Here is a 71,826-nt window from a genome sequence, read left to right as displayed (position 1 = left end):
GTTGTGAGGGTAAGGGTTAAGGTTGTTGTGATGGTTAGGGTTAGTCCCGTGTAGCTCAGTTGGTAGAGCATGGCATTTGCAACGCCAGGGTTGTGGGTTCGTTTCCCACGGGGGGCCAGTATGAAAATGTATGCACTCACTAAAAAACTTTAAGTCGCTCTGGATAAGAGCGTCTGCTAAATGACAAAAATGTTTTTTAAAAAATGTAAATGTTAGGGTTGGTGGGGGGGCTGGTCTACCGTTGTGGTCCACATGGTCATGTGGTTACTGTCATGTGGTTACTGTCATGTGGTTACTGTCATGTGGTGGTGTGGTCAGTGGATTCTGGTTGGATAATTAGGTTTGTATCCCAAATAGCACTCTATCCCTACATAATGCCCTATGGGTCTTGGTGAAAAGTAATGCACTATATAGGAAATAGGGTTCCATTTGGAATGCACCCTAGACTTAATCATCCCTGCCTCAGCAGCATGACTGTAATGGTAGAGGTAAGATGTTGATGGTTGAGTTTGTTTGTAGAGAAACTTCAAGTCTGTTTCCCCATAGCTCTGGTCCAGGTTGTTACGTGTGGTTAAGGCTCCCTTTAGGAAGGTTCACCACAGGACTGACTGACTGCAGGAATGTCCACCAGAGCTGTTGCCAGAGAATTGAATGTTAATTTCTCTACCATAAGCAGCCTTCAATGTTGTTTTAGAGAATTTGGCAGTACGTACAACCGGCCTCACAACCGCAGACCACATGTAACCACATCAGCCTTGGACCTCCACATCCGGCTTCTTCACCTGCGGGATCGTCTGTGACCAGCCACCCAGACAGATGATGAAGCTGTGGGTTTGCACAACCGAAGAATTTCAGAAACCGTCTCAGGGAAACTCATCTGCGTGCTCGTCGTCCTCACCAGACATGTCAGCCATTGAGCATGTTTGGAATGCTCTGGATCGACGTGTACGACAGTGTGTTCCAGTTCCCGCCAATGTCCAGCTACTTTGCACAGCCATTGAAGAGGAGTGGGACAACATTCCACAGGCCACAATCAATAGCCTGATCAACTCTATGCCAAAGAGCTGTGTAGCGCTGCATGAGGAAAATTGTTTTCTGATCCACGCCCCTACTTATTTTTTTTAGGTATCTGTGACCAACAGATGCATATCTGTATTCCCAATCATGTGAAATCCATAAATTAGGGCCTAATGAATTTACACTGCTCAAAAAAATAAAGGGAACACTTAAACAACACAATGTAACTCCAAGTCAATCACACTTCTGTGAAATCAAACTGTCCACTTAGGAAGCAACACTGATTGACAATAAATTTCACATGCTGTTGTGCAAATGGGATAGACAACAGGTGGAAATTATAGGCAATTAGCAATAAAGGACTGGTTTTGCAGGTGGTGACCACAGACCACTTCTCAGTTCATATGCTTCCTGGCTGATGTTTTGGTCACTTTTGAATGCTGGCGGTGCTTTCACTCTAGTGGTAGCATGAGACGGAGTCTACAACCCACACAAGTGGCTCAGGTAGTGCAGCTCATCCAGGATGGCACATCAATGCAAGCTGTGGCAAGAAGGTTTGCTGTGTCTGTCAGCGTAGTGTCCAGAGCATGGAGGCGCTACCAGGAGACAGGCCAGTACATCAGGAGACGTGGAGGAGGCCGTAGGAGGGCAACAACCCAGCAGCAGGACTGCTACCTCCGCCTTTGTGCAAGGAGGAGCAGGAGGAGCACTGCCAGAGCCCTGCAAAATAACCTCCAGCAGGCCACAAATGTGCATGTGTCTGCTCAAACGGTCAGAAACAGACTCCATGAGGGTGGTATGAGGGCCCGACGTCCACAGGTGGGGGTTGTGCTTACAGCCCAACACCGTGCAGGACGTTTGGCATTTGCCAGAGAACACCAAGATTGGCAAATTCGCCACTGGCGCCCTGTGCTCTTCACAGATGAAATCAGGTTAACACTGAGCACGTGACAGACGTGACAGAGTCTGGAGACGCAGTGGAGAATGTTCTGCTGCCTGCAATATCCTCCAGCATGACCAGTTTGGCGGTGGGTCAGTCATGGTGTGGGGTGGCATTTCTTTGGGGGGCCGCACAGCCCTCCATGTGCTCGCCAGAGGTAGCCTGACTGCCATTAGGTACCGAGATGAGCTCCTCAGACCCCTTGTGAGACCATATGCTGGTGCGGTTGGCCCTGGGTTCCTCCTAATGCAAGACAATGCTAGACCTCATGTGGCTGGAGTGTGTCAGCAGTTCCTGCAAGAGGAAGGCATTGATGCTGGCCCGCCCGTTCCCCAGACCTGAATCCAATTGAGCACATCTGGGACATCATGTCTCGCTCCATCCACCTACGCCACGTTGCACCACAGACTGTCCAGGAGTTGGCGGATGCTTTAGTCCAGGTCTAGGAGGAGATCCCTCAGGAGACCATCCGCCACCTCATCAGGAGCATGCCCAGGCGTTGTAGGGAGGTCATACAGGCACGTGGAGGCCACACACACTACTGAGCCTCATTTTGACTTGTTTTAAGGACATTACATCAAAGTTGGATCAGCTTGTAGTGTGGTTTTCCACTTTAATTTTGAGGGTGACTCCAAATCCAGACCTCCATGGGTTGATAAATTTGATTTCCATTGATAATTTTTGTGTGATTTTGTTGTCAGCACATTCAACTATGTAAAGAAAAAAAGTTATTTCATTCATTCAGATCTAGGATGTGTTATTTTAGTGTTCCCTTTATTTTTTTGAGCAGTGTATTTCTGTTGATTGATGTCCTTATATGAACTGTCACTCAGTAAAATCTTTGAAATTGTTGCATGTTGCATTTATATTTTTGTTCAGTGTAGCATTCGTAGGAAGCAGAGGACCAACACCCCATGATCTCCAGTGTGGATGCCAAGACAGAGAGAGAAGCCATTGAAGCAGCGCCGATGACAAATGAATGGGCTGCGTATATCCCACAGCGGTGGCAGAGGAGACGGAGCCGTGATGAAAACCAGTATCTAGTCATTGGTTTGCCAGCATCAGTGATGTAAACCAGTATCTAGTCATTGGTTTGCCAGCATCAGTGATGTAAACCAGTATCTAGTCATTGGTTTGCCAGCATCAGTGATGTAAACCAGTATCTAGTCATTGGTTTGCCAGCATCAGTGATGAAAACCAGTATCTAGTCATTGGTTTGCCAGCATCAGTGATGTAAACCAGTATCTAGTCATTGGTTTGCCAGCATCAGTGATGAAAACCAGTATCTAGTCATTGGTTTGCCAGCATCAGTGATGAAAACCAGTATCTAGTCATTGGTTTGCCAGCATCAGTGATGAAAACCAGTATCTAGTCATTGGTTTGCCAGCATCAGTGATGAAAACCAGTATCTAGTCATTGGTTTGCCAGCATCAGTGATGAAAACCAGTATCTAGTCATTGGTTTGCCAGCATCAGTGATGAAAACCAGTATCTAGTCATTGGTTTGCCAGCATCAGTGATGAAAACCAGTATCTAGTCATTGGTTTGCCAGCATCAGTGATGAAAACCAGTATCTAGTCATTGGTTTGCCAGCATCAGTGATGAAAACCAGTATCTAGTCATTGGTTTGCCAGCATCAGTGATGAAAACCAGTATTTAGTCATTGGTTTACCAGCATCAGTGATAAATAATGGATCGCCCAGCGTGGCCAGTGGTCAACATTGCAGGTATCGTAACATGGAAGAGATGACAGAAAGCAGTGTTAGTTTGAGCAGTGATACCTGGCATACCTTCACCCTTCCTATTAGTTTGAGCAGTGATACCTGGAGAACCTTCACCCTTCCTATTAGTTTGAGCAGTGATACCTGGAGAACCTTCACCCTTCCTATTAGTTTGAGCAGTGATACCTGGAATACCTTCACCCTTCCTATTAGTTTGGGAATGCTTAACCAATACGGTGAACATGTGTGTCCATAATTAAATCAGAAAATCGTGAGATCATGCAATGATTAAAGAGAAATTAATACGAAGTGTATCCCCCAACCGTAAAAACCAGTAGAAAGCTATAAGATGGCTGCCGAACACCCTTTCCACCCTTTCCTTAACGTGAATCCGTGTGTGTATAGAGTGAGGGTGATAGGTAACCTTTGTCATTGCCTGAAGATTGTTATTTTGAAGCCCATGAGGCAGATGCAACATAGCTACTGAACCACTGGCTGACAGAATCATGATCATATAGCTCAGTACTGCAGAAACTCAGGTAGGCTTCACCATCTCAGAGTAAATCAATTGTAACCATGGTAGCAGCAGAGGACCAGAGTGAAGCCAGGATCGATTGAGAAGCAGTAGCAGTGCCGATAGCTCAGAGCCCTCAGCGCTGGCGAAGGAACCAGAGCCGTGTTGAGTTCCAGTATCCTGTCATTGGTTACCAGCATCAATGTTGAACAGAGGTTCTCCAGGTGCTACCCCTGCTCAGCATACAGGCAGAATAACATGAGAGGACATAGCCGTGTTAGTTCTGGTGATGACAATGTTCCACGTGAGAGTCCATGATGCAAACAGAACTTTAAGAGATCATCAAAATGAAAGGGAAGGAACAGTTAGTGTATACAGACTGAAGAACCCCTAAAGCCATGATACGGACCCCTAAAGCCATGATACGGACCCCTAAAGCCATCATACTGACCCCTAAAGCCATGATACGGACCCCTAAAGCCATGATACGGACCCCTAAAGCCATCATACGGACCCCTAAAGCCATGATACGGACCCCTAAAGCCATGATACGGACCCCTAAAGCCATCATACGGACCCCTAAAGCCATGATACTGACCCCTAAAGCCATGATACGGACCCCTAAAGCCATCATACGGACCCCTAAAGCCATGATACGGACCCCTAAAGCCATCATACGGACCCCTAAAGCCATCATACGGACCCCTAAAGCCATGATACGGACCCCTAAAGCCATCATACGGACCCCTAAAGCCATGATACGGACCCCTAAAGCCATCATACGGACCCCTAAAGCCATGATACGGACCCCTAAAGCCATCATACGGACCCCTAAAGCCATGATACGGACCCCTAAAGCCATGATACGGACCCCTAAAGCCATCATACGGACCCCTAAAGCCATCATACGGACCCCTAAAGCCATCATACGGACCCCTAAAGCCATCATACGGACCCCTAAAGCCATCATACGGACCCCTAAAGCCATCATACGGACCCCTAAAGCCATCATACGGACCCCTAAAGCCATGATACGGACCCCTAAAGCCATCATACGGACCCCTAAAGCCATGATACGGACCCCTAAAGCCATCATACGGACCCCTAAAGCCATCATACGGACCCCTAAAGCCATCATACGGACCCCTAAAGCCATCATACGGACCCCTAAAGCCATCATATGGACCCCTAAAGCCATCATATGGACCGCCTCTGGAAAAGCGTAATGTAACCCAACACTGTTGCCTAAATGTGAACACAAACTAATGTCTAACGGTATATGCTGGTAAGCCATGAGAGAAGAGCTGAAGGATAATGTCTAACGGTATATGCTGGTAAGCCATGAGAGAAGAGCTGAAGGATAATGTCTAACGGTATATGCTGATAAGCCAAGAGAGAAGAGCTGAAGGATAATGTCTAACGGTATATGCTGGTAAGCCATGAGAGAAGAGCTGAAGGATAATGCCTAACGGTATATGCTGGTAAGCCATGAGAGAAGAGCTGAAGGATAATGCCTAACGGTATATGCTGGTAAGCCATGAGAGAAGAGCTGAAGGATAATGTCTAACGGTATATGCTGGTAAGCCATGAGAGAAGAGCTGAAGGATAATGCCTAACGGTATATGCTGATAAGCCATGAGAGAAATAGACCCCATAGATTACTAGATCAAACTGATAGAGAAATAGACATTTACATTTTACATTTACATCATTTAGCAGACGCTCTTATCCAGAGCGACTTACAAATTGATGCATTCAACTTATGATAGCCAGTGGGACAACCACTTTTTTTTTTTTTATTGGGGGTGGGGGAAGAAGGATTACTTCATCCTATCCCAGGTATTCCTTAAAGAGGTGGGGTTTCAAATGTCTCCGGAAGGTGGTGAGTGACTCCGCTGTCCTGGCGTCGTGGGGGAGCTTGTTCCACCAATGGGGTGCCAGAGCAGCGAATAGCTTTGACTGGGCTGAGCGGGAACTGTGCTTCCGTATAGGTAGGGGAGCTAGCAGGCCAGAGGTGGATGAACGTAGTGCCCTCGTTTGGGTGTAGGGTCTGATCAGAGCCCATAGGTTAGTAGAATAAGCCTGCATATCAGACTTTCTGAAATAAACTCGAACAGACCTTCCAATAAGAGGCAATGAATGCTTGATCGCCAACACTGATCGCCATGTGGGTGTTTAGCAAACCCAACACATGCTAACATCAACAGCCTGTCCAACAAGCCTTGATTAGACAACAAACAGCTATACGGGTCAGCTTCCCACTAAGGTCCAGGGTGATAACTTAAAATCTGAAGAAAGATTAGGGTTAGGCAGAAGTATCAATTTAAAATGAGGCTGTTCTCCAGTGACTATATGCTAGTGATGAAAGCCCAGGTAATGTTAAGCCGACGACAGACTAATGCCATAGGAGTAGCACAAGATATCATGTTGCTCAACAGTTCATGTTTGGGCCAAGTTGGTAGATATGTTTGGGCCAAGTTGGTAGATATGAGTCAGTCAGTAGCTGCATCAGGGTATAAGATGCCTCCATGTGACTTTTGGATGGTCTACATAATTCAAAATGTCTGGACTGAATGGAACTTTACAGTGCTGTGAAAAAGGATTTGCCCCCTTTCTGATTTTTTATCTATTTTTGCATATTTTTGATACTGAATGTTATCAGATCTTCAACAAAAACGTAATATTAGATCAATGGAACCTGAGTTTACAAATAAAGACATTATTTTTTATTTATTTTTTAACAAAGTTATGCAACACCCAATTCCCCTGTGTGAAAAAGTAATTTCCCCCTTACACTCAATAACTGGTTGTGCCACCTTTAGCTGCAATGACTCCAACCACATGCTTCCTGTAGTTGTTGATCAGTCTCTCATGTCGCTGTGGAGGAATTTTGGCCCACTCTTGCATGCTGAACTGCTTTAACTCAGTGACGTGTGGGTTTTCAAGCATGAACTGCTTGTTTCAAGTCCTTGGGATTAGGTCTGGACTTTGACTAGGCCATTCCAAAACGTCAAATGTGTTGCTTTTTAACCATTTTCATGTAGATTTGATTGTGTGTTTTTGATCATTGTCTTGCTTCGGCTTCAGCTCACAGATGGATGGCCTGACATTCTCCTGTAGAATTATCTGATACAGAGCAGAATTCATGGTTCCTTCTATTAAGGCAAGTCATCCAGGTCCTGAGGCAGCAAAGCATCCCCAAACCATCACACTACCACCACCATGCTTGACCGTTGGTATGAGGTTCTGAGGTATGCAGTGTTTGGTTTTCGCCGGACATAATGGGATGCATCTCATCCAAAAAGTTGACTCAAATTTGCCAAAAAGCGACTGGAAAAACCTGGACGATCATCAAGACTTTTGGAAGAACGTTCTATGGACAGATCAGTCAAAAGTATAACTTTTTTAATCCCCAGGCTTAGACTGTTAAGGATTGACGTCCATTACAAATGTATCATAGTGTACTTCTTCGCTTTGGTGTACGACAATATGATAAGCTGTTTTCTTACTTTATATGTTTGTACTTCTGTGAAATCAATATTTTATCACATGCTTGTGCTAAATTTATTTACTTTTTGATAGATTGCTACTAGTATAGGTGCACAATTCTGGCAACATTCCTAAAATTCACAGGTTTTTCAGAAATCCTGGTTGAAGGAGTCCTGGATTTCCTGCTTATCCCTCCATTACCACAGATATCACATCAATTAAGGGCTCTATTCAATCTGGATCACTGAAGCGTTACAGATTGTGCGATAGAAATGTAAAGGTCATTTCCGATTGAGCCGGGTTTACTGTGAATGCAGTCTCTGCTAACACGTCAACATTGCCTTTAAAACATTTAAATCACTCTAATGCTGATATTCTGTGATACGGATTGAATAGTATATACATATATATATATATATATATATATATATATATATATATATATATATATATACACAGTGGTGTGAAAAAGTGTTTGCCCCGTTCCTGATTTGTTTGTATGTTTGTCACACTTAAATGTTTCAGATCATCAAACAAATTTAAATATTAGTCAAAGATAACACAAGTAAACACAAAATACAGTTTTGAAATGAAGGTTGTTATTATTAAGGGAAAACAAAATCCAAACCCACATGGCCCTGTGTGAAAAAGTGATTGCCCCCTACAACCTAATAACTGGTTGGGCCACCCTTAGCAGCAACAACTGCAATCAAGCGTTTGCGATAATTTGCAATGAGTCTTTTACAGCACTCATCTTTGCAGAATTGTTGTAATTCAGCCACATTGGAGGGTTTGAGCATGAACTGCCTTTTTAAGGTCATGCCACAGCATCTCAATATGACATGCTTTTGGATCATTGTCCTGCTGCAGAACCCAAGTTCGCTTCAGCTTGAGGTCACGAACAGATGGCCGGACATTCTCCTTCAGGATGTTTTGGTAGACAGCAGAATTCATGGTTCCATTTATCACAGCAAGTCTTCCAGGTCCTGAAGCAGCAAAACAGTTCCAGACCATCACACTACCACCACCATATTTTACTGTTGGTATGATGTTCTTTTTCTGAAATGCGGTGTTACTTTTACGCCAGATGTAATGGGACACACACTTTCCAAAAAGTTCAACTTTTGTCTCATCAGTCTACAGAGTATATTCCCAATGGTCTTGGGGATCATCAAGATGTTTTCTGGCAAAAATGAGACAAGCCTTAATGTACTTTTTGCTCAGCAGTGGTTTTCGTCTTGGAACTCTGCCATGCAGACCATTTTTGCCCAGTCACTTTCTTGTGGTGGAGTCATGAACACTGACCTTAACTGAGGCAAGTGAGGCCTGCAGCTCTTTGGATGTTGTTTTTTGGGGTATTTTGTGACCTCTTGGATGAGTCGTCCATTTGTGGATAATGGCTCTCACTGCGGTTCGCTGGAGTCCCAAAGCTTTAGAAATGGCTTTATAACCTTTTCCAGACTGATGGATCTCAATTACTTTCTTTCTCAATTGTTCCTGAATTTCTTTGGATCTCGGCATGATGTTTAGCTTTTGAGGATATTTTGGTCTACTTCACTTTGTCAGGCAGGTCCTAGTTAAGTGATTCCTTGATTGAGAACAGGTGTGGCAGTAACCAGGCCTGGGTGTGGCTAGAGGAATTGAACTCAGGTGTGATAAACCACAGTTGAGTTGTGTTATAACTGGTGGGGGGGGGGGGCAAACACTTTTTCACACAGGGCCATGTAGGTTTGGAAATAGTTTTCCCTTAATAATAACAACCTTCATTTCAAAACTGCATTTTGTGTTTACTTGTGTTATCTTTGACTAATATTTAAATTTGTTTGATGATCTGAAACATTTAAGTGTGACAAACATGCAAACAAATAACAAATCAGGAAGGGGCAAACACTTTTTCACACCACCATACACACATACATACATACATAGTGCCTTCGGAAAGTATTCAGACCCATTGACTTTTTCCACATTTTGTTACATTACAGCCTTATTCTAAAATTGATTAAATTGTTTTTCCCCCCTCAATCTACACACAATACCCCATAAAGACAAAGCAAAAACAGGTTTTTAGAAATGTTTGCTAATTTATTAAAAATGATAAACAGAAATATCATATTTACATAAGTATTCAGACCCTTTACTCAGTACTTTGTTGAAGCACCTTTGGCAGCGATTACAGCCTCAAGTCTTCTTTGGTATGACGCTTGGCACACCTGTATTTTGGGAGTTTCTCCCATTCTTCTCTGTAGATCCTTTCAAGCTCTTTCAGGTTGGATGGGGAGCGTTGCTGTACAGCTATTTCCAGGTCTCTCCAGAGATGTTCGATCGGGTTCAAGTCCGGGCTCTGGCTGGGCCACTCAAGGACATTCAGAGACTTGTCCCGAAGCCACTCCTGTGTTGTCTTGGCTGTGTGCTTAGGGTCATTGTCCTGTTGGAAGGTGAACCTTCGGTTTTAATCAAGGATCTAGCTTTGCTCCGTTCATCTTTGCCCCGATCCTGATTAGTTTCCCTGCCACTGAAAAACACCCCCACAGCATGATGCTGCCACCACCATGCTTCACCGTAGGGATGGTGCCAGGTTTCCTTCAGATATGACACTTGGCATTCAGGCCAAAGAGTTCAATCTTGGTTTCATCAGACCAGAGAATCTTGTTTCTCATGGTCTGAGAGTCTTTAGGTGCCTTTTGGCATACTCCAAGCAGGCTGTCATGTGCCTTTTACTGAGGAGTGGCTTCTGTCTGGCCACTCTACCATAAAGGCCTGATTGGTGGAGTGCTGCAGAGATGGTTGTCCTTCTGGAAGTTACTCCCATCTCCACAGAGGAACTCTTAAGCTCTGTCAGAGTGACCATCGGGTTCTTGGTCACCTCCCTGACCAAGGCCCTTCTCCCCGATTGCTCAGTTTGGCCGGGCGGCCTGCTCTAGGAAGAGTCTTGGTAGTTCCAAACTTCTTCCATTTAAGAATGATGGAGGCCACTGTGATCTTGGGGACCTTCAATGATGCAGACATTTTTGGTACCCTTCCCCAGATCTGTGCCTCAACATAATCCTGTCTCGGAGCTCTATGGACAATTCCTTCGACCTCATGCTTGGTTTTTGCTCTGACATGCACTCTCAAATGTGGGACCTTATATAGACAGGTGTGTGTCTTTCCAAATAATGTCCAATCAATTGAAATTACCACAGGTGGACTCCAATCAAGTTGTAGAAACATCAAGGATGATCAATGGAAACAGGATGCACCTGAGCTCAATTTCGAGTCTCATAGCAAAGGGTCTGAATACTTATGTAAATAACGTATTTCAGTTTTTCTAAAAACCTGTTTTCGCTTTGTCATTATGAGGTATTGTGTGTAGATTGCTGAGGATTTTTTATTTATTTTGTCCATTTTAGAACAAGGCTGTAACGTAACAAAATGTGGGGAAAGGGTCTGAATACTTTCATGAAGGCAAAGGGTGGCTACTTCTATATTTTGATTTTTTAAAAATTGGTTAGTACATGATTCCATATGTGTTTTTCATAGTTTTGATGTCTTCACTATTATTCTACAATGTAGAAAATAGTAAAAATAAAGAAAAACCCTGGAATTAGTATGTGTGTCCAAACTTTTGACTGGTACTGTATATTTGGTATGGGTGTAGATCTAAACAGTTTATGGTGAAGAGTTTTTAGTAAACTATTGAATAACCAAAGTTAAATCACAGACGTGACAAATATATAGTCAGGATTCTCTGTTGCTAGGCAAGAACTTGAATGGTTCCTTTCACTGGGCTTGTGTATGTGTGAAATGGGGATCTGACCTAGGGTCGAATTGCTCGCTCTTACCTAATGACAAATGTGAGCATGTTTTTATGAACATTCTGTCACTGGTAGGCAGAATTCCTGATATTAACATGAAAATGTAACAGAGTTCAACAGTAAGAGTCATAATACCCATAAAACCTAGCAGTAAAGTCGTTTTTTCACCATTTACGTTTTGCGTCAGGGATTTTAGAACTACTTCATATAAGGTCTGTGTTTCGTGTAGGCTTCCCCTGGCGTGACGTTTTGATTACCGCGCAAATCTCTCTCGGACTTTGTAATTTTGATCAATATATTTGCCTGTAATTACCCCCCCCCCCCCCCCCCCCCCACCCCCCCACACAAACAAAATGTGAATTAGCTGCTAATGTGGCTATCAGACAGAACTACACATCTTGCCGCAAGCTTTGACGTCATCCCTCAAGGCAAACTCATCGACAAGTAGCTAGTAGATATTATAGCCTTTTTAGTTTATCGTGTAAATAATTGGTATTGTGTATTTCTCGTGTGTATTCTTGTTTAGCATTTTTCAAATGACCGAGCTAGCTATGCTACCTTAGCTAACCTGAGGTCTCTCTGTCGATCAGAAGCAAGTACTATGGTTCTGTGCTATGTACCGGATTGTAACCACTACTCCGATAAGCACACGTGCATTTGATCGTTTTCCGACCTCTGTAACCGAGAGGCATCGCTGGAGTCGTGTGATAAGGTAAGTCCTGTTTGCTAGCTGCTAACAAGCAATTTTGGATAGGTCAAAGATCTGTGGTTAGCTAGGTGCTTATGAAAATTAGCTAGATACCAACCGACTGTGTACAACGCACGTTACCTTCCTTACAAGTAAAAAGAAAACTAGCATAGGCTAGCATAATGACTGTTGTGACCTTTTTATTGACAAGTCTTTAGTGAGCTAGCCAGCTACTTTTTCACATGGTGACATATTAGCTAGCGTTACCCCACCAGGAAAGGGAAATTTAGCTAGTTAACGTTAACTCACCGTTCGTGTAGTCAGGCTTGTTAGCTAGCGTTACCCCACCAAGGAAGGTATATTTAGTTAGTTAACGTTAACTCACCGTTCGCGTAGTCCGACTTGTTAGTTAGCGTTACCCCACCAGGGAAGGGATATTTAGTTAGTTAATGTTAACTTACTGTTCGTGTAGTCAGACTTGTTAGCTACCGTTAGGCTGGTATCATGGCAAGGATAACGTTAGTTGGTTAGTTAGCATGTCACCACTTAGAAAAGTCTGACTACACAAACGGTGAACTAATGTTAACTAGCTATTGCCTGGTGGGCTAGCTAGTTGGGCACCTTGGTTGGCTAGTTTGCTACATTAGCTAAAGTTGGCTAGCTCACAAACAACCTGTGGGCTCAATGTTTTCCCCTGTACAAAACACAGAAACGGTTTTGGTCCACCTGTTGTACATGACTAATCAAAGGACCTGTGAAGTCAGTTAGAAATGTCAGCAAGTATGGAAATTAAGCTAGCCTGAGGCTAATACTTTTCAGACTGGGCTAGTAGACAAGCCAAACTAGCCTGACATTTTACCTTTACAAACATTGCATGCCAAAGATTTAGGACCTGAATTTAGAAATTGTGGTCTGCTGGCCAGTTCCATCCCTGCATGTCAGTCCCTTTCAGACGATCCCTCTATCCCTGTTGGTCCTCATGTCAGTCCCTTTCAGACGATCCCCCTATCCCTGTTGGTCCTCATGTCAGTCCCTTTCAGACGATCCCTCTATCACTGTTGGTCCTCATGTCAGTCCCTTTCAGACGATCCCCCTATCCCTGTTGGTCCTCATGTCAGTCCCTTTCAGACGATCCCCCTATCCCTGTTGGTCCTCATGTCAGTCCCTTTCAGACGATCCCCCTATCCCTGTTGGTCCTCATGGCAGTCCCTTTCAGACGATCCCTCTATCCCTGTTGGTCCTCATGTCAGTCCCTTTCAGACGATCCCTCTATCCCTGTTGGTCCTCATGGCAGTCCCTTTCAGACGATCCCCCTATCCCTGTTGGTCCTCATGTCAGTCCCTTTCAGACGATCCCCCTATCCCTGTTGGTCCTCATGTCAGTCCCTTTCAGACGATCCCCCTATCCCTGTTGGTCCTCATGTCAGTCCCTTTCAGACGATCCCTCTATCCCTGTTGGTCCTCATGTCAGTCCCTTTCAGACGATCCCCCTATCCCTGTTGGTCCTCATGGCAGTCCCTTTCAGACGATCCCCCTATCCCTGTTGGTCCTCATGTCAGTCCCTTTCAGACGATCCCCCTATCCCTGTTGGTCCTCATGTCAGTCCCTTTCAGACGATCCCCCTATCCCTGTTGGTCCTCATGTCAGTCCCTTTCAGACGATCCCTCTATCCCTGTTGGTCCTCATGTCAGTCCCTTTCAGACGATCCCTCTATCCCTGTTGGTCCTCATGGCAGTCCCTTTCAGACGATCCCCCTATCCCTGTTGGTCCTCATGTCAGTCCCTTTCAGACGATCCCCCTATCCCTGTTGGTCCTCATGTCAGTCCCTTTCAGACGATCCCCCTATCCCTGTTGGTCCTCATGGCAGTCCCTTTCAGACGATCCCTCTATCCCTGTTGGTCCTCATGTCAGTCCCTTTCAGACGATCCCCCTATCCCTGTTGGTCCTCATGGCAGTCCCTTTCAGACGATCCCCCTATCCCTGTTGGTCCTCATGTCAGTCCCTTTCAGACGATCCCTCTATCCCTGTTGGTCCTCATGGCAGTCCCTTTCAGACGATCCCCCTATCCCTGTTGGTCCTCATGTCAGTCCCTTTCAGACGATCCCCCTATCCCTGTTGGTCCTCATGTCAGTCCCTTTCAGACGATCCCCCTATCCCTGTTGGTCCTCATGTCAGTCCCTTTCAGACGATCCCCCTATCCCTGTTGGTCCTCATGTCAGTCCCTTTCAGACGATCCCTCTATCCCTGTTGGTCCTCATGGCAGTCCCTTTCAGACGATCCCCCTATCCCTGTTGGTCCTCATGTCAGTCCCTTTCAGACGATCCCCCTATCCCTGTTGGTCCTCATGTCAGTCCCTTTCAGACGATCCCCCTATCCCTGTTGGTCCTCATGTCAGTCCCTTTCAGACGATCCCTCTATCCCTGTTGGTCCTCATGTCAGTCCCTTTCAGACGATCCCCCTATCCCTGTTGGTCCTCATGGCAGTCCCTTTCAGACGATCCCCCTATCCCTGTTGGTCCTCATGTCAGTCCCTTTCAGACGATCCCCCTATCCCTGTTGGTCCTCATGTCAGTCCCTTTCAGACGATCCCTCTATCCCTGTTGGTCCTCATGTCAGTCCCTTTCAGACGATCCCTCTATCCCTGTTGGTCCTCATGGCAGTCCCTTTCAGACGATCCCCCTATCCCTGTTGGTCCTCATGTCAGTCCCTTTCAGACGATCCCCCTATCCCTGTTGGTCCTCATGTCAGTCCCTTTCAGACGATCCCCCTATCCCTGTTGGTCCTCATGGCAGTCCCTTTCAGACGATCCCTCTATCCCTGTTGGTCCTCATGTCAGTCCCTTTCAGACGATCCCCCTATCCCTGTTGGTCCTCATGGCAGTCCCTTTCAGACGATCCCCCTATCCCTGTTGGTCCTCATGTCAGTCCCTTTCAGACGATCCCTCTATCCCTGTTGGTCCTCATGGCAGTCCCTTTCAGACGATCCCCCTATCCCTGTTGGTCCTCATGTCAGTCCCTTTCAGACGATCCCCCTATCCCTGTTGGTCCTCATGTCAGTCCCTTTCAGACGATCCCCCTATCCCTGTTGGTCCTCATGGCAGTCCCTTTCAGACGATCCCCCTATCCCTGTTGGTCCTCATGGCAGTCCCTTTCAGACGATCCCCCTATCCCTGTTGGTCCTCATGTCAGTCCCTTTCAGACGATCCCCCTATCCCTGTTGGTCCTCATGGCAGTCCCTTTCAGACGATCCCCCTATCCCTGTTGGTCCTCATGGCAGTCCCTTTCAGACGATCCCCCTATCCCTGTTGGTCCTCATGTCAGTCCCTTTCAGACGATCCCCCTATCCCTGTTGGTCCTCATGTCAGTCCCTTTCAGACGATCCCCCTATCCCTGTTGGTCCTCATGGCAGTCCCTTTCAGACGATCCCCCTATCCCTGTTGGTCCTCATGTCAGTCCCTTTCAGACGATCCCCCTATCCCTGTTGGTCCTCATGGCAGTCCCTTTAAGACGATCCCCCTATCCCTGTTGGTCCTCATGTCAGTCCCTTTCAGACGATCCCCCTATCCCTGTTGGTCCTCATGTCAGTCCCTTTCAGACGATCCCCCTATCCCTGTTGGTCCTCATGTCAGTCCCTTTCAGACGATCCCCCTATCCCTGTTGGTCCTCATGTCAGTCCCTTTCAGACGATCCCCCTATCCCTGTTGGTCCTCATGGCAGTCCCTTTCAGACGATCCCCCTATCCCTGTTGGTCCTCATGTCAGTCCCTTTCAGACGATCCCCCTATCCCTGTTGGTCCTCATGTCAGTCCCTTTCAGACGATCCCCCTATCCCTGTTGGTCCTCATGGCAGTCCCTTTCAGACGATCCCTCTATCCCTGTTGGTCCTCATGGCAGTCCCTTTCAGACGATCCCTCTATCCCTGTTGGTCCTCATGGCAGTCCCTTTCAGACGATCCCTCTATCCCTGTTGGTCCTCATGGCAGTCCCTTTCAGACGATCCCTCTATCCCTGTTGGTCCTCATGTCAGTCCCTTTCAGACGATCCCCCTATCCCTGTTGGTCCTCATGGCAGTCCCTTTAAGACGATCCCCCTATCCCTGTTGGTCCTCATGTCAGTCCCTTTCAGACGATCCCCCTATCCCTGTTGGTCCTCATGTCAGTCCCTTTCAGACGATCCCCCTATCCCTGTTGGTCCTCATGTCAGTCCCTTTCAGACGATCCCCCTATCCCTGTTGGTCCTCATGTCAGTCCCTTTCAGACGATCCCCCTATCCCTGTTGGTCCTCATGGCAGTCCCTTTCAGACGATCCCCCTATCCCTGTTGGTCCTCATGTCAGTCCCTTTCAGACGATCCCCCTATCCCTGTTGGTCCTCATGTCAGTCCCTTTCAGACGATCCCCCTATCCCTGTTGGTCCTCATGGCAGTCCCTTTCAGACGATCCCCCTATCCCTGTTGGTCCTCATGGCAGTCCCTTTCAGACGATCCCTCTATCCCTGTTGGTCCTCATGGCAGTCCCTTTCAGACGATCCCTCTATCCCTGTTGGTCCTCATGGCAGTCCCTTTCAGACGATCCCTCTATCCCTGTTGGTCCTCATGGCAGTCCCTTTCAGACGATCCCTCTATCCCTGTTGGTCCTCATGGAAGTCCCTTTCAGACGATCCCCCTATCCCTGTTGGTCCTCATGTCAGTCCCTTTCAGACGATCCCTCTATCCCTGTTGGTCCTCATGGCAGTCCCTTTCAGACGATCCCCCTATCCCTGTTGTTCCTCATGTCAGTCCCTTTCAGACGATCCCTCTATCCCTGTTGGTCCTCATGTCAGTCCCTTTCAGACGATCCCTCTATCCCTGTTGGTCCTCATGTCAGTCCCTTTCAGACGATCCCCCTATCACTGTTGGTCCTCATGTCAGTCCCTTTCAGACGATCCCCCTATCCCTGTTGGTCCTCATGTCAGTCCCTTTCAGACGATCCCTCTATCCCTGTTGGTCCTCATGTCAGTCCCTTTCAGACGGTCCCTCTATCCCTGTTGGTCCTCATGTCAGTCCCTTTCAGACGATCCCTCTATCCCTGTTGGTCCTCATGTCAGTCCCTTTCAGACGATCCCTCTATCCCTGTTGGTCCTCATGGCAGTCCCTTTCAGACGATCCCCCTATCCCTGTTGGTCCTCATGTCAGTCCCTTTCAGACGATCCCCCTATCCCTGTTGGTCCTCATGTCAGTCCCTTTCAGACGATCCCTCTATCACGGTTGGTCCTCATGTCAGTCCCTTTCAGACGATCCCTCTATCCCTGTTGGTCCTCATGTCAGTCCCTTTCAGACGATCCCTCTATCCCTGTTGGTCCTCATGTCAGTCCCTTTCAGACGATCCCCCTATCCCTGTTGGTCCTCATGTCAGTCCCTTTCAGACGATCCCTCTATCCCTGTTGGTCCTCATGTCAGTCCCTTTCAGACGATCCCTCTATCCCTGTTGGTCCTCATGTCAGTCCCTTTCAGACGATCCCTCTATCCCTGTTGGTCCTCATGTCAGTCCCTTTCAGACGATCCCCCTATCCCTGTTGGTCCTCACGTCAGTCCCTTTCAGACGATCCCTCTATCCCTGTTGGTCCTCACGTCAGTCCCTTTCAGACGATCCCCCTATCCCTGTTGGTCCTCATGTCAGTCCCTTTCAGACGATCCCTCTATCCCTGTTGGTCCTCATGTCAGTCCCTTTCAGACGATCCCCCTATCACTGTTGGTCCTCATGTCAGTCCCTTTCAGACGATCCCCCTATCACTGTTGGTCCTCATGTCAGTCCCTTTCAGACGATCCCTCTATCCCTGTTGGTCCTCATGTCAGTCCCTTTCAGACGATCCCCCTATCCCTGTTGGTCCTCCTCAGTGACCTCACGGCTGAGGGTTTTAACTTTCCTCTTGAGAATTAGAATCAGAAGTACAGTTGTATAGATCATCGCAATACATTTACATTTTAGTCATTTATCAGACGCTCTTATCCAGAGCGACTTACAGGAGCAATTAGGGTTAAGTGCCTTGCTTAAGGGCACATCGACAGATTGTTCACCTAGTCGGCTCGGGGATTAGAACCAGCGACCTTTCGGTTATTGGCACAACGCTCTTACCCACTAAGCTACCTGCCTGTTCAGGCAAATAGTACCCTAGACTGTCCTGATCATCTAGTTGAGCATTCCAGATAATTCCTCCATCCCAGCAGAAATTTCCCATCCACATAGTAGTCTGTGGCTTATGGTATATTAATATAGATATTATAATTTTAGTAATCAACTTAGCTAGTAAAAGTACTGTATATATTTTATTGTGTCTTTTCAGATGGGGCAAAACGGAAACCCAGTGACAACACTCGGGTCTGTAGCTGCCATTTTCCGATGGGAAAGAGAAATGTCTCTGTATTTACCAGGAAAGGTAGCTCATCCACCGTGGCAGGAAGATCCATCCACCATGGCAGGAAGATCCATCCACCATGGCAGGAAGATCCATCCACCATGGCAGGAAGATCCATCCACCATGGCAGGAAGATCCATCCACCATGGCAGGAAGATCCATCCACCGTGGCAGGAAGATCCATCCACCGTGGCAGGAAGATCCATCCACCGTGGCAGGAAGATCCATCCACCGTGGCAGGAAGATCCATCCACCGTGGCAGGAAGATCCATCCACCGTGGCAGGAAGATCCATCCACCGTGGCAGGAAGATCCATCCACCGTGGCAGGAAGATCCATCCACCGTGGCAGGAAGATCCATCCACCATGGCAGGAAGATCCATCCACCATGGCAGGAAGATCCATCCACCATGGCAGGAAGATCCATCCACCATGGCAGGAAGATCCATCCACCATGGCAGGAAGATCCATCCACCATGGCAGGAAGATCCATCCACCATGGCAGGAAGATCCATCCACCATGGCAGGAAGATCCATCCACCATGGCAGGAAGATCCATCCACCATGGCAGGAAGATCCATCCACCATGGCAGGGAGATCCATCCACCATGGCAGGGAGATCCATCCACCATGGCAGGAAGATCCATCCACCATGGCAGGAAGATCCATCCACCATGGCAGGAAGATCCATCCACCATGGCAGGGAGATCCATCCACCATGGCAGGAAGATCCATCCACCATGGCAGGAAGATCCATCCACCATGGCAGGAAGATCCATCCACCATGGCAGGGAGATCCATCCACCATGGCAGGAAGATCCATCCACCATGGCAGGAAGATCCATCCACCATGGCAGGGAGATCCATCCACCATGGCAGTAAGATCCATCCACCATGGCAGGAAGATCCATCCACCATGGCAGGAAGATCCATCCACCATGGCAGGAAGATCCATCCACCATGGCAGGAAGATCCATCCACCATGGCAGGAAGATCCATCCACCATGGCAGGAAGATACATCCACCATGGCAGGAAGATCCATCCACCATGGCAGGAAGATCCATCCACCATGACAGGAGAGGAAGATCCAGACTGTTGATTGGGAAACCAGAACAAACAGTGAGGCTTGAGGATTGGGTGCTGAGGGACCACTTGTCACATTGTCCAAGGTGGGTTTGTGTTATTACATTGACGTCATTTAGCAGACGCTCTTATCCAGAGCGACTTACAGGTGCAATTAGGGTTAAGTGCCTTGCTCAAGGGCACATCGACAGATTTTTTCACCTAGTCGGCTCGGGGATTAGAACCATTGTTATGATAAACAATGCATTTTCTGTCCCGATAAAGACGTTGATACGGCATTGAAAAAGACCCATCACTGTCTCTCTGTTTTCCAGTCCAACAGCAGATCGAGCCTATGGACGGACAGGTCAGTAACTCATCAAATATGGTACAATATTGTGTAAAACATTGAATTTGTAGATGCATCAACATTTTGACTTCATGTCCCCTTTTCCCAGTGCTTTAGACATGAGGCGTGACATGCGGAACATCAGGCTCACCCCACGAGAAGCAGTGCAAGATCAACGTCACCCTCAGCAAGGAGATCTGCTGGAAGTGAGGTACTCTCACTCTGGGGTTAAGACCTAATTTAAACATCACAGATATACATTCCCACTGTGCCCATGATAAAATGCAATGTGAATTGTGTTGTACTACTAAATGAAACTGAGGAGATGCACTCAGACCAGCCTTTGTGATTGAACTTGCGTTAACTACATTACTTTAGTTTGCTGCTTTGAGTGAAACTTGAATGTAATATAACCTATTCTGGGAGCCTAGTGTGTGTGTGTGTGTGTTATATTTGGACCATTGGCTTCCCTGAAAACAGGTACTGACAGGAGGAGCAATATGAGTCGGTCAGAGGTCGTCACGCTGATGGGGATTGTGTTGGAGGCTTTGGTGGTCCACACAACGAAGAAGCAGGTGTCCCTTCCTGTGATGTGTAGCTGACCCTGGACATGGTACCAGTAAGGATGGTCTTCACGGAGGCTGTTAGACCATCCCTCCTTGATATAGAAATCCTTTGACTTCACTGCCTCTTCAATGGTAAGGTCCCTTGCACCATAGGGACACTTGACCTCCACCACTGCTGTGATGCCACCAGACCATCCAGTGAGGCACCCAGGATCCCAGACCCTGTGACCCAAAGCCCTGACTCCTGCACCCAGGATCCCAGACCCTGTGACCCAAAGCCCTGACTCCTGCACCCAGGATCCCAGACCCCGTGACCCAAAGCCCTGACTCCTGCACCCAGGATCCCAGACCCAGTGACCCAAAGCCCTGACTCCTGCACCCAGGATCCCAGACCCTGTGACCCAAAGCCCTGACTCCTGCACCCAGGATCCCAGACCCAGTGACCCAAAGCCCTGACTCCTGCACCCAGGATCCCAGAGCAGCGACGGAGTAACGCGCTGGGCCCTAACCACTGCAGCGACGGAGTAACGCGCTTGGCCCTGACCACTGCTCCATAATTGCAGCGACGGAGTAACGCGCTTGGCCCTGACCACTGCTCCATAATTGCAGCGACGGAGTAACCCACTTGGCCCTGACCACTGCTCCATAATTGCAGCGACGGAGTAACACGCTTGGCCCTGACCACTGCTCCATAATTGCTGTCCGTCAACCTCCCTCTCCTCATGGTGTGCCAGTTGGGGTTGGTGCGCTGTCCAACTGTTGCCTGCTGCTGCTCCACCGACAGCGCCACGCCAGCCAGGATATCTGCCTGCCCCAGGTGCCCTTGCTTTTTAACAAAGTCCGATACTGACAGGGATGACAGGGAGGGTAGTGGTTGTTATGGCTCAGGTTCAAGGAGCCATGCCATTCCACTGAACATGAAGATCCTCCTCTGTGGACTCTCTGGGCAGAGGGTTGTAGTCTTCGGCCGGGTACAGGTCCTCCTCTGTGGGCTCTCGGGACAGAGGGTTGTAGTCTTCGGCCGGGTACAGGTCCTCCACTGTGGACTCTCTGGGCAGAGGGTTGTAGTCTTCGGCCGGGTACAGGTCCTCCTCTGTGGACTCTCTGGGCAGAGGGTTGTAGTTTTCGGCCGGGTACAGGTCCTCCTCTGTGGGCTCTCTGGGCAGAGGGTTGTAGTCTTCGGCCGGGTACAGGTCCACTGACTGCACCTGGTTGGGCCATGGCTGGCTTCCCTCCACTCTCATTCCACATCCGTACGGCCGATATTGTGAACCGCCAAAATAGGCTGCATGGCTACACTGATGAGCTCCATGGAGGCATTCACATGTGGTAGAGAGAATCCCCTGGACACCTATAGAGACCTGCCGAGAGAAAGCATGTTAAGTGCCACATGCCTTTCAATGCATTTGTTGTAAGAAATGTGCTATGTAAATAAAGTTTGATTTGATTGATGACATTACAGCTGTAGAATGTTTAATAAACTGTAATTTTCACATGAGGACAAGTGCAGTTTTTCCATAAATTGATAATTTGGGATTTTATCACTTGACATATCAATCATATAGTGGGAAGAATCCTATGAATCGAGACTGTGTGAATGCATGTACCACTCCGAATAAATAAATACTGTGCCTTTGAAGATTTGTCTCTGGTCATAAAACTACAATACAGGCTGGATGTCTAAATGAAGTCAATTCTGAACGTCAATAGATTTTTAGATTCATTCTCATCAATGACCACATTCTAGAACTGAGTTATCACTCATAGATAGATGTCTGGTATCCGGGGTAATCTGGTTAATGATTTATATAATTGATTAAGTGGCTATTTCCTTGTAGAATGTTGACAGCTACAGAACACATTGAATTGCTAAGATGCTCAAACTTAACTTAATACTCACCGACATACGGATAAACTGTATCCCTCACGCTGGTCCTGACCAAACCGGTAAGTTGTCCCTCACTACAGCGGCACGTCTCCACATGGTCAGACTTAACATTGGGCTTCTCCCCTTTAAATGCTCTGATGTTCATTCTTGAAAAATGCCATAATGTCTGAACTAGACACCAAAGTCAACATACGGTACAAACAATTATCTAGGCTAAGTAAAACTAAATGTTTTTTGATCTACTGCTCTGCTAACTAGCTAGCTAAAGTGTAGTCAATGGCTAGCTAAAACAGAGAAACGGGACATACATTCATGGACTGGGCACAAAAGTGTGATCTCACTGGTGAATGGTAGCTGAATGTTGCTAGAGATGACGAGCAAGAGCTTCCTGCAGGAATCTGTAGTCTTACTGAGGTCTTCTTTATTGCTAATTAGCATTTTTTAAGTAAATTGAGGCGAATATATTGATAAAACTAACCTTGTCCGAGAGAGAATTATATAGCTATCAAAACGTCACGTCAGGATACCTACATGAAACACAGACCTTATATGAAGTAGTTCTAAATTCTCAGATACAAAAACGATTGGATCCATTACCGGGTTTTCCAGCTAGGGTTTCTGGGTAATATGACGCGTCCACTGTGCCGGACTATACGGACTGTTCTGTTGTAATGAGAACTGTCCTGGACTGTAACTGTTGTATCCTCAGAGCCCCCCAAAACCTTGCTATGCAGTAGACTCATTAATAACGTGCATTTGCCTGTGTATCCAGAGCAACAACACCCACATGGTCCTCCAGCTCCAAGGTCCACAGAGACACATTATCTAACACCCCCAGTGGTCCACAGAGACACATTACCTAACACCCCCAGTGGTCCACAGAGACACATTACCTAACACCCCCAGTGGTTCACAGAGACACATTACCTAACACCCCCAGTGGTTCACAGAGACACATTACCTAACACCCCCAGTGGTCCACAGAGACACATTACCTAACACCCCCAGTGGTTCACAGAGACACATTACCTAACACCCCCAGTGGTCCACAGAGACACATTACCTAACACCCCCAGTGGTTCACAGAGACACATTACCTAACACCCCCAGTGGTCCACAGAGACACATTACCTAACACCCCCAGTGGTTCACAGAGACACATTACCTAACACCCCCAGTGGTCCACAGAGACACATTACCTAACACCCCCAGTGGTCCACAGAGACACATTACCTAACACCCCCAGTGGTTCACAGAGACACATTACTTAACACCCCCAGGGGTTCACAGAGACACATTACCTAACACCCCCAGTGGTCCACAGAGACACATTACCTAACACCCCCAGTGGTCCACAGAGACACATTACCTAACACCCCCAGTGGTCCACAGAGACACATTACCTAACACCCCCAGTGGTCCACAGAGACACATTACCTAACACCCCCAGTGGTCCACAGAGACACATTACCTAACACCCCCAGTGGTTCACAGAGACACATTACCTAACACCCCCAGTGGTCCACAGAGACACATTACCTAACACCCCCAGTGGTCCACAGAGACACATTACCTAACACCCCCAGTGGTTCACAGAGACACATTACCTAACACCCCCAGTGGTCCACAGAGACACATTACCTAACACCCCCAGTGGTCCACAGAGACACATTACCTAACACCCCCAGTGGTCCACAGAGACACATTACCTAACACCCCCAGTGGTCCACAGAGACACATTACCTAACACCCCCAGTGGTCCACAGAGACACATTACTTAACACCCCCAGTGGTCCAGGGCATTTTTAATCCAGTCTCTTTACAACAAGATAGCAATATGAAAATAAATGATTTAAAACACAACAGTTACAAATTCAAAAAATAATATTTTAACAAATCTAATGCTAAAATAAATATTGCATTACTACACTTTGTAAATAATTTCAGTTGATGCAGAATGACAATGGACATCGTAAATGTTTTACCACTGAGCTCTCCTCCAAGACAAATTCCAATGTACAGTGTGTGTAGGCCTGCTTGTCCTTACAAATGGAAAATACATTCAACCTGCTTGTCCTTACAAATGGCAAATACATTCAACCTGCTTGTCCTTACAAATGGCAAATATATTCAACCTGCTTGTACTTACAAATGGAAAATAAATTCAACTTGACTCATTGATGCCCCCTGCAGGTCAGTGCTGCATCACTTCTCTCGCTCATCAACACCAGATTATGTGAAAGACAGAAACTACAGAATTTAAATATCATGATCACAAACTATGAACCTATTAAAGGAATGTTTAAAAAATGTTGCTCTAAATGTAATCTTCCCTGGACTATATGGATAAAAAAAGATCTTAACACAACAATAGCCTAACAGGCCCCTTCGTACACCTGGGCTTCCCCACACCTCAGCCTGGCCCCCTCGTACACCTGGGCTTCCCCACACCTCAGCCTGGCCCCCTCGTACACCTGGGCTTCCCCACACCTCAGCCTGGCCCCCTCGTACACCTGGGCTTCCCCACACCTCAGCCTGGCCCCCTCGTACACCTGGGCTTCCCCACACCTCAGCCTGGCCCCCTCGTACACCTGGGCTTCCCCACACCTCAGCCTGGCCCCCTCGTACACCTGGGCTTCCCCACACCTCAGCCTGGCCCCCTCGTACACCTGGGCTTCCCCACACCTCAGCCTGGCCCCCTCGTACACCTGGGCTTCCCCACACCTCAGCCTGGCCCCCTCGTACACCTGGGCTTCCCCACACCTCAGCCTGGCCCCCTCGTACACCTGGGCTTCCCCACACCTCAGCCTGGCCCCCTCGTACACCTGGGCTTCCCCACACCTCAGCCTGGCCCCCTCGTACACCTGGGCTTCCCCACACCTCAGCCTGGCCCCCTCGTACACCTGGGCTTCCCCACACCTCAGCCTGGCCCCCTCGTACACCTGGGCTTCCCCACACCTCAGCCTGGCCCCCTCGTACACCTGGGCTTCCCCACACCTCAGCCTGGCCCCCTCGTACACCTGGGCTTCCCCACACCTCAGCCTGGCCCCCTCGTACACCTGGGCTTCCCCACACCTCAGCCTGGCCCCCTCGTACACCTGGGCTTCCCCACACCTCAGCCTGGCCCCCTCGTACACCTGGGCTTCCCCACACCTCAGCCTGGCCCCCTCGTACACCTGGGCTTCCCCACACCTCAGCCTGGCCCCCTCGTACACCTGGGCTTCCCCACACCTCAGCCTTTCAGAAAAACATATCGTGTTAATACATCATGGCCTAACGTGCACTGCATCATCACATAATATCAGACAGCAACAGGAGAATCCACCAATAAGAAACACATCGAAGAATGTACTGCTCTGTTCCCTAAGACCTTCAGTTACATACAGAATGTACTGCTCTGTTCCCTAAGACCTTCAGCTACATACAGAATGTACTGCTCTGTTCCCTAATACTTTCAGCTACATACAGAATGTACTGCTCTGTTCCCTAATACTTTCAGCTACATACAGAATGTACTGCTCTGTTCCCTAATACTTTCAGCTACATACAGAATGTACTGCTCTGTTCCCTAATACTTTCAGCTACATACAGAATGTACTGCTCTGTTCCCTAAGACCTTCAGCTTCATTCAGAATGTACTGCTCTGTTCCCTAAGACCTTCAGCTACATACAGAATGTACTGCTCTGTTCCCTAAGACCTTCAGCTTCATACAGAATGTACTGCTCTGTTCCCTAAGACCTTCAGCTACATACAGAATGTACTGCTCTGTTCCCTAAGACCTTCAGCTTCATTCAGAATGTACTGCTCTGTTCCCTAAGACCTTCAGCTTCATACATAATGTACTGTACTGCAGGTTGAATGTATTTGCCATTTGTAAGTACAAGCAGGTTGAATGTATTTGCCATTTGTAAGTACAAGCAGGTTGAATGTATTTGCCATTTGTAAGTACAAGCAGGTTGAATGTATTTGCCATTTGTAAGTACAAGCAGGTTGAATGTATTTGCCATTTGTAAGTACAAGCAGGTTGAAAGCACACATTATTTTATGTGTGGTTTTTAAAAGCATTGGATTGGTGCAAGCATTGCTGGATGGATTTTCCACCATATCATCACACCAATCCCTTCCTTTTAAATCCATGTCAGCCTTCAGGAGAAGGGGTAGGCAATCAGAACGTAGCCGTTTCCTTTCAGTTGATCTGTCAGCAAGGTCCCATCCATATACAGAAACATTACAGCTCACCCTGATCATCATCCAGCAAACACTTCAACACACACTACAGTACTGTACTGACAGTCACACAGGACACAGACTGACACACGACAGTACTGTACTGACAGTCACACAGGACACAGACTGACACACTACAGGACTGTACTGACAGTCACACAGGACACAGACTGACACACTACAGGACTGTACTGACAGTCACACAGGACACAGACTGACACACTACAGGACTGTACTGACAGTCACACAGGACACAGACTGACACACTACAGGACTGTACTGACAGTCACACAGGACACAGACTGACACACTACAGGACTGTACTGACAGTGATCACTCCCATGGTGTGAAGGAGATGAGTGAGGCTGAGGCATTGTGGGATGGAAAAGTCTAAAGGGATCCTTGGGAAGTCCAGACTCTGACGTCACCCCATTGAAGTTGAAATGTAAAACAGGTTAGGTTATGGTTATGGTTAGGGTAAGGGGTTATGGTTAGGGTTAGGAGTTATGGTTAGGTTAAGGTTAGGTTATGGTTAGGGTAAGGAGTTATGGTTAGGGTTAGGAGTTATGGTTAGGTTAGGTTAGGTTATGGTTATGGTTAGGGTAAGGAGTTATGGTTAGGTTAAGGTTAGGTTATGGTTAGGGTAAGGAGTTATGGTTAGGGTTACGAGTTATGGTTAGGGTTAGGAGTTATGGTTAGGGTTAGGAGTTATGGTTATGGTTAGGTTATGGTTAGGGTAAGGAGTTATGGTTAGGTTAAGGTTAGGTTATGGTTAGGTTAAGGTTAGGTTATGGTTAGGGTAAGGAGTTATGGTTAGGTTAAGGTTAGGTTATGGTTAGGGTAAGGAGTTATGGTTAGGGTTACGAGTTATGGTTAGGGTTACGAGTTATGGTTAGGGTTAGGAGTTATGGTTATGGTTAGGTTATGGTTAGGGTAAGGAGTTATGGTTAGGTTAAGGTTAGGTTATGGTTAGGGTAAGGAGTTATGGTTAGGGTAAGGGGTTATGGTTAGGGTTAGGAGTTATGGTTAGGGTTAGGAGTTATGGTTATGGTTAGGTTATGGTTAGGGTAAGGAGTTATGGTTAGGTTAAGGTTAGGTTATGGTTAGGGTAAGGGGTTATGGTTAAGGTTTAGTGTAGGGACGTCCCAAGGATTCTGGATAGCACTAAGCGTTGTGGGATTGTCAACGTCCCAAATGACACCCTATTCCTTACATAGTGAAGTCTATGGGTCCCAAATGACACCCTATTCCCTACATAGTGAAGTCTATGGGTCCCAAATGACACCCTATTCCCTACATAGTGAAGTCTATGGGTCCCAAATGACACCCTATTCCCTACATAGTGAAGTCTATGGGTCCCAAATGACACCCTATTCCCTACATAGTGAAGTCTATGGGTCCCAAATGACACCCTATTCCCTACATAGTGAAGTCTATGGGTCCTTAATGACAACCAGAACCAGCTCTAATTACCAAGTACATTTACACACACCAGGAACCTGATCTGGTGACGTGGCGCTGATGTTGTCTCACAAACAGAATATCCTGGTCTAAAGTAGTGCACTACAAAGGGAATAGGGTACTATTAAGGACTCATCAATAGCACAGGAGGTAGGTGGCACCTTCATTCGGGAGGATGGGCTCGTGGTAATGGCTGGAGCGTTATCAGTGGAATGGTATCATTCGGGAGGATGGGCTCGTGGTAATGGCTGGAGCGTTATCAGTGGAATGGTATCATTCGGGAGGATGGGCTCGTGATAATGGCTGGAGCGTTATCAGTGGAATGGTATCATTCGGGAGGATGGGCTCGTGGTAATGGCTGGAGCGTTATCAGTGGAATGGTATCATTCGGGAGGATGGGCTCGTGATAATGGCTGGAGCGTTTTCAGTGGAATGGTATCAAACACATCCAACATGGTTTCCATGTGTTTGATACCATTCCATTCACTCCGTTCCAGCCATTATTACGAGCCGTCCTCCTCTCAGCAGCCTGCACTGCTCAACAGTGTTGGCACTTCCTGTCCCTCAGACGTCGATGGCGATGCCGTGCTTGGTGGACATCATGTCTTCTAGTTCCTGTCAGGTACATGAGCACAGAGCACAGGTGTGGCAGGGTGGCTGTGATGATCACATACAGCCAATAGGAGATGGGGGCCGTGTTGCCGAACGGACACACCCACAGGCCACGGCGGACCCCGTCTCTGATGTGGTGTGAGGCCAGGGAGATAAAGAGCAGCCAGGGTAGAGAGCACCATGAGTCCTTTAGCCTGCCCAGCCACAGCACCCGCCTCAGAGAGAGGCAGAGGACAGGGACTAGAGAGGAGCAGTGGAGGGGAGGGGGGGGGCAGGCTGGAGGCTGCCTGGAGGAGGAGGAGGAGGAGGAGATGGAGGAGCAGGAGGAGATGGAGGAGGAGGAGGAGCGGGAGGAGGAGGAGGAGGAGATGGAGGAGGAGCAGGAGGAAGAGGAGGGGCAGGAGGAGATGGAGGAGGAGGAGATGGAGGAGGAGGAGATGGAGGAGGAGGAGGAGATGGAGGAGGAGATGGAGGAGGAGGAGGGGCAGGAGGAGAAGGAGGATGAGGAGGAGGAGGAGGGGGAGGGGGAGGAGGAGAGGAAACAGATTAGACAATAGACGTGCCAATAGCAGAAAATATAAAAGGTTGTTGATTGAAGATCTCAGATATGAAACTTGTCTGTCTGTCTATGATAAAAGGCTATTGATGGAAGATATCAGAGACATTACACTTGTTTGTCTGTGATGAAAGGTTCTTGATTGCAGATATCAGAGACATGAAACTTGTCTGTCTATAATAAAAGGCTATTGATGGAAGCTCTGTAGCTCAGCTGGTAGAGCACGGCGCTTGTAACGCCAGGGTAGTGGGTTCAATCCCCGGGACCACCCATACACAAAAATGTATGCACGCATGACTGTAAGTCGCTTTGGATAAAAGCGTCTGCTAAATGGCTTATTATTATTATTTATTATTATCTATGCTTCATTAACACTTCCTTACTTTGAGAGACAGAAAGCCAGCCATATAGAAGTGGTCCAGCTCCAGAAGAGAGGCCAGTATCCCTGCTAATATTATTTAATAGAAGTCACTCTTCTTCCTGAGGCCTGTAACTATAGTCCAGGACCAGAGGCCTATCAGACCATGGACGGTGTTGTCGAGCGCTGCTGTTGGAGCAGGGTCAGCTGCATGACGTGGTCAGCCAGCACACAGAAGGCCCCCAGGGAGGCAGAGGAGAAGGTCTGGAGCAGGGCCCGGGCTCTCTCTGTCTCCACAGCCAGGCTCAGGAGCATGGAGCCGCCCGTACCCCCAGCACCCCCTGCAGAGGAGGACAAGTCCAGCTTGGAGTGAAACCCACGCATGGCACTGCTGCTGCTGGGTCCTCTTCCATAGGAGGTCAGCAACACCCACAGAATGATAATGTAAACATCATACAGAAGACTGATGGAAGAAGGACCCGAGCTAGACTGGAAAGTACATCGATGAGGACTTCGGCATGAAGTCACTTAGTCTTTTCCCTTTGCTTCCTTTTGATTACCAAGACAACTGCTCCTTTAAGAAGTCACTGTGGATCATGGACCTGCCAACTGGAGCTGTAGAGATCTGATCATAATCATAATCATAATAACCAGGGTTCTGTTCATTAGTGTACACCATGGGAAAACGTTTAGAAACAGAGTTCAGTCCCTCCCTTTCAGTCCGTTTTCTTTCGTTTGGAGCCTAGTGAATACAACCCAAGCAGACAGACAGGGCTGTCGACAGAGAAGCAGACAGACTGGGCTGTCGACAGAGAAGCAGACAGACAGGGCTGTCGACAGAGAAGCAGACAGACAGGGCTGTTCACAGAGAAGCAGACAGACAGGGCTGTCGACAGAGAAGCAGACAGACTGGGCTGTCGACAGAGAAGCAGACAGACAGGGCTGTTCACAGAGAAGCAGACAGACAGGGCTGTTCACAGAGAAGCAGACAGACTGGGCTGTTCACAGAGAAGCAGACAGACTGGGCTGTTCACAGAGAAGCAGACAGACAGGGCTGTTCACAGAGAAGCAGACAGACAGGGCTGTTCACAGAGAAGCAGACAGACAGGGCTGTTCACAGAGAAGCAGACAGACAGGGCTGTTCACAGAGAAGCAGACAGACAGGGCTGTTCACAGAGAAGCAGACAGACAGGGCTGTTCACAGAGTGGTAAATTCAATCACTTTTGGACGTCATCCCTTTTGATTAAAACAAAACTTTCCACACGTTTGCCCATAAAATAAATGGTCAGCAAGTGAGGTACTCAAAGTTGACCCATTTTGCATACCCCACCATACCATGAGACATCCAAACGGTTGAGATTGATATAATTTAAAATCTTACAAATAGGGTTGTCAAACAATGTTATAATTTCTATAATTTTTATTTTTTTTTTACTACAAATTTAATATAAATATATAAATATAAATTGACATTTAACGTCAATTATCTAAAAACGCATGAACTCCGATTTGTTTAATATGCGTATATTTTGTAGCTTAGACCCTACTTTACATCAGTGGAGGTTTTTGTGTCGTGCCGCCATCGGTTGAGACACAGCATGCTCTTGAATACACGGTGGGTGTCATTTCAATCATAGAAATAGAATTCATAGACCACTGCAATTTAGCTGGTACTGTCACGATCGTCTAAAACAGGAGACCAAGGCGCAGCGTTGCGAGTGAACATGATGACTTTTAATTAGAAAAGCACGTCAATACAAAACAAAAGACGAAAGTGAAGTCCAACAGTAACAAAGACTAAACTTGGAACAAAAACCCACCATACCCACAGGAAAACATTTAGATAAATATGGCTCCCAATCAGAGATAACGAGCCGACAGCTGACACTCGTTACCTCCGATTGGGAGTCACACGACACCACAATTACTCACCCAAAACCCAACCAACCGAATACACCCTATACAACAAACCCCACAACAAAACCCAACAAAACAAATACACCCTGGCTCAAATACAAAAGTCCCGGAGCCAGAGTGTCACAGGTACACCATTGAAATTGAAATGTGTACTTCTAAATGACTACCACAAAGACGCCCGCCGGTCCACCCACCGTTGAATGTCAATTTAAATGGTAATGTCTATATTACTAAGATTTCAATAGGTTTCGTATGGAGGATAGATTTTTGGCAAGAAATTCCATTTTTGACAACACTGTTTGTAAGCTTTTAAATTATATCAATCTCAACCATTTATATTTTCCAGTGATGAAGACATGGATATCTAATGGTATATGGGTGGCTATGCAAAATAGGTCAACTATGAGCACTTTTATCTCTTGCATGCTTTTGCATTCAGTTCCACAAAGTCACTTTCTGAGCACTTCTACAATGGACAAATATACAATAGTGCATTCGGAAAGTATTCAGACCCCTTGACTTTTTCCACATTGTTATGTTACAGCCTTATTCTAAAATAGATTCAATTGTTTTTTCCCCTTTTTTGCAAATTTATAAAAAATTTAAAACAGAAATATCACATTTACATAAGTATTCAGACCCTTTACTCAGTATTTGTTGAAGCACCTTTGATTAAAATGTATTTAATCAATTTTAGAATAAGGCAGTAAGGTAACAAAATGTGGAAAAAGGCAAGGGGTCTGAATACTTTCCAAATGCACTGTATGTAAGGTTTTGTTCAAAATCAAAGGGGGTGCTGTCAAAAAGCGATTGAATTCAAATGGATTTACCCTCTGACAGACAGGGCTGAATCATACAGAATGTTTGAGGCGGAATCTGAATGATGAGATGCCAAGGGAATGATCATATTTGGCTCTGATATGTTCCAAGACCTAGACATTTCTGGTTTGTTGTTTTGAAGCTACACATCTGTTCCATGTAAAGAATAAATAAATTCAAGGTTAGGCAGAATTCATGCATCTGGTTTCGCTAACTAACTGCGGTAGTAGCTGCGGAGGGGTGTACTACAAAGCAGAATCAAGTAATTAGCCAGTTAACATGCTTAAACATCCGGATTATTTTATTCGATTTTTTAGATACGCTTGAAATGTGCTTGGTCTAATTGACTCAACAACCAAATACATATAAGTTTAGCTTTTTTTTATGAACCAGAAAATCAAGTACTTTCTGGTGATGACATTTCACTTTCTTATGTTATAAAATACATTTTACCTAAACAAATATAATTCCCAACATATCATTAACATTATATCCAAAAAGTCGGATTTAGTAACCTCTATCTGAGCTGACAGCAAGGTGAGGCTTTCTCACCAAAACTTTTGAGAATTTTACATTTTGTGTTCATCTTCTTCGAAGTTGTTTCTTGCGGGTTGCAAATACCAAATCTAGCATGACAGGGGCTGAATTAAATGGAAAAGGCTTTGGAAGAAAGAAAAAAAACTTGCGGTACATCCTATAAATATACTCCATGTCATGTCTCATCGTTATCTATCTTTCCTCTACATTGTTTTAGGTTCTGATTCTTCTGAACATGACGAGTTGAACGGTAAACCTGTCAGGTAGCATTCATTCTCACACAGCATCCAGCAAATGTTATTTTCCACATTTCTGACCACTTTTATCTCTGGCCTCTATTTGATTTACTGTATTCATTTTGAATGAATTATCTAACACAATTACAGCAACATTATTTTACCCACTGATCAAAATATGCGTTTTTGCTTGGACACTATGTTTATCAAAGTGAATGTAGCTGGCTAACTCTTTGTCGTACACCCCTTGGCTCTGGTCTCTCCGTGTAGGCGATTAGCAGACTGAAGATAACGTTACCTAGTTACTGTAACTAGCTACTTTAGCTAGCTACTAAGAGATAGTCAGCTAGTTAAAATGTCAAAAAGTGGATAACGACGTTAACTACAGTACCGGCTCCCTTTGTGCAACATCGCTTGACAACATAGCTAGCTAATGCGTTGATTTTGAATTGACCAAATTTACTTTTGTATTTCAAAATGGTTCATTTAACGTTAGCTAACTAACTAATGGATTACTAGCTAGCTAGGAAATCCCCTTTCTAGCTGTGAAACGGTTGGCTAACGTTAGACTACAAGTGCTTTTGATTTCCAAGATCTAGCATTGTGATGAGGCCAACGTTATTGAAATAAAATTACGCCGTTGATGAAAATGATTAGCTACTACGCTTGTCTCTTATCCCATTGTCGCTAAATTTGTCCATCTACAGTAGGCTAGCTACAGTCTGTCCAACTACAGTAGGCTAGCTACAGTCTGTCCATCTACAGCAGGCTAGCTACAGTCTGTCCATCTACAGTAGGCTAGCTACAGTCTGTCCATCTACAGCAGGCTAGCTACAGTCTGTCCATCTACAGTAGGCTAGCTACAGTCTGTCCATCTACAGCAGGCTAGCTACAGTCTGTCCATCTACAGCAGGCTAGCTACAGTCTGTCCATCTACAGCAGGCTAGCTACAGTAGGCTAGCTACAGTCTGTCCATCTACAGCAGGCTAGCTACAGTAGGCTAGCTACAGTCTGTCCATCTACAGTAGGCTAGCTACAGTCTGTCCATCTACAGCAGGCTAGCTACAGTAGGCTAGCTACAGTCTGTCCATCTACAGCAGGCTAGCTACAGTCTGTCCAACTACAGTAGGCTAGCTACAGTAGGCTAGCTACAGTCTGTCCATCTACAGCAGGCTAGCTACAGTCTGTCCAACTACAGCAGACTAGCTACAGTCTGTCCAACTACAGCAGACTAGCTACAGTCTGTCCATCTACAGCAGACTAGCTACAGTCTGTCCATCTACAGTAGGCTAGCTACAGTCTGTCCATCTACAGCAGACTAGCTACAGTCTGTCCATCTACAGTAGGCTAGCTACAGTCTGTCCAACTACAGTAGGCTAGCTACAGTAGGCTAGCTACAGTCTGTCCATCTACAGCAGGCTAGCTACAGTCTGTCCAACTACAGTAGGCTAGCTACAGTAGGCTAGCTACAGTCTGTCCATCTACAGCAGGCTAGCTACAGTCTGTCCATCTACAGCAGGCTAGCTACAGTCTGTCCATCTACAGCAGACTAGCTACAGTCTGTCCAACTACAGCAGACTAGCTACAGTCTGTCCAACTACAGCAGACTAGCTACAGTCTGTCCAACTACAGCAGACTAGCTACAGTCTGTCCATCTACAGTAGGCTAGCTACAGTCTGTCCATCTACAGCAGGCTAGCTACAGTCTGTCCAACTACAGCAGACTAGCTACAGTCTGTCCATCTACAGTAGGCTAGCTACAGTCTGTCCATCTACAGCAGACTAGCTACAGTAGGCTAGCTACAGTCTGTCCATCTACAGCAGGCTAGCTACAGTCTGTCCAACTACAGCAGGCTAGCTACAGTAGGCTAGCTACAGTCTGTCCATCTACAGCAGACTAGCTACAGTCTGTCCATCTACAGCAGACTAGCTACAGTAGGCTAGCTACAGTCTGTCCATCTACAGCAGGCTAGCTACAGTAGGCTAGCTACAGTCTGTCCATCTACAGCAGACTAGCTACAGTCTGTCCATCTACAGCAGACTAGCTACAGTCTGTCCATCTACAGCAGACTAGCTACAGTCTGTCCATCTACAGCAGGCTAGCTACAGTCTGTCCATCTACAGCAGACTAGCTACAGTCTGTCCAACTACAGCAGGCTAGCTACAGTCTGTCCATCTACAGTAGGCTAGCTACAGTCTGTCCATCTACAGCAGGCTAGCTACAGTCTGTCCAACTACAGTAGGCTAGCTACAGTCTGTCCATCTACAGTAGGCTAGCTACAGTCTGTCCATCTACAGCAGGCTAGCTACAGTCTGTCCAACTACAGTAGGCTAGCTACAGTCTGTCTATCTACAACAGGCTAGCTACAGTCTGTCCATCTACAGCAGGCTAGCTACAGTCTGTCCAACTACAGTAGGCTAGCTACAGTCTGTCTATCTACAACAGGCTAGCTACAGTCTGTCCATCTACAGCAGGCTAGCTACAGTCTGTCCAACTACAGCAGGCTAGCTACAGTAGGCTAGCTACAGTCTGTCCATCTACAGCAGGCTAGCTACAGTCTGTCCAACTACAGCAGGCTAGCTACAGTAGGCTAGCTACAGTCTGTCCATCTACAGTAGGCTAGCTACAGTCTGTCCATCTACAGCAGGCTAGCTACAGTAGGCTAGCTACAGTCTGTCCATCTACAGCAGGCTAGCTACAGTAGGCTAGCTACAGTCTGTCGATCTACAGCAGGCTAGCTACAGTCTGTCCATCTACAGCAGACTAGCTACAGTCTGTCCATCTACAGCAGGCTAGCTACAGCAGGCTAGCTACAGTCTGTCCAACTACAGCAGGCTAGCTACAGTCTGTCCATCTACAGCAGACTAGCTACAGTCTGTCCATCTACAGCAGGCTAGCTACAGCAGGCTAGCTACAGTCTGTCCAACTACAGCAGGCTAGCTACAGTCTGTCCATCTACAGCAGACTAGCTACAGTCTGTCCATCTACAGCAGGCTAGCTACAGTAGGCTAGCTACAGTCTGTCCATCTACAGCAGGCTAGCTACAGTCTGTCCATCTACAGCAGACTAGCTACAGTCTGTCCATCTACAGCAGACTAGCTACAGTAGGCTAGCTACAGTCTGTCCATCTACAGCAGGCTAGCTACAGTCTGTCCATCTACAGCAGGCTAGCTACAGTCTGTCCATCTACAGCAGGCTAGCTACAGTCTGTCCATCTACAGCAGGCTAGCTACAGTCTGTCCATCTACAGCAGGCTAGCTACAGTCTGTCCATCTACAGCAGACTAGCTACAGTCTGTCCATCTACTGCAGGCTAGCTACAGTCTGTCCATCTACAGTAGGCTAGCTACAGTCTGTCCATCTACAGTAGACTAGCTACAGTCTGTCCATCTACAGCAGACTAGCTACAGTCTGTCCATCTACAGCAGGCTAGCTACAGTCTGTCCATCTACAGCAGGCTAGCTACAGTCTGTCCATCTACAGCAGGCTAGCTACAGTCTGTCCATCTACAGCAGGCTAGCTACAGTCTGTCCATCTACAGCAGGCTAGATACAGTCTGTCCATCTACAGCAGGCTAGCTACAGTCTGTCCATCTACTGCAGGCTAGATACAGTCTGTCCATCTACAGCAGGCTAGCTACAGTCTGTCCATCTACAGCAGGCTAGCTACAGTCTGTCCATCTACTGCAGGCTAGCTACAGTCTGTCCATCTACAGTAGGCTAGCTACAGTCTGTCCATCTACAGCAGACTAGCTACAGTCTGTCCATCTACTGCAGGCTAGCTACAGTCTGTCCATCTACTGCAGGCTAGCTACAGTCTGTCCATCTACAGCAGACTAGCTACAGTCTGTCCATCTACTGCAGGCTAGCTACAGTCTGTCCATCTACTGCAGGCTAGCTACAGTCTGTCCATCTACTGCAGGCTAGCTACAGTCTGTCCATCTACAGCAGACTAGCTACAGTCTGTCCATCTACAGTAGGCTAGCTACAGTCTGTCCATCTACAGTAAACTAGCTACAGTCTGTCCATCTACAGTAGGCTAGCTACAGTCTGTCCATCTACAGCAGACTAGCTAATGTAGAAGAACATCCCCACCCCCTTCTTCTTCTTTAAGTTTTATTGGAAAATTGCAACCAACTTACAGGTGACACTGGCACTTACTGTACTGGAGTGTGTGGCCGGTGACGACCTATCTATACCGCTATATTCTCTTAACTAACCCTGACTTTCTGATTAAATGAAATAATTCCCTACGAAACTCACTACTAGAGAGGTAGAGAGGTCATCTTTTTTTAAATTCTGATTTTTCAGGGGGCGCTGCATCACCCTCAGCACCTCTACTTCCTGAGGCTATGGTTTATCAGGGGTCCCTAAGCACCTCCACTTCCTGAGGCTATGGTTTATCAGGGGTCCCTCAGCACCTCCACTTCCTGAGGCTATGGTTTATCAGGGGGTGATGCAGCACTCTAAGCACCCCTACTTCCTGAGGCTATGGTTTATCAGGGGTCCCTAAGCACCTCTACTTCCTGAGGCTATGGTTTATCAGGGGTCCCTCAGCACCTCTACTTCCTGAGGCTATGGTTTATCAGGGGTCCCTCAGCACCTCTACTTCCTGAGGCTATGGTTTATCAGGGGGTGATGCAGCACTCTAAGCACCCCTACTTCCTGAGGCTATGGTTTATCAGGGGTCCCTAAGCACCTCTACTTCCTGAGGCTATGGTTTATCAGGGGTCCCTCAGCACCTCTACTTCCTGTGGCTATGGTTTATCAGGGGTCCCTAAGCACCTCTACTTCCTGAGGCTATGGTTTATCAGGGGTCCCTAAGCACCCCTACTTCCTGAGGCTATGGTTTATCAGGGGTCCCTCAGCACCTCTACTTCCTGAGGCTATGGTTTATCAGGGGTCCCTCAGCACCTCTACTTCCTGAGGCTATGGTTTATCAGGGGTCCCTAAGCACCTCTACTTCCTGAGGCTATGGTTTATCAGGGGTCCCTCAGCACCTCTACTTCCTGAGGCTATGGTTTATCAGGGGTCCCTAAGCACCTCTACTTCCTGAGGCTATGGTTTATCAGGGGTCCCTAAGCACCTCTACTTCCTGTGGCTATGGTTTATCAGGGGTCCCTAAGCACCTCTACTTCCTGTGGCTATGGTTGCACCATTACATAAGATGTTTACATTATTCCAAACAAAGAATCAACTGATTCGCTTGGTTAGACCAGCTCCTCCATGATTGGACATTTGTTCTTCCGTAATAGCTAACTGACAGCTCTTTCCACCTATGAAATTAGGTGTACACCCTCTGTCAGGGGGCGGATATGGAGAGGTTGGACGGGAATGGAGAGTGGGTGGTATTATGGGTGGGGGTGATGAGGTGTAGCGGTAGAGAGGTAGAGAGGTATAGAGAGGTATAGAGGTAGAGAGGGAGAGAGGTAGAGAGGGAGAGAGGTAGAGAGGGAGAGAGGTAGAGAGGTAGAGAGGGAGAGAGGTAGAGGGGTAGAGGGGGAGAGAGGGAGAGAGGTAGAGAGGGAGAGAGTGTGTGTTTGTGTGTCCCCTCACAGTCCCTGTCGTTCCATGAGTTGTTCTGTGTACAGTTCCATGAGTTGTTCTGTAATCAGTTTCTTAAAGGAAATGTTGCTGTTTACTTGAGTAATTAGAGATGGAAGGGAGTTTCATGATTTCATGGCTCTGTATAAAACTGTGCGTTGCCATGAATTCATTTTGGACTTGGGGACTGTGAAGAGACCCCTGGTGGCATGTCTTGTGGGGTATGTATGGGGGTCTGAGCTGAATGTTATTTGATCATGCATCAGAAATTTCCATACACAGAAAAAGCTTATTTCTCTAAAACTTTGTGCACAAATTTGTTTACATTCCTGCTAATGAGCATTTCTCCTTTGCCAAGATAATCCATCCACCTGACAGGTGTGGCACGTCCAACCGGCCTCACAACTGCAGACCACGTGTAACCACGCCAGCCCAGGACCTCCACATCCGGCTTCTTCACCTGCAGGATCATCTGAGACCGGCCACCCGGAGAACTGATGAAACTGTGGGTTTGCACAACCAAATAATTTATCCACAAATTATCAGAAACTGTCTCAGGGAAGCTCATCTGCAAGCTCATCGTCCTCACCAGGGTCTTGACCTGACTGCAGTTCGGCGTCGTAACCGACTTCAGTGGGCAAATACTCACCTTGGATGGCCACTGGCACGCTGAAGATGTGTGCTCTTCTAATGAATCCCAGTTTCAACTGTACCGGGCAGATGGCAGACAGCGTGTGTGGCATCATGTGGGTGAGTGGTTTGCTGATGTCAACGTTGTGAACAGAGTGCCCCATGGTGACGGTGGGGTTATGGTATGGGCAGGCATAAGCTACGGACAACAAACGCAATTGCATTTAATTGATGGCAATTTGAATGCATAGAGATACCGTGACGAGATCCTGAGGCCCATTGTCGTGCCATACATCCGCCTCCATAACCTCACGTTTCAGCATGATAATGTACGGCCCCATGTTGCAAGGATCTGTACACAATTCCAGGAAGCTGAAAATGTCCCAGTTCTTCAATGGCCTGCATACTCACCAGACATGTCACCCATTGAGCATGTTTGGGATTTACATTTACATTTTAGTAATTTAGCAGATGCTCTTATCCAGAGCGACTTACAGTTAGTGAGTGCATATATTATTATTTATAATTTTTTTCATATTGGCCCCCCGTGGGAATCAAACCCACAACCCTGGCGTTGCAAACACCATGCTCTACCAACTGAGCTACATCCCTGCCGGCCATTCCCTCCCCTACCCTGGACAACGCTGGGCCAATTGTGCGCCGCCACATGGGTCTCCCAGTCGCACTGGATCTACGTGTATGACAGCGTGTTCCAGTTCCCACCAATATCCAGCTACTTTGCACAGCCATTGAAGAGGAGTGGGACAACATTCCACAGGCCACAATCAACAGCCTGATCAACTCTATGTGAAGGAGATGTGTTGCGCTGCATGAGGCAAATGGTGGTCACACCAGATACTGACTGGATTTCAGATCCATGCCCCTACCTTTTCTTTTAAGGTATCTGTGACCAACAGATGCATATCTGTATTCACAGTCATGTGAAATCCATAGATTAGGGCCTAATGAATTTATTTCAATTGACTGATTTCCTTATATGGGGGATTAGTAGTGACAGTCAATATGCTAGTAATGGGGATTAGTAGTGACAGTCAATATGATAGTAATGGGGATTAGTACTGACAGTCAATATGCTAGTAATGGGGATTAGTAGTGACAGTCTATGCTAGTAATGGGGATTAGTAGTGACAGTCAATATGCTAGTAATGGGGATTAGTAGTGACAGTCAATATGCTAGTAATGGGGATTAGTAGTGACAGTCAATATGCTAGTAATGGGGATTAGTACTGACAGTCAATATGCTAGTAATGGGGATTAGTACTGACAGTCAATATGCTAGTAATGGTGATTAGTAGTGACAGTCAATATGCTAGTAATGGGGATTAGTACTGACAGTCAATATGCTAGTAATGGGGATTAGTACTGACAGTCAATATGCTAGTAATGGGGATTAGTAGTGACAGTCAATATGCTAGTAATGGGGATTAGTACTGACAGTCAATATGCTAGTAATGGGGATTAGTACTGACAGTCAATATGCTAGTAATGGGGATTAGTAGTGACAGTCAATATGCTAGTAATGGGGATTAGTACTGACAGTCAATATGCTAGTAATGGGGATTAGTAGTGACAGTCAATATGCTAGTAATGGGGATTAGTACTGACAGTCAATATACTAGTAATGGGGATTAGTAGTGACAGTCAATATGCTAGTAATGGGGATTAGTACTGACAGTCAATATGCTAGTAATGGGGATTAGTAGTGACAGTCAATATGCTAGTAATGGGGATTAGTACTGACAGTCAATATGCTAGTAATGGGGATTAGTACTGACAGTCAATATGCTAGTAATGGTGATTAGTAGTGACAGTCAATATGCTAGTAATGGGGATTAGTACTGACAGTCAATATGCTAGTAATGGGGATTAGTAGTGACAGTCAATATGCTAGTAATGGGGATTAGTACTGACAGTCAATATGCTAGTAATGGGGATTAGTAGTGACAGTCAATATGCTAGTAATGGGGATTAGTAGTGACAGTCAATATGCTAGTAATGGGGATTAGTACTGACAGTCAATATGCTAGTAATGGGGATTAGTACTGACAGTCAATATGCTAGTAATGGGGATTAGTAGTGACAGTCAATATGCTAGTAATGGGGATAAGTACTGACAGTCAATATGCTAGTAATGGGGATTAGTAGTGACAGTCAATATGCTAGTAATGGTGATTAGTAGTGACAGTCAATATGCTAGTAATGGTGATTAGTAGTGACAGTCAATATGCTAGTAATGGGGATTAGTACTGACAGTCAATATGCTAGTAATGGGGATTAGTAGTGACAGTCAATATGCTAGTAATGGGGATTAGTACTGACAGTCAATATGCTAGTAATGGGGATTAGTACTGACAGTCAATATGCTAGTAATGGGGATTAGTAGTTACAGTCAATATGCTAGTAATGGGGATTATTAGTGACAGTCAATATGCGTCCCAAATGGCCCCCTATACCCTATTTAGTGCACTACTTTTGACCAGGGCCCATAGAGAATAGGGTGCCATTTGGGACACATATCTGCGTTTTGGGGGGATGCTTCTCTTCCCTGCCGCTTGACTCACTGTCTGTATTCAGCCTGTACTGGCTGGTTTTGAGTCACAGCAGGTTTACCCTGCATTCATGTACATATCTACCTCAGTGGCGGCCGCTGATTGGCTGAATACCCGGGGCGTGAGATGGTTAGAGTTGTCAGCAAAGCAGCATGACAGAGAGTTGTCAGCAAAGCAGCATGACAGAAATATGATGCCAATTTTTCAAACTACCGTAGTTTATTTTGAGAAGGTATATAAAGTGATCTGTGCATTTGAACAACAGCATAAATACATCTATTTCACTTTTGCATGGCAAAAAATGAATGACCACTGCCGCACATGCTGCCACTGTTTTGAACAGATTAGATGATACTATTTAAAACGAGCAGCCAGCTCACGTCATGAACAAACGAGTGCACCAGGGAGAACGGTTGTCCCTAGTGGCTGTGGTAACTAGTGGAAACCAGGGAGAACGGTTGTCCCTAGTGGCTGTGGTAACTAGTGGAAACCAGGGAGAACGGTTGTCACTAGTGGCTGTGGTAACTAGTGGAAACCAGGGAGAACGGTTGTCCCTAGTGGCTGTGGTAACTAGTGGAAACCAGGGAGAACGGTTGTCCCTAGTGGCTGTGGTAACTAGTGGAAACCAGGGAGAACGGTTGTCCCTAGTGGCTGTGGTAACTAGTGGAAACCAGGGAGAACGGTTGTCACTAGTGGCTGTGGTAACTAGTGGAAACCAGGGAGAATGGTTGTCCCTAGTGGCTGTGGTAACTAGTGGAAACCAGGGAGAACGGTTGTCCCTAGTGGCTGTGGTAACTAGTGGAAACCAGGGAGAACGGTTGTCCCTAGTGGCTGTGGTAACTAGTGGAAACCAGGAAGAACGCAACAAGCATACAGATGCAGTAAGTGAAAACACATTATCTAACTTGGGATAGCTAGCTAACATAATGTTAGCCAGTTAACTTTCATTCTGAAATAACTTCAGATTTCTGAGTTAGTCAGACATTAGTTTAGAAAGACTTGAAATTGGCACGGGAGCTAACTAGCTAGCAAGCTACCAGCTAGCTGCTTATCAAAGGTAGATAACTGGTTAATTTGACACAAAAAAAATCGCTCAAACAATTTCTCTATGTTTCTCAATTACTGGAGCTGGCTAATAAATGTTATGCTTTGTGATACACCTGGTTTTATGCTGTTTTAGTCTACACAACATGTTATCCTGTCACCTGCAGTACAGCCTGATGACCAACAGGGGGGGAATGTGGGGATGTGTTACTATTTCTTTATTTCTTATATGTATATTTTGACTCTGCATCGTTGGGAAGGGCTCGTCATTCAGTGTGTCATAGGATAGTCTGTTGTATTCGATGCATGTGACAAATACAATGTGATTTAGGTTCACATAGAAACATCCACACCTTTCAAAACACACACACACACACATCCCTACGCACACACACAATACACACACCCACATAATACCCAATGCCCAGTGCTCAGTCATCTATATGAAAGTCCTGCTGACTGACTGCTGTTACTGCCAGGAAGAGGGTGTGGACTTAACTGGCTGGTTAAACATTCCAGTGCTTAAATACAGAACCCTTCCTTTCTCTCATTCAACAGCAGACTGACCCGGACCACAGAGGATAGCTACCGGTAATCTGTCTCTCTCTGTCTCTCTCTGTCTCTCTCTCTCTGTCTCCCTCTGTCTCTCTCTCTGTCTCTCTCTGTCTCTCTCTCTCTGTCTCTCTCTCTCTGTCTCCCTCTCTCTCTCTCTCTCTCTCTCTCTCTCTCTCTCTGTCTCTGTCTCTGTCTCTGTCTCTCGCTCTCTATCTCTCTCGGAGAGCTAACAGCTTCATCTAACTCCACAGGATAGTCTTCTAACTCCAGAGGAAACCATAAGACCATGGCTCCCCAGTTGTTGATGTTGTCTCTGGTCTCAGCTCTCTACCTGGTGGCTCAGGGACAGGAGCAGCCTCAACCCATAGAGGAGGAACTCATCACAGCCAGTAAGTACTGTGGACTAGCCTACCTTACCTTACGCTAACCTTGCCTTACCTTACACTAATCTTACCTTATCCTAACCTTCCCTTACTGTACCTTAGCCTAACCTTACCTTAGTGTACCTTACCCTAACATTACCTTAGTGTACCTTACCCTAACATTACCTTAGTGTACCTTACCCTAACATTACCTTAGTGTACCTTACCCTAACCTTACCTTAGTGTACCTATCCCTAACATTACCTTAGTGTACCTTACCCTAACCAGCCAGTAGTAGTGTTGTGATATGATACTAGCTGAATCTAAACACAGCAATACACTGAGCTGATTCTGATGAGCTAAACTTGATCTGTTTATTCAATTAATGCCTGTTCACTGACTGGTCCACTGACTGGTCCACTGACTGGTCCACTGACTGGTCCACTGACTGGTCTACTGACTGGTCTACTGACTGGTCTACTGACTGGTCCACTGACTGGTCTACTGACTGGTCCACTGACTGGTCCACTGACTGGTCCACTGACTGGTTCACTGACTGGTCCACTGACTGGTCCACTGACTGGTCCACTGACTGGTCCACTGACTGGTCCACTGACTGGTCCACTGACTGGTCCGCTGACTGGTCTACTGACTGGTCCACTGACTGGTCTACTGACTGGTCTACTGACTGGTCTACTGACTGGTCTACTGACTGGTCTACTGTGGACTAGATTCAATCTTCAGGTGATTCATGAAATGGTTCAATACCTTAATCCAAACCCCGCTCATTTGAAGATTAATTAAAATGTTTGATGTCAACAGGAGGGGAACTAGCAAGACATAGAGGGTTAAAAGTCTGGTTGCTCTGGTGGCAGTGAAACATTTAAAGGGGCAATCCGGGATTGGTGCCATTTTGGACTTTACATTTTTCTTAAACCATCCAAACAATTGGTATATATATTTTTGGCCTCCTTAACTTTTTTTGAATCCCCAAATGCCATTTTAAGGTTGTTTGAAAACCCCTGTCTGTTGTCCAGACATAAATGACTCTCAGAAATGCCAGAGCAGTTGATGTCATATGTTGAGCTGGGCAGAAGCACACGGGAGAGAACTTTTTTTGGGCAGACTTTTTTTTTTTTACCACAATATTGACGCCATCCTGCCCACTCAGCTCTCTGGTTCCTATGAGTCAGAAGAGTTGGACTGTGTTGCTGTTCTGTTTTTCCTGACTGCTCCTCCTGCTGGGTAAGCCTTTAGTATAGGAGTTAGCTTCATAACCTCACAGTGGACCAGCCTCAAATGTCTCCAATCCCGCTTTCCAACCGCTACCTTTTCTTTAGTGTAATTGACTAAGACGAGGTCAAGCGGGCGGTCACATGTGTTTGCGAGACAGAAGATCCTTGGTTCGAGCCCAGTAAGGGACATGGGAAAAAAAGCAATACCATAGCCTTGGGAAGTAGGGGTGCTGAGGGTGCAGAATTAAAAATAACAAGTAGTGTACTGGGCCTTTACTAGTCCTGTATTAATGTAGTGTACTGGGCCTTTACTAGTCCTGTATTAATGTAGTGTACTGGTCCTTTACTAGTCCTGTATTAATGTAGTGTACTGGTCCTTTACTAGTCCTGTATTAATGTAGTGTACTGGGCCTTTACTAGTCCTGTATTAATGTAGTGTACTGGTCCTTTACTAGTCCTGTATTAATGTAGTGTACTGGGCCTTTACTAGTCCTGTATTCATGTAGTGTACTGGGCCTTTACTAGTCCTGTATTAATGTAGTGTACTGGTCCTTTACTAGTCCTGTATTAATGTAGTGTACTGGGCCTTTACTAGTCCTGTATTCATGTAGTGTACTGGTCCTTTACTAGTCCTGTATTAATGTAGTGTACTGGGCCTTTACTAGTCCTGTATTAATGTAGTGTACTGGGCCTTTACTAGTCCTGTATTAATGTAGTGTACTGGGCCTTTACTAGTCCTGTATTAATGTAGTGTACTGGGCCTTTACTAGTCCTGTATTAATGTAGTGTACTGGGCCTTTACTAGTCCTGAATTAATGTAGTGTACTGGGCCTTTACTAGTCCTGTATTAATGTAGTGTACTGAGCCTTTACTAGTCCTGTATTAATGTAGTGTACTGGTCCTTTACTAGTCCTGTATTAATGTAGTGTACTGAGCCTTTACTAGTCCTATATTAATGTAGTGTACTGGGCCTTTACTAGTCCTGTATTAATGTAGTGTACTGGGCCTTTACTAGTCCTGTATTAATGTAGTGTACTGGGCCTTTACTAGTCCTGTATTAATGTAGTGTACTGGGCCTTTACTAGTCCTGTATTAATGTAGTGTACTGGGCCTTTACTAGTCCTGTATTAATGTAGTGTACTGGGCCTTTACTAGTCCTGTATTAATGTAGTGTACTGGGCCTTTACTAGTCCTGTATTAATGTAGTGTACTGGGCCTTTACTAGTCCTGTATTAATGTAGTGTACTGGGCCTTTACTAGTCCTGTATTAATGTAGTGTACTGGGCCTTTACTAGTCCTGTATTAATGTAGTGTACTGGGCCTTTACTAGTCCTGTATTAATGTAGTGTACTGGGCCTTTACTAGTCCTGTAGTGATTATAGCCGTCTGTATATCGGTCCCCCCCCGACAAACATCTTCCCACCACAATGAACAATACTGCTAATCAAGCGCAGCGACGCTGTTCCACTTGCTACTAAACATGTCACGGTTCAGACAGACGACCAGAGGACCACAATTGCGTCACACCAGCAAGTTTATTAAACTTAAGGGAAAAGGGAAGTAGGGAGTGAATGAAGGCTCCAGGGGTAACAGGGATCCCGTCCAATGTGCTGGGTCTGTGCCCCCCCCAGTGGCAGCGATGCGTCCTATGAAGCCGGTGGTGGGTGGTCCAGAAGTCCTGGGGGGGGGAGACACAGACACAACAGGGCGGAATGAAACCAGGCAGCAGTACAGTTCAAGGGAAATCCAAAATACGTAGTAGCAAGGCAGAAGGCTGGTCAGAGTTACCGGGATTGAAGAGTAGTCAGGAGTCGTAATGGCAGAAGCAGGTCTGGATCTCCTGAGGCAGAAGAGTATCCAAAAAAACAGGCAGGTCCGGGGTCACAAAACCAGGGTGAGCCAGAAGCGCGAGCAAACAGGTTCCGGGTGTGAGCTTTGCAGACGATCTGACACCGGAGAGCTGAAAGACAGGGCCTTAAATACTGGGAGAGGTAGTGGGTAATGCAGCGCAGCTGGCAGAGTAATTAGAGCAGAGCAGAGCAGGGACAGGTGGAGCTAGTTAGGCTGAGTAGAGAGAGTGGTGAGCAGAGTGGAAGAAAATTAAGGTGGTAACCCGGTGGAGTGAGAGGCCCATGACAGAACCCCCCCCCCAAGGGACGGCCCCAGAAGTCCCAAGAGCAACACCACGCCGGGCGGGAGGAGGGGAGCCGGAGGAGGGCTAGAACTCCTCCGAACGGTCCGAGTGAACGTCCTCATCCTCGGAGGAAGCCGGAGGGCCGTGGTCGGGAGATGGGACAGGTCCCGAGACAGGATCAGGCACAGGACAGGAAGCCGAGCGGGCAGGACGGTTAGGGACCCCTCTGGGGCGGCCCCTACGGATTGCAGGTTGATCAGGATGCCGTTGGTGGAAAGCGGTGATGAGAGTCCTATCCACAATCCGACTAGCTGGCACCCAGGTCCTTTCCTCAGGTCCATAGCCCTCCCAGTCAATGAGGTACTGGAGACCCCTACCCCTCCGTCTGGACCGAAGCAGGCGGCGGACGGTGTAAACCAGACCACCATCGACGAGCCGTGGAGGAGGAGGACCAGGCGCAGCAGGGACCAGCGGACTCTCATGGATGGGCTTAATCTTAGACACATGGAAAGTGGGGTGCACCCTCAGGGAATTAGGCAGTTGGAGCCGGACAGCAGTTGGGCTAATCACTCTTATGATAGGGAATGGGCCAATGAACCGAGGTGCCAGCTTCTGCGACTCCACCCTGAGTGGCAGGTTCTTCGATGACAACCACACCCTTTGACCAACATGGTAGGCGGGAGCAGGAATTCTCCGACGGTTGGCCCCGGTAGTGTAGCTGGCAACGGATCTGAGGAGTGTGGCTCGGGCTTGTGACCAGGTGCGGCGACATCGACGGGCAAAAGCAAGTGCAGATGGGCAAGTAACCTCCTCTTCCTGGCTGGCAAATAGAGGAGGCTGGTATCCATAAACACATTGGAAAGGGGACATACCGATGGCAGAGCAGGTCAGAGAATTGTGTGCGTACTCCACCCATGTCAATTGCTGCGACCAGGAGTGGGGGTTGCGTGAAGTCATGCATCGCAGTGCCTTCTCGAGCTCCTGATTAGCCCGCTCTGACTGCCCATTGGATTGGGGATGGAATCCGGAAGTCAGACTGACTGTGGCTCCCAGCAGGTGACAGAACTCCTTCCAAAAAGCGGAGGAGAATTGTGGACCACGGTCAGAAACTACATCCTTAGGCAGTCCGTGGATCCGGAAGACGTGTTCCAGGACCACCTGGGCGGTCTCCTTGGCGGTTGGGAGCTTGGGGAGGGGAATGAAGTGTGCCATCTTGCTGAAACGGTCAACGATGGTGAGAATGACGGTCATGCCACTTGAAGGGGGCAGCCCCGTGACAAAGTCAAGGGCGATGTGAGACCAGGGACGTCTGGGCACAGGCAGGGGCTGCAGCAATCCGGCTGGGGGCTGGCAGGACGACTTGTGTTGGTTGCAGATGGGGCAGGCTTGGACGAATCCCCGTACATCCTTCCTCAGAGAGGGCCACCAGAACCTCTGGGCGAGCAGGTTGTAAGTGCGGGTGGAGCCAGGGTGACAAGCTAGGCGGGAGTCATGTCCCCACTGAACGACCTGGGACCTCAGGTCTTCGGGGACAAAAAGGCGGTCAGCTGGGCAAGTGCTGGGACCTGGCTGGTTACGGAGAGCCTCCAGCACCTGTTCCTCAACAGCCCAGGTCAGAGCTGCAACGATGCAGGGACTTGGCAGAATCGACACAGGGTCCTTGGAGGGGGTGTCATCCTTCTGGAATTGACGGGAGAGGGCGTCTGGCTTGGTGTTGCGTGATCCAGGCCGGTATGACAGAGTGAAATTAAACCTGGTGAAGAACAGGGCCCAGCGGGACTGCCTGGAGTTCAACCGTTTGGCCGTGCGGATGTACTCCAAGTTCTTATGATCGGTCCAAACGAGAAATGGAATGGTGGACCCCTCCAGCCAGTGACGCCACTCCTCCAAGGCAAGCTTCACAGCCAGCAGCTCACGGTTCCCTATGTCGTAATTGCACTCAGAGGGGGACAACCGACGTGAGAAAAAGGCACAGGGATGGAGCTTCCTATCCTCCGCAGCCCACTGAGAAATCACAGCACCAACTCCCACATCCGAGGCGTCCACCTCCACAATGAATTGCCGGTCCACATCAGGCATCTGGAGGATGGGAGCGGAGGTGAACCTCACCTTGAGGGTACTGAAGGCTTTGTCGGCTGCTGGGGTCCAGGTGAAGGGTTGCTTGGTGCTGGTTAGAGCAGTGAGAGGGGCAGCAACGGTACTGTAGTTCCGGATAAACTTCCTATAGAAGTTAGCAAACCCCAGAAACTGTTGCAGCTTCTTTCTGTTCTCCGGAACTGGCCATGAAGTGACTGCTGATACTTTGGCAGGATCCATTTGGATACTTCCCTCTGCCACTATGTACCCCAGGAAGGCCACTGTCTTGACGTGAAACTCACATTTCTCTGCCTTGGCGTAGAGGGAATTCTCCAGAAGACGATGAAGGACTTGCTGGACATGGCGGGTGTGTTCAGACAGGTTTCTGGAGTAGATTAAGATGTCATCCAGGTAAACGAAGACAAACTTGTTTAACATGTCCCGCAGTACATCATTCACTAGAGCCTGGAACACAGCAGGAGCATTGGTGAGGCCAAAAGGCATAACCAGATACTCGTAGTGGCCTGTTGGTGTATTGAATGCGGTTTTCCATTCATCTCCCTCCCGGATCCGCACTAGGTGGTAAGCGTTTCTGAGATCCAACTTGGTAAAAACAGTGGCTCCCTGGAGCAACTCAAAAGCAGAGGTGAGCAGAGGCAGAGGGTAACGGTTTTTCACTGTGATGTCGTTGAGTCCCCTGTAGTCGATGCAGGGGCGAAGAGATCCGTCCTTCTTCCCCACAAAGAAGAAACCAGCACCAGCAGGAGATGAAGATGAACGGATTAATCCTGCGGACAGAGAGCCATTGATGTAGTCCTCCATGGACTTTCTTTCAGGAGCAGACAACGAATAAAGACGACCCTTTGGAGGAGCTGTTCCAGGGAGGAGGTCGATGGCACAGTCGTACGGTCGGTGAGGGGGCAGAGATGTGGCTCTTGCTTTGTTAAACACCTCTCTGAGACCATGGTAGCATTCTGGGACATTGGAGAGGTCAGGAGCGGAGTTAGTAGGTACTGGCCGAGGGGGTAGTGCGGCAGCAAGCAGGCAGGTTCGGTGGCAGTCCTCTCCCCACTCCCTGATCACCCCGGTCACCCAGTCGAGCTGAGGGTTGTGCCGGCGGAGCCATGGGTAACCCAGGATGAGGGGTTGGCCTGGAGAGGGGAGCAGGTGAAACTGGATCGTTTCTTGATGGTTTCCGGACAGACCCATCGAGACCGGGGCCGTGACATGAGTGACCGATCCGAGTAAGTGTCCGTCCAGTGCCCGGGCAGGAATAGGAGGTGTCAAACGGAGGTTCTCCAGTCCCAGTTGGCGTGCCAGCTTGATGTCCATTATGTTGGCTTCGGCGCCAGAATCCACCAGAGCAGCCAGGGTGTGAGTTGAGTCAGAGAGGCGGAGGTGAACTTGCAGCAGGGGTTTGCGGTCGGAGGACTGGATGGTCATTGAACTCAACCGGACTCCCCCTATGCCCGGTGAGCTTCGGCCCTTTAAAGGGCAGGTTACCACACGATGTCCATCACCTCCACAATAGAGGCAGAGGTTTGAGGTGAAGCGGCGCTGGCGCTCTGCAGGAGTGAGAGGGGCTCGCCCAATCTCCATAGGCTCAGACTGATCAAGCTGACCTGGGTGAGTGGCAGTAGATGACAGGAGCCCAGTCGGATCTCTCCGAATGCCGGTAGTAGGTGGACCTTGGCGCCCCCTCTCACGACGACGGGTCTGTATCCTTCTGTCGATCCTGACAGTCAGTGCGATGGCTTCATCAAGAGTGGAAGGCAGTTCATGGGAGACCAACTCGTCCTTGATATAGTCAGCCAAACTATGGAAGAACGCGTCCACCAACGATGGTGTGTTCCAAGAACTTCGTCTAGCCAGGGTTCGGAAGTCGATGGAATGGTCTGCGACTGTACGTCTGCCTTGTCGAATACTGAACAGTTCACGAGACGCCTCTGCGGTGGGTGAATCCAGGTCAAACACCTTCAGCATCTCCTCAGCAAACAGGTCGAAGGTTGCACATGCGGGGGTTTGACGTTCGAACTCTGCTGTTCCCCAGAGTCGAGCTCGGCCCGTCAGGTGAGTGATGGCATACCCAACTTTAGCCCCCTCCGTGGCGAAGGTCCTTGGCTGCAAGGAGAACTGAAGTCGGCAGCTAGTCAGGAATGGCCGGACCTGGGTTGAATCGCCGTTGAACCGCTCGGGGTTTCCAATCTTGGGTTCCGGAGCAGCGGCTGCAATGACCGGGGCAGGTAACTCGGGGGCAGGGCTGGTGGGCAGACTGGCTGGGGTAAGGTTGGTGAGGAGTTGAATGATCATGGCGAGTTGTTGTTGCTGCTGCTGGAACTGCTGCTCATGCTCCTCGGTTTCCATGTCGGGGAAAGTGTGCGCTGAGTCCATAATGGTCAGATCGTACTGTCACGGTTCAGACAGACGACCAGAGGACCACAATTGCGTCACACCAGCAAGTTTATTAAACTTAAGGGAAAAGGGAAGTAGGGAGTGAATGAAGGCTCCAGGGGTAACAGGGATCCCGTCCAATGTGCTGGGTCTGTGCCCCCCCCAGTGGCAGCGATGCGTCCTATGAAGCCGGTGGTGGGTGGTCCAGAAGTCCTGGGGGGGGGAGACACAGACACAACAGGGCGGAATGAAACCAGGCAGCAGTACAGTTCAAGGGAAATCCAAAATACGTAGTAGCAAGGCAGAAGGCTGGTCAGAGTTACCGGGATTGAAGAGTAGTCAGGAGTCGTAATGGCAGAAGCAGGTCTGGATCTCCTGAGGCAGAAGAGTATCCAAAAAAACAGGCAGGTCCGGGGTCACAAAACCAGGGTGAGCCAGAAGCGCGAGCAAACAGGTTCCGGGTGTGAGCTTTGCAGACGATCTGACACCGGAGAGCTGAAAGACAGGGCCTTAAATACTGGGAGAGGTAGTGGGTAATGCAGCGCAGCTGGCAGAGTAATTAGAGCAGAGCAGAGCAGGGACAGGTGGAGCTAGTTAGGCTGAGTAGAGAGAGTGGTGAGCAGAGTGGAAGAAAATTAAGGTGGTAACCCGGTGGAGTGAGAGGCCCATGACAAAACATGTAGGTGTTCTCAGTCTCAACGCGTTCCTCTCTTCTGTTCAGCTCCATCTAACTGAGTCTGTGTGTTTGTTGTGGTTGTAGAGAACATCCAGCCTCTGGGTGGCTGGTTCAACAGAGACCCAGAGAGCCCGGAGATACAGACTGCTGCTAAAGCTGCCGTGGAGGCGTTTAACAGCCAGTCTAATGCCAGGAAATACTTCAGACTCATCAACGTCATCTCTGCTGAGACTCAGGTGACATCATAATTATACTCTACTTCCTGTATAGTGCACTACTTTTCCCATTTTGGACACATTCCTATCCTTCTTGCTACCTCCCTTTACATGATACAGTCCTTTACACACCTTCTGCTAGTAATGGAAGGATTGGATAACATTCATTTTATATAGTTGTACATCACTGAACTTTTCATGAAAAAAAACATCTCTCATTATTAGTTAATTTAGTCAACTAAAAAGCTGATGTCAATAGGGTTGTAAGTTTGTTTTTCCTAAGGCTCTCCTTTATATGACCAACACAGGTGACTAACAAGATCAACTATAAGATTGAGGCGACCATCGGGAAGACCAAGTGCCTCAAAACCGAGCACAACTCTGATGTGGAGTCCTGTGTTCTGGGGAAAAGGGTGACTTTTCTAAATATTTACATTTACAGCTTTGTCGTTACGGGCGGCAGGTAGCTTAGTGGTTAAGAGCGTTGTGCCAGTAACCGAAAGGTCGCTGGTTCTAATCCCCAAGCCGACTAGGTGAAAAATCTGTCGATGTGCCCTTGAGCAAGGCACTTAACCCTAATTGCTCATGTAAGTCGCTCTGGATAAGAGCGTCTGCTAAATGACTAAAATGTAAATCTAAAAATTTAGCAGACGCTCTTATCCAGAGCGACTTACAGTTAGTGAGTGCATTTTAATTAAATTTTTTTTTTCATAAATACTACATAAATAAATACTACATGTATTTTCTGATGCTCATAAATTTACAGACCAAAGAATACAGATATACTGTATGGAACTTAAAAACGGTATTTGTGTTCCAAATGGCACCCTGTTCTCTATATAGTGCACTACTTTTGACCAGAGTAGTGCACTATATAGGGACTAGGGTGCCATTTGGGACACTGGGTTACATAAGTGTAATTATTACATAAGTGCCTCTGCATTGGGAAAGCTCCAGATTTAGCAGCTTTTTCCTTTTAATGGAGAGATTTTTAGCACTTAATGCAGATACTGAGCTGGGTATTAGAACCGTATACTTATGTAAGTAAAAAACTATAGCTTGCAGTACATATACAGTACTTGCCTGGGGGTACCAGACTGGTTTGTGTTATCAGACATGTTGGTAACAAAAGCACAAACAGGTCTGGTACTTGGCCTATACAGACAGTACACCATGTAATATTGACCTCATAGATCACAGCGTATGTACAGTATATTGACATTAATGTGACATCGTTTGACATCGTTTGTTTGTTTTACAGCGTCTGACATGTACGTTTGAGGTGTGGTTTAACCCTCGTAATGACAAGCACGAGCTCTCCGCCTCCTCCTGCAATAAGTAACACTGACTCCAGATCAGTTTCAACCAACAACTACATGATCTGTCCTCTTCCTCCTGCAATAAGTAACACTGACTCCAGATCAGTTTCAACCAACAACTACATGATCTGTCCTCTTCCTCCTGTAATAAGTAACACTGACTCCAGATCAGTTTCAACCAACAACTACATGATCTGTCCTCTTCCTCCTGCAATAAGTAACACTGACTCCAGATCAGTTTCAACCAACAACTACATGATCTGTCCTCTTCCTCCTGTAATAAGTAACACTGACTCCAGATCAGTTTCAACCAACAACTACATGATCTGTCCTCTTCCTCCTGCAATAAGTAACACTGACTCCAGATCAGTTTCAACCAACAACTACATGATCTGTCCTCTTCCTCCTGCAATAAGTAACACTGACTCCAGATCAGTTTCAACCAACAACTACATGATCTGTCCTCTTCCTCCTGCAATAAGTAACACTGACTCCAGATCAGTTTCAACCAACAACTACATGATCTGTCCTCTTCCTCCTGCAATAAGTAACACTGACTCCAGATCAGTTTCAACCAACAACTACATGATCTGTCCTCTTCCTCCTGCAATAAGTAACACTGACTCCAGATCAGTTTCAACCAACAACTACATGATCTGTCCTCTTCCTCCTGTAATAAGTAACACTGACTCCAGATCAGTTTCAACCAACAACTACATGATCTGTCCTCTTCCTCCTGCAATAAGTAACACTGACTCCAGATCAGCCATCAGCGTCTACTGACTACCTGAACACAACAATGAGTATCTACAGAGTTACGCTACAACGGCATGCTTAGTCGTTGAATGACTCAACTTTTTAAAACTGCACAGATTTATTTTGCTGTGATTCTGTTTCTAATAAAATTGCTTAAACTGACATTATTTAAGGATCTATTTTTTTGTGTGGTTTAATCAAATGATTTTGGGTGAAACATTATCAGTGGATGACCAGAGAAATTCATTTTGCTCAAGGACAGAGATGACAGAGTTCCCTATTAGGACAGAGATGACAGAGTTCCCTATTAGGACAGAGATGACAGAGTTCCCTGCTGGGACAGAGATGACAGAGTTCCCTGCTGGGACAGAGATGACAGAGTTCCCTATTAGGACAGAGATGACAGAGTTCCCTGCTGGGACAGAGATGACAGAGTTCCCTATTAGGACAGAGATGACAGAGTTCCCTATTAGGACAGAGATGACAGAGTTCCCTATTGGGACAGAGATGACAGAGTTCCCTATTAGGACAGAGATGACAGAGTTCCCTGCTGGGACAGAGATGACAGAGTTCCCTGCTGGGACAGAGATGACAGAGTTCCCTATTAGGACAGAGATGACAGAGTTCCCTGCTGGGACAGAGATGACAGAGTTCCCTATTAGGACAGAGATGACAGAGTTCCCTATTAGGACAGAGATGACAGAGTTCCCTATTAGGACAGAGATGACAGAGTTCCCTATTGGGACAGAGATGACAGAGTTCCCTATTAGGACAGAGATGACAGAGTTCCCTGCTGGGACAGAGATGACAGAGTTCCCTATTAGGACAGAGATGACAGAGTTCCCTATTAGGACAGAGATGATAGAGTTCCCTATTAGGACAGAGATGACAGAGTTCCCTATTAGGACAGAGATGATAGAGTTCCCTATTAGGACAGAGATGACAGAGTTCCCTATTGGGACAGAGATGACAGAGTTCCCTATTAGGACAGAGATGACAGAGTTCCCTGCTGGGACAGAGATGACAGAGTTCCCTGCTGGGACAGAGATGACAGAGTTCCCTATTAGGACAGAGATGACAGAGTTCCCTATTAGGACAGAGATGACAGAGTTCCCTATTAGGACAGAGATGACAGAGTTCCCTATTAGGACAGAGATGATAGAGTTCCCTATTAGGACAGAGATGACAGAGTTCCCTATTAGGACAGAGATGACAGAGTTCCCTATTAGGACAGAGATGACAGAGTTCCCTATTAGGACAGAGATGACAGAGTTCCCTATTAGGACAGAGATGACAGAGTTCCCTATTAGGACAGAGATGATAGAGTTCCCTATTAGGACAGAGATGACAGAGTTCCCTATTGGGACAGAGATGACAGAGTTCCCTATTAGGACAGAGATGACAGAGTTCCCTGCTGGGACAGAGATGACAGAGTTCCCTATTGGGACAGAGATGACAGAGTTCCCTATTAGGACAGAGATGACAGAGTTCCCTATTAGGACAGAGATGACAGAGTTCCCTATTGGGACAGAGATGACAGAGTTCCCTATTAGGACAGAGATGACAGAGTTCCCTATTAGGACAGAGATGACAGAGTTCCCTATTAGGACAGAGATGACTGAGTTCCCTGCTGGGACAGAGATGACAGAGTTCCCTGCAGGGACAGAGATGACAGAGTTCCCTATTAGGACAGAGATGACAGAGTTCCCTATTAGGACAGAGATGACAGAGTTCCCTATTAGGACAGAGATGACAGAGTTCCCTATTAGGACAGAGATGACAGAGTTCCCTGCTGGGACAGAGATGACAGAGTTCCCTATTAGGACAGAGATGACAGAGTTCCCTATTAGGACAGAGATGACAGAGTTCCCTATTAGGACAGAGATGACAGAGTTCCCTGCTGGGACAGAGATGACAGAGTTCCCTATTAGGACAGAGATGACAAAGTTCCCTACTGGGACAGAGATGACAGAGTTCCCTATTAGGACAGAGATGACAGAGTTCCCTATTGGGACAGATATGACAGAGTTCCCTATTAGGACAGAGATGACAGAGTTCCCTATTAGGACAGAGATGACAGAGTTCCCTATTAGGACAGAGATGACAGAGTTCCCTATTAGGACAGAGATGACAGAGTTCCCTATTAGGACAGAGATGACAGAGTTCCCTATTAGGACAGAGATGACAGAGTTCCCTGCTGGGACAGAGATGACAGAGTTCCCTGCAGGGACAGAGATGACAGAGTTCCCTATTAGGACAGAGATGACAGAGTTCCCTATTAGGACAGAGATGACAGAGTTCCCTATTAGGACAGAGATGACAGAGTTCCCTATTAGGACAGAGATGACAGAGTTCCCTGCTGGGACAGAGATGACAGAGTTCCCTATTAGGACAGAGATGACAGAGTTCCCTATTAGGACAGAGATGACAGAGTTCCCTATTAGGACAGAGATTACAGAGTTCCCTATTAGGACAGAGATGACAGAGTTCCCTGCTGGGACAGAGATGACAGAGTTCCCTGCATGGACAGAGATGACAGAGTTCCCTATTAGGACAGAGATGACAGAGTTCCCTATTAGGACAGAGATGACAGAGTTCCCTATTAGGACAGAGATGACAGAGTTCCCTATTAGGACAGAGATGACAGAGTTCCCTGCTGGGACAGAGATGACAGAGTTCCCTATTAGGACAGAGATGACAGAGTTCCCTATTAGGACAGAGATGACAGAGTTCCCTATTAGGACAGAGATGACAGAGTTCCCTGCTGGGACAGAGATGACAGAGTTCCCTATTAGGACAGAGATGACAGAGTTCCCTATTAGGACAGAGATGACAGAGTTCCCTGCTGGGACAGAGATGACAGAGTTCCCTATTAGGACAGAGATGACAGAGTTCCCTATTAGGACAGAGATGACAGAGTTCCCTATTAGGACAGAGATGACAGAGTTCCCTATTAGGACAGAGATGACAGAGTTCCCTATTAGGACAGAGATGACAGAGTTCCCTGCTGGGACAGAGATGACAGAGTTCCCTATTAGGACAGAGATGACAGAGTTCCCTATTAGGACAGAGATGACAGAGTTCCCTGCTGGGACAGAGATGACAGAGTTCCCTATTAGGACAGAGATGACAGAGTTCCCTATTAGGACAGAGATGACAGAGTTCCCTATTAGGACAGAGATGACAGAGTTCCCTATTAGGACAGAGATGTGCAGGGAGGCTCTTACTGCTGCTGCTTTAAGGAGTGGAATATCCACTCCCACTGGCGTAGCAGTGCGGTCATGTACTCTGTAGTGTGTCCGTGTAAATAGCCAGTTTTTTGTTTTTTGTCTCTTTCGTATATATACTGCTCAAAAAAATAAAGGGAACACTTAAACAACACAATCTAACTCCAAGTCAATCACACTTCTGTGAAATCAAACTGTCCACTTAGGAAGCAACACTGATTGACAATAAATTCCACATGCTGTTGTGCAAATGGGATAGACAACAGGTGGAAATTATAGGCAATTAGCAAGACACCCCCAATAAAGGACTGGTTTTGCAAGTGGTGACCACAGACCACTTCTCAGTTCCTATGCTTCCTGGCTGATGTTTTGGTCACTTTTGAATGCTGGCGGTGCTTTCACTCTAGTGGTAGCATGAGACGGAACCTACAACCCACACAAGTGGCTCAGGTAGTGCAGCTCATCCAGGATGGCACATCAATGCGAGCTGTGGCAAGAAGGTTTGCTGTGTCTGTCAGCGTAGTGTCCAGAGCATGGAGGCGCTACCAGGAGACAGGCCAGTACATCAGGAGACGTGGAGGAGGCCGTAGGAGGGCAACAACCCAGCAGCAGGACTGCTACCTCCGCCTTTGTGCAAGGAGGAGCAGGAGGAGCACTGCCAGAGCCCTGCAAAATGACCTCCAGCAGGCCACAAATCTGCATGTGTCTGCTCAAACGGTCAGAAACAGACTCCATGAGGGTGGTATGAGGGCCCGACGTCCACAGGTGGGGGTTGTGCTTACAGCCCAACACCATGCAGGACGTTTGGCATTTGCCAGAGAACACCAAGATTGGCAAATTCGCCACTGGCGCCCTGTGCTCTTCACAAATGAAAGCAGGTTCACACTGAGCACATGTGACAGACTTGACAGAGTCTGGAGACGCTGTGGAGAACGTTCTGCTGCCTGCAACATCCTCCAGCATGACCGGTTTGGCGGTGGGTCAGTCATGGTGTGGGGTGGCATTTCTTTGGGGGGGCCGCACAGCCCTCCATGTGCTCGCCAGAGGATGCCTGACTGCCATTAGGTACCGAGATGAGATCCTCAGACCCCTTGTGAGACCATATGCTGGTGCGGTTGGCCCTGGGTTCCTCCTAATGAAAGACAATGCTTGACCTCATGTGGCTGGAGTGTGTCAGCAGTTCCTGCAAGAGGAAGGCATTGATGCTATGGACTGGCCCGCCCGTTCCCCAGACCTGAATCCAATTGAGCACATCTGGGACATCATGTCTCGCTCCATCCACCAACGCCACGTTGCACCACAGACTGTCCGGATGCTTTAGTCCAGGTCTGGGAGGAGATCCCTCAGGAGACCATCCGCCACCTCATCAGGAGCATGCCCAGGCGTTGTAGGGAGGTCATACAGGCACGTGGAGGCCACACACACTACTGAGCCTCATTTTTACTTGTTTTAAGGACATTACATCAAAGTTGGATCAGCCTGTAGTGTGGATTTCCACTTTAATTTTGAGGGTGACTCCAAATCCAGACCTCCATGGGTTGATAAATTTGATTTCCATTGATAATTTTTGTGTGATTTTGTTGTCAGCACATTCAACTATGTAAAGAAAAAAATATTTAATAAGATTATTTCATTCATTCAGATCTAGGATGTGTTATTTTAGTGTTCCCTTTATTTTATTGAGCAGTGTATTTCTCAATCACACTTTTCATTCTCCAACTAAATATACTTTCCTGCAACCCGCCTCACCCAATGTGGAACGGATTCTATTATTTATTTTACCATTTTATCCAGAACCTCCGGTTGAAACTAGCCAGCTAGCCAGCCAGCTAACTAGCTAACTAGCTACTTGCTATTAGCCACCGTTAGCAGTTTTCACCATTGTCCATGGCCTGCACTACCTACCAGCCAGCTCTAGCCTGGACAATTATCGGCCAGTCTGCACAGCGTGCTGTCGACCCAGAGCATATCGGATTTTCTGGGGGGGGGTCAACCGTGCCCGTAATTGATTTAGGCATATCCAAAATTGTTTACTTGGGGTATCAGGTTGATTGTGGAGGTCTGCACACTGCGAAATGTATAGTAATTTAGACTAAGAATGCATTGAGATACCAATCTGTCATTACCACAAGTGATGAGAAAACTTAATGCTAGAAAAACAAGATGAAAATACTGTATGTCAATGTAAATGTACATTCTGCCAGTATCGGTGTGTGCTAAGTTGAGGGTCTTAAATTAAGGTGATAGGACCAACGTGAAGCCCTAAGGACTGTCATTCTAAATTTGGGTTGGAAAATGTATCAATAGTTATAATTATGATTTGTAAAGGCAAGGCTTCTAGAGACAGAGCAATGCCCCTAAACTGTGAGGAGAGACACTATATTATTGTAATGAATACTCAGGGAGAAAAAGGTGTAGAGTCATGCGCAGAGCGCGGCAGGTGTTTATTTCGCCTTTGCAGAAGGCAGGAATCGTGGTCACAGGCAGGCAATGGTCATACACAGGTAGGCAAACAGGCAGGAGAATCAAAAACTAGGACTGAAGGCTATAACTGGTTCTCACAAACGAGCTAGGAAAAGGCTTAGTAGAGTCAAAACGAACAATACCTCACAAGGCACAAACAGAAAGAGCTGATGAGACCAGGTGAGTAACTAACACAGGTGAAATCAATGAACAAAAATTAAAGACAGGGCTACGTTCAAGAACACAAAGAGACAGGGCTACGTTCAAGAACACAAAGAGACAGGGCTACATTCAAGAACACAAAGAAACAGGGCTACGTTCAAGAACACAAAGAAACAGGGCTACGTTCAAGAACACAAAGAAACAGGGCTATGTTCAAGAACACAAAGAAACAGGGCTACGTTCAAGAACACAAAGAAACAGGGCTACGTTCAAGAACACAAAGAAACAGGGCTACGTTCAAGAACACAAAGAAACAGGGCTACGTTCAAGAACACAAAGAAACAGGGCTACGTTCAAGAACACAAAGAAACAGGGCTACGTTCAAGAACACAAATAAACAGGGCTACGTTCAAGAACACAAAGAAACAGGGCTACGTTCAAGAACACAAGGTGGACTGAGAAAATAAATACAGAACCTTACAATTATAGCTTGGGCTAACATTGCCACAATCTCATTCTTATTAAGGTTGGTATGAAACTGTTATAACGTGTGTTCTCTCTCTTCCCTGTGAAAGTCAATATGCATGTGCCCTAAACCAAATTCAGGAAATCTCTAGAGACATAGAGAAAATTGGAAATGCTAAAAGAATTGCATAAATTGGCTCTGCAAAACAGAGAGGCTCTTGATTATCTTTTGGCAAGTCAAGGGGGCACTTGTGCGATCATTGGCGATGAATGTTGTACTTTTGTCCCAGATCACACTTCTAATGTGACTGATCTCGCAGAATACATTGCCACTGTTGCTAAGAATAATTCCCCAAAACAAGAGTGGACGCCTGCAACTTGGTTGGAATCCCTGTTTGGAAGTTGGGGATCCCAAATTGCCAAATGGGCTGCAGCATGTGTTTTTTTCTTAGTTTGTCTAAATTGGGTTATTAACATGCTGTGTATGTGTGTGTATTTTGGATGAATTCACTCCCGTTAATATAAGCATAACCTTTATTGTGACGATAGTATTACCATACTAATTAGATTGTATAAACCAGAATGAAGGGTTTGAAATGATGAAGTGTCAGGTTTCTTTTTTATGTTGATTTGCCTTTAATAGGAGTATAGAATATTTTGATATAGAAGCTAAAATGTAAATACTTACATTAAAATGTAATGATTATTATCACACAAGTGCTAAGAGGATGGAATGTAATGGACATTTTTATGTTTGTGCTTTTCTAGTAACCAATTTCTGTGTTCTGTTTGTGCTTTTCTATAAACCAATTGGTTGTCACATGAATGAAACAAACATTAATTATGAATGATGAATAAGCTAAATCATGCAAATATACCTTGTCAGTATATAAGGGAACCAACGGGACTGCCCCATTAGAGCTCCTGTTTGTTGGAACCTCTCCAGCACGCTGATAATGAACAATGATTCATTTATGATTGACTTTGAGTGTCCCTGTGTACGAATTTCCACGACAGAAGGTTTTGGGGAAAGTATTGTCAACCCACAAGACGGTTATCACATCAACTGATTGGCTACACAGAGAGACAGACCATTCCTGATACACACGGGAAACTGTTGAGCGTGAAAAACCCAGCAGCGTTGCAGTTCTTGACACACTCAAAACGGTGCGCCTGGCACCTACTACCCCCTTAGAGTTGTTTATTAACCATTATTTTACCAGGTATATTGATAGAAAACAGTGCACTGCTTTCTCTTGTACACTAAGGATCCTGGGAAGAGTTGCAGGGGAGAGGAGAAGAGAAGAATGTGCAAATTTGAAAGCTAGAAAAAAATGGAGTAGCTCGCAACATGTTATTTTTTTAAAAGTATCTCTCATGATAGAAACCCCTTCTGTAAACACTCCAGCCAGCTGGTCTGCGCATGCTCTGAGGACGTGGCTAGGGATGCTGTCTGGGCCGGTAGCCTTGAGAGGGTTAACACGCTTAAATGTCTTACTCACGTCGGCCATGGAGAACGAGAGCTAACGGTCCTTGCGGTGGCCCGCGTCAGCGGCTCTGTGTTTTCATCAAAGCGGGAAGTGATTAGCTTGTCCGGGAGAGAAGAGTTGGTGTCCGCGACGTGGCTGGCTTTCCCTATATAGTCAGTGATTGTCTGGAGTCCCTGCCACATACGTCTCGTGTCTGAGCCGTTGAATTGCGACTCCACTTTGTCTCTATACTGATGTTTTGCCAGTTTAATTGCCTTGTGGAGTGAGTAGCTACACTGTTTGTATTCTGCCATATTCCCAGTCACCTTGCCATGGTTAAATGCGGTGGTTTGCGCTTTCAGTTTTACACGAATGCTGCCGTCTATCCACGGTTTCTGGTTAGGGTAGGTTTTAATAGTCACAGTGGGAACAACATCCCCTATACACTTCCTGATGAACTCAGTCACCGAGTGCATACGTCGATACTATTCTCAGAGGCGTCTCGGAACATTCCCCAGTCTGATCAAAACAATCTTGAAGCATAGATTCCGATTGGTCAGACCAACGTTGAACAGTCCTTAAGTTTCTGCCTGTATGAGGCGTGATTTGATTTGCTAAAGGGAGGGCGGTGGGGGGGGGGGGGGGGGGGACCTTGTAGCCGACCCAGAAGGGGGAGTAACGATGGTCAAGAGTGCTCCATGAGCGAGTAGCACAGGAAATGTGTTGATAGAACTTCAGTAGCGTTTTCCTCAGATTTCCATTATTAAAGTCCCCAGCTAAAATAAATAAAGCCTCATGATATACAGTTTCCAGTGTAGTTCATTGAGAGCCGTCGCAGTGTTGGCTTGGGGGGGAATATACATTTAAATTTACATTTACGTCATTTAGCAGACGCTCTTATCCAGAGTGACTTACAAATAGGTGCATTCACCTTATAGCCAGTAGTACAACCACTTTACAAATGTTTTTATTTTTATTTTTTATTTTTTTTTATAGATTTTTTTTAGGGGGGGGGGGGGTTGGGGTAAGGGGGGGGGGGTAGAAGGATTACTTTATCCTATCCCAGGTATTCCTTAAAGAGGTGGGGTTTCAAATGTCTCCGGAAGGTGGTGAGTGACTCCGCTGTCCTGGCGTCGTGAGGGAGCTTGTTCCACCATTGGGGTGCCAGAGAAGCGAACAGTTTTGACTGGGCTGAGCGGGAACTATGCTTCCGCAGAGGAAGGGGAGCCAGCAGGCCAGAGGTGGATGAACGCAATGCCCTCGTTTGGGTGTAGGGACTGATCAGAGCCTGAAGGTACAGAGGTGCCGTTCCCCTCACAGCTCCATAGGCAAGCACCATGGTCTTGTAACAGATGCGAGCTTCAACTGGAAGCCAGTGGAGTGTGCGGAGGAGCGGGGTGATGTGAGAGAACTTGGGAAGGTTGAACACCAGGCGGGCTGCGGCATTCTGGATGAGTTGTAGGGGTTTAATGGCACAGGATGGGAGCCCAGCCAACAGCGAGTTGCAGTAATCCAGACGGGAGATGACAAGTGCCTGGATTAGGGCCTGTGCCGCTTCCTGTGTAAGGCAGGGTCGTACTCTCCGAATGTTGTAGAGCATGAACCTACAGGATCGGGTCACCGCCTTGATGTTAGCAGAGAACGACAGGGTGTTGTCCAGGGTCACGCCAAGGCTCTTCGCACTCTGGGAGGAGGACACAACGGAGTTGTCAACCGTGATGGCGAGATCATGGAACGGGCAGTCCTTCCCCGGGAGGAAGAGCAGCTCCGTCTTGCCAAGGTTCAGCTTGAGGTGGTGATCCGTCATCCATACTGATATGTCTGCCAGACATGCAGAGATGCGATTCGCCACCTGGTTATCAGAAGGGGGAAAGGAGAAGATTAGTTGTGTATCGTCAGCGTAGCAATGATAGGAGAGGCCATGTGAGGATATGACAGAGCCAAGTGACTTGGTGTATAGCGAGAATAGGAGAGGGCCTAGAACTGAGCCCTGGGGGACACCAGTGGTGAGAGCACGTGGTGCGGAGACAGCTTCTCGCCACGCCACTTGGTAGGAGCGACCGGTCAGGTAGGACGCAATCCAAGAATGAGCCGCGCCGGAGATGCCCAGCTCGGAGAGGGTGGAGAGGAGGATCTGATGGTTCACAGTATCAAAGGCAGCAGACAGGTCTAGAAGGATAAGAGCAGAGGAGAGAGAGTTAGCTTTAGCAGTGCGGAGAGCCTCCGTGACACAGAGAAGAGCAGTCTCAGTTGAATGACCAGTCTTGAAACCTGACTGGTTTGGATCAAGAAGGTCATTCTGAGAGAGATAGCAAGAGAGTTGGCTAGAGACGGCACGCTCAATAGTTTTGGAGAGAAAAGAAAGAAGGGATACTGGTCTGTAGTTGTTGACATCAGAGGGATCGAGTGTTGGTTTTTTGAGAAGGGGTGCAACTCTCGCTCTCTTGAAGACGGAAGGGACATAGCCAGCGGTCAATGATGAGTTGATCAGCGAGGTGAGGTAGGGGGGAAGGTCACCGGAGATGGTCTGGAGAAGAGAGGAGGGGATAGGGTCAAGCGGGCAGGCTGTTGGGCGGCCTGCCGTCACAAGTCGCATGATTTTATCTGGAGAGAGAGGGGATAAAGAAGTCAAAGCATAGGGTAGGGCAGTGTGAGCAGGACCAGCAGTGTCATTTGGCTTAACAAACGAGGATCGGATGTCGTCAACCTTTTTTTCAAAGTGGTTGACGAAGTCATCCACAGAGAGGGAGGAGGGGGGGGGGGAGGAGGATTCAGCAGGGAGGAGAATGTGGCAAAGAGCTTCCTAGGGTTAGAGGCAGATGCTTGGAATTTAGAGTGGTAGAAAGTGGCCTTAGCAGCAGAAACAGATGAATAAAATGTAGAGAGGAGGGAGTGAAAAGATGCCAGGTCCGCAGGGAGTCTAGTTTTCTTCCATTTCCGCTCAGCTGCCCCGGAGCTCTGTTCTGTGAGCTCGCAATGAGTCATCAAGCCACGGAGCTGGAGGGGAGGACCGAGCCGGCCGGGAGGATAGGGGACATAGAGAGTCAAAGGATGCAGAAAGGGAGGAGAGGAGGGTTGAGGAGGCAGAATCAGGAGATTGGAGGGAGAAGGATTGAGCAGAGGGAAGAGATGATAGGATGGAAGAGGAGAGAGTAACGGGAGAGAGAGAGCGAAGGTTGCGACGGCGCATTACCATCTGTGTAGGGGCAGAGTGAGTAGTGTTGGAGGAGAGCGAGAGAGAGAGAGAAGGATACAAAGTAGTGGTCGGAGACATGGAGGGGAGTTGCAGTGAGATTAGTAGAAGAACAGCATCTAGTAAAGATGAGGTCAAGTGTATTGCCTGCCTTGTGAGTAGGGGGGGACGGTGAGAGGGTGAGGTCAAAAGAGGAGAGGAGTGGAAAGAAGGAGGCAGAGAGAAATGAGTCAAATGTAGACGTAGGGAGGTTGAAATCCCCCAGAACTGTGAGGGGTGAGCCATCCTCAGGAAAGGAGCTTATCAAGGCATCAAGCTCATTGATGAACTCTCCAAGGGAACCTGGAGGGCGATAGATGACAAGGATATTAAGCTTAAATGGGCTAGTGACTGTGACAGCATGGAATTCGAATGAGGAGATAGACAGATGGGTTAGGGGAAAAATTGAGAATGTCCACTTGGGAGAGATGAGGATTCCTGTGCCACCACCCCGCTGACCAGATGCTCTCGGGGTATGCGAGAACACATGGTCAGACGAGGAGAGAGCAGTAGGAGTAGCAGTGTTTTCAGTGGTAATCCATGTTTCCGTCAGCGCCAAGAAGTCGAGGGATTGGAGGGTAGCATAGGCTGGGATGAAGTCTGCCTTGTTGGCAGCAGAACGGCAGTTCCAGAGGCTGCCTGAGACCTGGAACTCCAGGTGAGTGGTGCGTGCAGGGACCACCAGGTTAGAGAGGCAGCAGCCACGCGGTGTGAGGCGTTTGTGTAGCCTGTGCGGAGAGGAGAGAACAGGGATAGGCAGAGGCATAGTTGACAGGCTGCAGCAAATGGCTACAATAATGCAGAGGAGATCGGAATGAAATGAACTAAACATCTGGGAAAGGAGAGAGCGGGGCCTCCCTCACCACAACTCCCAAATATAACTCTCCCAACTTCCACCTCAGAAACTATAGTTGTTGTAAACTACAGCGGTTCAATGTTTTCTAGGAATAGACTAACTCAGATAGCTAACTAGGCGCAGCACGAACAGCACGAACACACAGAGAGAGCCAAACTAACGTTAACTAGTCACCCATGTCCCGAATTCCCTGAACGACTCAGGCTATCAATATGTAAAAAACAAAACACAAATGTAGGTTATGACTTACCCCTAGCAGCTACTGTTAGCTAGCCAAGTGCAAAGCTAGCCACTGAATTGACTCAGCCAGTTCGCGTCTGTTCGCTAGGTCGTTCCAGCTATTGTTTACTAGTAGCTATCCAGGTAGCAACAAGCTAGCTAAATTTCAAGCACAGTAGCCACTTGCTACCTAACGTTAACGGTTCAGACATGAGGTTAGAAAACAGCTGAATGGTAGGCATTATTGTATGTAATTATTGTAGGCAGCCAGCTGGCGTAACCACAGGCACTCCCAGGCGTGAAATAACTATACCGTTGCTAATAGCTACTCGCCAGCTAGTCCAGGTGGAGGGTTAGCCAGCTAGCTTCGTGCTACGCCCGGCGCCGCCGAATACAATACTAACTTACAATAATTACATACAACAACCCACGATAACTACCAACAATACCTAACTACAATCTAAATACATATGTAGGTTATGACTTACCCCTAGCAGCTACTGTTAGCTAGCCAAGTGCAAAGCTAGCCACTGAATTGACTCAGCCAGTTCGCGTCTGCTCGCTCGGTCGTTCCAGCTATTGTTTACCAGTTAGCGTTAACGGTTCAGACAATGAGGTTAGGAAACAGCTGAATGGTAGGCAATTATTGTATGTAACTATTGTAGGCAGCCAGCTGGCGTAATTACAGGCACTCTCAGGCGTGAAACAACTATACCGTTGCTAATAGTTGCCAGTAGCTATCCGCCAGCTAGTCCAGGTAGTGGGTTAGCTAGCTAGCTTCTAGCTTCAGCCGAATACATAAAATAGTCTCTTAGGGCTACCACCACAAGGGGGCATCATGCTACAAGCTCCTATTTGAGCTTTGGGCCTCCTTTGGACAAATTATGGTTTAGTTTGGTTCAGAAAAATCATGTAAGCCCATCAGCCTTCTAGCCTGGTCCATGATCCAAAGAAATATACATAGTCTTGACAATTCTCTAGGGAAGTAATGTGGTCGGCATTTGATGGTGAGGTATTCCAGATCAGGAGAACAAAAGGACTTGAGTTCCTGTACGTTACCACAATCACACCATGAGTAGTTAATCATGAAACATACACCTCCACCTTTCTTTTTCCAAAGAGTTCTGTCTTCCTGTCCGTGCGATGGACGGAGAACCCCACTGGCTGAATGTACGGGGACAATATATCCGGAGTGAGCCATGACTCCGTAAAACAGAATATATTATATTACAGTCTCTGTAGAAGCAGATCCTCGCCCTCAGCTCGCCTACTTTATTGTACACTGAAAAAAAATATGAACGCAACATGTAAAGTGTTGGTCCCATGTTTCATGAGCTGACATAAAAGATCCCGGAAATGTTCCATATGCACAAAAAGCTTATTTCTCTAAAATGTTGTGTACAAATCTGTTTACATCCCTGTTAGTGAACGTTTCCCCTTTTCCAAGATAATATATCCACCTGACATGTGTGACATATCAAGAAGCTGATTAAACAGCATGATTATTACACAGGTGCACCTTGTGCTTGGGACAATAAAAGGCCACTCTAAAATGTGCAGTTTTGTCACACAACACAATGGCACAGATGTATCAAGTTTTGAGGGAGAGTGTAATTGGCATGCTGACTGCAGGAATGTCCACCAGAGCTGTTGGCAGAGATTTTAATGTTAATTGCTCTACCATAAGCTGCCTCCAATGTCATTTTAAAGAATTTGACAGTACGTCCAACCGGCCTCACAACCGCAGACCACGTGTATGGCGTTGTGTGGGCGAGTGGTTTGCTGATGTCAACATTGTGAATGGAGTGCCACATGGTGGCGGTGGGGTTATGGTATGGGCAGGCATAAGCTACAGACAATGAACACAATTACATTTTATCGATTGGCAATTTGAATGCACAAAAATACCACAACGAGATCCTGAGGCCCATTGTGAGACTCATTTTTTAAAGATATCTGTAACCGACAGATGCATATCTGTATTCCGAGTCATGTGAAATCCATAGATTAGGGCCTAATTAATTTATTACAATTGACTGATTTCCTCATATGAACTGTAACTCAGTAAAAATCTTTGAAATTGTTGCATGTTGCATTTATATTTGTTAAGCATACTTTTAAATGGTAGATGGTATGAACTCCTCCTGAGACCAAATAAGACTCCGTTTGAAGAGGTGTGCACGCCTCCTGAGTCTGAATAGGACTCCCTTTGAAGTGTTGGAGTGTGTGCTCACCTCCTGAGTCTGAATAGGACTCCCTTTGAAGTGTTGGATGGTGTGCTCATCTCCTGAGTCTGAATAGGACTCCCTTTGAAGTGTTGGGTGGTGTGCTCATCTCCTGAGTCTGAATAGGACTCCCTTTGAAGTGTTGGATGGTGTGCTCACCTCCTGAGTCTGAATAGGACTCCCTTTGAAGTGTTGGGTGGTGTGCTCATCTCCTGAGTCTGAATAGGACTCCATTTGAAGTTGGATGGTGTGCTCACCTCCTGAGTCTGAATAGGACTCCCTTTGAAGTGTTGGATGGTGTGCTCACCTCCTGAGTCTGAATAGGACTCCCTTTGAAGTGTTGGATGGTGTGCTCACCTCCTGAGTCTGAATAGGACTCCATTTGAAGTGTTGGATGGTGTGCTCACCTCCTGAGTCTGAATAGGACTCCCTTTGAAGTGTTGGATGGTGTGCTCACCTCCTGAGTCTGAATAGGACTCCATTTGAAGTGTTGGATGGTGTGCTCACCTCCTGAGTCTGAATAGGACTCCATTTGAAGTGTTGGATGGTGTGCTCACCTCCTGAGTCTGAATAGGACTCCATTTTTCTCTTATTTTCCATATAGATGGATGAATGGATCTGCCTTTATGTTCATATTCTCATCTTTTATTATTTATAATTTCATTGTCCAGAGAAGGAACCTGCAAGTAAGCATTTTGTTGGACGTTGTATACCATACGTATCGTGTACATATGACTAATAAAAATTATCCGGCACTATTCCCCACTCTCCCTCTCCTCTCTCCCTCTCTCTCTCTCTCTCTCTCTCTCTCTCCCTCTCCTCTCTCCCTCTCCTCTCTCTCTCTCTCTCTCTCTCTCTCTCTCTCTCTCTCTCTCTCTCTCTCTCTCTCTCTCTCTCTGCCTGTCTCTCTCTCTCTCTTTTTCTCTTTCTCTGCCTCTCTCTCTCTCTCTCTCTCTCTCTCTCTCTCTCTCTCTCTCTCTCTCTCTCTCTCTCTCTCCCCCTCTCTCTCTCTCTCTCTCTCTCTCTCTCTCTCTCTCTCCTCTCTCCCTCTCTCTCTCTCAATTCAATTTCAATTCAATTTAAGGGCTTTATTGGCATGGGAAACGTGTGTTAACATTGCCAAAGCAAGTGAAGTAGATAGTAAACAAAAGTGAAATAAACAATAAATATTAACAGTAAACATTACACTCAGAAGTTTCAAAAGAATAAAGACATTTCAAATGTCATATTATGTATATATACAGTGTTGTAACAATGTGCAAATAGTTAAAGTACAAATGGGAAAATAAATAAACATAAATATGGGTTGTATTTACAATGGTGTTTGTTCTTCACTGGTTGCCCTTTTCTTGTGGCAACAGGTCACAAATCTTGCAGCTGTGTCTCTCTCTCTCTCTCTCTCTCTCTCTCTCTCACTCTCTCTCTCTCTCTCTCTCTCTCTCTCTCTCTCTCTCTCTCTCTCTCTCTCTCTCTCTCTCTCTCTCTCTCTCACTCACTCACTCTCTCTCTCTCTCTCTCTCTCTCTCTCTCTCTCTCTCTCTCTCTCTCTCTCTCTCTCTCTCTCTCTCTCTCTCTCTCTCTCTCTCTCTCTCTCTCTCTCTCTCTCTCTCTCTGCCTGTCTCACTCTCTCTCTTTTTCTCTTTCTCTGCCTGTCTCTCTGAAATTGGTAAATTGGTGAAAGACTCAGACAGACAGACAGACAGAGACAAACACTTACAGACAGACAGGCGGACACTTACAGACAGGTAAAATCAAATCAAGCTTTATTTATACAGCACATTTCAGACATGGAATGCAACACAATGTTCTTCACAGGAAAAAAGTAACTAAAGTCTGCCTCTCCATGCCTCTTGGTCCTGGGCTTTGGGATAGTTAAAAGGCCAGTGCCAGAGGACCTGAGGGACCTACTGGGTACGTAACTTAAAAACATGTCTGACATGTATTGGGGTGCACCACCGTGGATTGATTTAAAAACCAATAGAAGAATCTAAACATTTATTCTAATACTCACAGGCAGCCAGTGCAGAGACCTTAAAACCGGCGTAATGTCTCTCCGTCTGAGCCAGCCAAGTATTTAAACCGCTAACACAGTACGTATTTTCTCTGAGTTATGTTCACCAAGGGTGACAAAAACTCTCGACCGGTTAAATAGGTTCTAAACCAATCATTTATCATAGATCATTTACCACTTTAACTAAGTGCTGGTGTGGGCCCGAAAACCAGTTTGGAATTCGTCAAAAAATACAGTGGGCACTTTAAAAACCATTCAGCTGTTTGAAAACCAATTTCTCCAGGATCTTGCTTAAGAATGGAAGGTTGGAGATTGGCTGAAAATTGCTAAGAGCTGAATAATCTAGATGACATTTCTTCAGAAGGGGTTTTACCATAGCAGTTTTTAGTGCAGTGGGGAAAGTGCCTGTGAACTGGGAGTGATTAACAATAGCTTGCACTTCTTCAGATATGCAATAAACGTTTTATTAAGAAGTACAGACAGACCACTCTAGTACTGTTAGACCATTGTATCCAATGGAGGTCAATAATCCTTTTCGGCAGATTGACTTCAGATTTCATAACTGTCCCCTGGTCACAAATATGTAAAAAAAATGTTTTGAACCCTTCAAACAGCCCCTGTGACTCCCAATGAAGTCACTTCCTGTAATCGCAGGAAGCCGAAATTCAATGTACGGCCTCCAGATGGGTCACATGGGATAAAAACCTGGAGCATCCGGAGGGAGCTCCCATTGTAAACGACGCCGCCGCTGTCCTTGGGTAATTATATATGATCAGACCATCACTTTATAGGGCTTATTAAAAAGTTAGTCCAGGCCAAGCAATCTGATTGGTCAAAGATGCGTTCCAGCC

The 71,826-nt window shown here is 46.9% G+C and overlaps 3 protein-coding genes and 1 pseudogene across 7 annotated transcripts in view; 2 read left to right on the top strand and 2 right to left on the bottom strand.

Moving 5' to 3' along the window:
• The first annotated feature begins 18,483 nt into the window (after positions 1–18,483).
• LOC311127236 (uncharacterized protein) lies at positions 18,484–22,164 on the top strand. Its single transcript, XM_084159035.1, has 4 exons — positions 18,484–19,720; positions 19,949–19,980; positions 20,072–20,173; positions 20,443–22,164. Exons 1-3 carry the CDS (start codon positions 18,549–18,551, stop codon positions 20,077–20,079), a joined length of 1,212 nt encoding a protein of 403 aa, XP_084015161.1. The 5' UTR covers positions 18,484–18,548; the 3' UTR covers positions 20,080–20,173; positions 20,443–22,164.
• Positions 22,165–28,669: 6,505 nt separating this feature from the next.
• On the bottom strand, positions 28,670–30,015 carry LOC311128434 (transmembrane protein 267-like; annotated as a pseudogene). The gene is made up of 2 exons: positions 29,657–30,015; positions 28,670–29,004 (listed from the first exon to the last, which is right to left on the bottom strand). The product of its transcript is annotated as a transmembrane protein 267-like (transcript).
• A 13,383-nt stretch (positions 30,016–43,398) lies between these two features.
• LOC311128408 (cystatin-1-like) lies at positions 43,399–54,812 on the top strand. The gene is made up of 5 exons (XM_084160530.1): positions 43,399–43,518; positions 43,734–43,871; positions 52,441–52,592; positions 52,880–52,984; positions 53,833–54,812. The coding sequence occupies exons 2-5, from the start codon at positions 43,769–43,771 to the stop codon at positions 53,911–53,913; spliced, it is 441 nt and encodes a 146-aa protein (XP_084016656.1). The 5' UTR covers positions 43,399–43,518; positions 43,734–43,768; the 3' UTR covers positions 53,914–54,812.
• Positions 54,813–70,704: 15,892 nt separating this feature from the next.
• Positions 70,705–71,826, bottom strand: part of LOC311127203 (ras association domain-containing protein 6-like) — a 49,125-nt gene continuing 48,003 nt past the window's right edge. For all 4 annotated transcript variants that reach the window (XM_084158997.1, XM_084158999.1, XM_084158996.1 and 1 more), the window contains exon 11: positions 70,705–71,826. This exon is cut by the window's right edge and continues 912 nt beyond it. The gene's annotated coding sequence lies outside the window, so the exon portion shown is untranslated.

Source organism: Coregonus lavaretus, assembly GCF_964263955.1.
Source record: "Coregonus lavaretus genome assembly, chromosome: 4".
NCBI classification, from domain to species: Eukaryota; Metazoa; Chordata; class Actinopteri; order Salmoniformes; family Salmonidae; genus Coregonus; species Coregonus lavaretus.
Note: the sequence above shows the minus strand (reverse complement) of the source record. Positions and strands in the feature narration are given on the sequence as shown.

What these genes read in the sequence shown, in the direction of transcription:
- LOC311127236 (XM_084159035.1), top strand. Translation starts at nt 18,549, where the DNA reads ATGTCTCTGTATTTACCAGGAAAGGTAGCTCATCCACCGTGGCAGGAA. An exon ending in CACTTGTCACATTGTCCAAG is followed by an intron (nt 19,721 to 19,948) that starts GTGGGTTTGTGT and finishes TCTGTTTTCCAG; the next exon opens with TCCAACAGCAGATCGAGCCT.
- LOC311128408 (XM_084160530.1), top strand. Translation starts at nt 43,769, where the DNA reads ATGGCTCCCCAGTTGTTGATGTTGTCTCTGGTCTCAGCTCTCTACCTG. An exon ending in GGAGGAACTCATCACAGCCA is followed by an intron (nt 43,872 to 52,440) that starts GTAAGTACTGTG and finishes TTGTGGTTGTAG; the next exon opens with AGAACATCCAGCCTCTGGGT. An exon ending in TCATCTCTGCTGAGACTCAG is followed by an intron (nt 52,593 to 52,879) that starts GTGACATCATAA and finishes TGACCAACACAG; the next exon opens with GTGACTAACAAGATCAACTA.